Raw genomic sequence first — 72,089 nt, forward strand, 5'->3', positions numbered from 1 at the left:
CGAATTTTTCATGAAAACAAAACAAGCATTCAGCAAAATGTAAAACACGTCAAGTTTCACATATCAAGCAGTATCTGCTTACAGTTCAAGAACACCCGAGATCACCCCCATTTTTAGGTGGGGTTCATGTGCTTAGTCTTTGTGTTTTGTGTACTATTGATTGTCTTTTTTTTATCCATGGTATGACAACTTATTTTCGACTTATGAGTCTGGAAATCTCTCTGGTATATTTTGTCCCTCTTTGAAGTTAAACTTCATAAATTGTGTAACTCTCTCAGTAGACCACTTTCAAGTTTGTCCTTCACCAGAATAAAACTCGTCAATTATTAGCGCCTTTAGGACGTTATTTACCAGATAGAGGGGATCACCTGTATCCCTCCACTCAATCGGATTTACTCATCCATTCTGCAAAAATAACCTATTGTACAGTGTAGCCAGAATGGCCAAGTAGTTACGATTGTCCCTGCACTATTAACATTCATCAAGCGTCTTAGTGATCATCATTGTGCAGGATAAACTAGAAATAATGTTTGTTCTGTAAGTACTTAATCACAATTCCCTAATCACAGCAGTGCTGATTGTCAACAATGGTAATTCCAAATGCCGAATAATTTGTGCAATATAGCAGCATAGTTTTCCTACCACTTCTTGCTCAACACAGGAACAGAAGTGACGATGTCCATAACGCACAAATGATGTTCACTAAAACCAAAGATTTTGACAGAAATGCATCAAACTCAAAGGTTGTCTTTTGATGTTCAACCTTTAAAATTAAGAAATCATTGCTGACAAAAATCCATGGTAAATAATTGAAAATGTGTCCATGGGACAATGATGCCCCTGCTTGCATATGATGTTATAAATGGACATAACTCAAAAACGGTAATAGTGACACCACCAAAAATCAAACTTGATCTGTGTTATGTGGTAATAAGCATTGTATATTAGAATCATTACATTTGGTTGAGGCAAACTAGAGCTATAAAAAGGAAATGAAAAATTCAGCAAATTGTCTTTGTAAAGGAGCATAACCTTGACCTATAATGGTTTACTTTTATAAATTGTTATTTGGATGGAGAGAGAGTTGTCTCATTGGCACTCATACCACATCTTCCTATATCTAATAACTCTAGAAAGCTAAATTTGATTTGTGTTTTGTGGTAATAAGCATTTTGTAGAAGTTTCATGCACTAGGTTGGGACATACAGAAGTACAGATCAATATAGAAATTAACTATACAACATTATTAAAAGGTTTAGCTGATTTTACAGAGTTATCTCCCTGTTGTGTTAGGTACCACCTTAGGATTTGATGACAGTGAAACATTAAATACAGTTTGTTTTCCTTTTGCTTGTTGTAAGTACAGGAAGTTTCAAAATATGTTTTACAGAGACCTTGGGACAAAATACAAAGATTAAACCATTTTATTAACAATTTACGTTTATTTAAAATAATAGCAGAAGTTGTAAGCTTTTTAATATTTAGTCATACTAAAGAGAGCAATAAATTTAATACAGTAGAATTCAATTAACAATATATTTAAAAGGATAACAAAAAATAACATTTGTTTTAAATCAAACACATAGCAAACAGTTTTGAAATGGACTGTTATCAAACGTCACAATGTAAATGGTACACATTAAACAGTATAATCGATAAAATAATGCAAGTGGGATCCCCCCAAAAAAGTTTACTCTGAACACTGTACAGGTGCCTTTCGAATGACTGTTTTTTTTTAACTAAAACATTTGGTATTGATGACACACCGTGACCTTAGTGTTTTAAATTCATAAATTTTACAGAGCATTTTGATTTCTTGAATTAAGGTTGTGGCTTCTTGCTCAAAAACAAATACACAACTCCTTCGAGTCAAAAATAGTATACACAGTTTGTTGATTATCTTAAATGTAATATTGAGCACATTTACACTTATAAATACAAGGACAAAAATTATTAAAAAGTAAATACTATGATACTTTGTTCTTAATTGTTTGTTAACTCTGAATATCAAATATAAACATAGGCAGATCCAAGGGGGTGGGTGGCCCAGTTAACCCGGCACCCCTTTGTTGGTAAAATTTGGTTCATTATATAGGGAATCACTGAATCATGATGGGAGCCTGCCTCCTCTTAGCACAGTCAGTTCCACCCCCTTCTACCCCGATGAAAAATTCTGGATCTGCCACTGGTAAAATTTTGAAGCCTGTGATCCTGACATAATTTATGTTAAATGCTGCAAGGGTCACACAACAGATCACCTGCCTGATAAGAATTTTGGTAGATATTTTTTTACAAAATCCCCTCCCTTTACCCTCCTAAGCTATACATCTAAAAGTGATGTCGGTCTACAATGCATTTTGCTAATATATAATGACTGTAATCACATCTCTGTGATCTGAGGTTAAATTTTAAAGAAATGATCTTGAATTCTAGGTACTGGTTATCTAGTTTCAATAGAAGAATTTTATACAGGAAAAAACTTAATAGACTTTATCGTGATTAACGAAATTTTCCTTTGATCTTGCTGACTTATAATTTTCTATCTCAGCGGAGTCAGTTGATATGAAAATTATCGCTTGAAACTAAGGATGCACGTGCTAGTTGTCATGAAATTAATAACGTTGTCATAGGTAAAATTGCAATAAACAGATTATCATTGGTCATTTTATCTTGATTGCTTTTCTTACTATCGCAGTACTGGCTCAAGCGAGAAAATCAATCCTTTTGAGATGATCAACAATTATCTATCATTATCTTCAAATACATGTAGTTACTACAACAAAACCTATTAAATTAATATAGGCCCAAATCTTTAATAAAAAAATGAATTAATTCACTATAAACATGGTTCATAGTATTAAACTAAAACATTTGTTGTAAAATATACACAATTACAAAATGACATCACAAACATTCATTACAAAATATCAACAATTCAAATTATTGCACAACATCAATAAATACATGTACTGACATATCTACAACCAATATATATACTTTGTAACTCATTTATTTTCATGGATTGAGGAAAATTTGTATATTCGTAAATACTAGATTTTTTGGCTTTTACAAATTCTGCATAAAAACTTTAAAATACAAATGTTATTTGCATGATGTCCAACACTCAATTCCAGGTCAACGTTTCTTGTGAAATCAACAAATGGATATTATACAGTATATGTAATTCAATAATTGTGAAATGTATGACAATTGCTTCTCTTTCTTCAATTTATATGTTGTAACTTGTCAATTATTTAACAAAACTGTGAGTTTTAAAGTGACATGAATTAAGAAACTTGTACATGTAATTGACACAGATTGAGCAGGAAAGTCCCAGTATTATTCAATCCATCAATTAAAACAGTAAGAAATGTTTATTATGTTATCTAAAAATATATTCACTGAAAAAGATATTTGTATAGCTGTATTCAAATGAAAGTGTGGAGGCTTTTAAAAATATATGGAAAACATCAAAAAAATTATAGTACATTCCATTAAAAAAATAAACTAGTATAAATAAACAGGTAACCAGATGAATTAAACCAATTGGATTGCACAGTTATATTAACTTCCTAAGTTTACCGTAAGTTAAGTCCTTACAAATTCAATGGTCTGGAAAAAGGTCAATAATTCTCATCTCAAGTATTTTATTCTGTTTGAGGGGTATTCTCAAGGTATGTGAAAGTTGTTTCATTGTAAGGATAAATCAATTACCAACAGACTGGTGTACTTTTATTTGTGAAAAAATCAAGGGAAATTAAAAAAATATTGGTTGAAGCGAACACATTGAAAATTTCCGTTAGCTACCTTGTGTTTTTTTGTACTGGTATGGATAGTAAACCCCACATTGACAGAAACAAGTGCCTGTGGTTCTGCATTAGAATGTAAGTCTTTATAAATCAGATTTTTTAAAACTTGGAATGTGTTAAATAATTATGTTTTTTCATCGAACAAGTACTAATAATTACATTAGATGTATGTTTCATCATAATACTTTATTCTGATTGGCTAACTGCACATCACATGTTATTCCTAAAGTAATTGCATCACTCAATAAAACTTTTCATTCATGACAACACGTGGTCCCACAATAAAGTGCACAGGTGAATTAAATAAAACAATTATAAAATTCGTGTTTTCATGTCAGATCATAGCTAAAAAATGTAATTATAAGTAATGGATGCTTCTTTTTGCAACTTCATAGCGTTGTAAAAGCGTTGACCGTGCACACATTTTTAGTATGAAGCGCGGAACAAAATGTACTTCGGTCAACGCTTTTACACCCCAATGAAGTCCCAAAAAGAAGCATTCAATTCTTAAGTATTCCCACTTTTAGAAACATGAAGAGTTTCTTTTATGGATGAAATGCATGAACAACATTAAAAGTAAAAGCAACCAAAAGCTTTGATATCAATGGATATAAAACTTTACCCTATCCAGAATTGATGACTAATTCATATTTCTTATGTCCATAAAAAGTTTGTTGTTATGTTGGAAGTTTCTTATTGTTTTTAAATATTATCATTTTCATAAACACTATTTTTATATTCAATTTCAACCCTGACTATAAAATAAGAAATGTAACTCAAGCTTGATCTGTTATTTATAAGGTATGGTATATAAGAACATTAACTTTGCACTTTATGGAATACAATACATAAATGTGGAGCTACATATCAGACCATTGTTTATAGTTAGAACATGTACAATATGACTTAGTTTTAAAAACAAATGAAACAATTAGAATCATTGCATTTATTTTTTTCTAAATCCCATGAATTAATATTTTTTGTTTTGTTCATTTGACTTTTTGTTAGAAATTTTTACTTTGTTTTCAAGGATCGAAACTGCACTACACTGAGTATGGTTACATTCACCGATTCCAAATCCAATTTGTTATTTTATTTCTTCTAAATCCCATATTTGGATTTGGTGTTAAAATACTTGGTGCATAATATTAAGATAAACATATGATAGGATGCTGCTTTCAAAGTGAAAACTAATCTAAATATTGCAGACTACAAACAAAATGGCAGTTAGATGAATGTGAATTTAGATATACATCATATATGAAATTGCTTGCTGTTTAATCCCTGATGTGCTTCTCTAGAAAGTCTCTGCAGACAAAACTAGTAACTATCTCTTATTATCATGTTGAACTTGTCAGCATGGTTTCTCCTTCATTATCTGATTCTGGCTTCTTTTTGGGTCTTCTTAATCTCCTGCAAGAAGATAGAGCACAGTTGTATAACAGAACTTTTATAAAGTTTTTTCACTTACTAGGGAATATAATTATAGATCATTGGTCATCTCAATGAGATTGATTTTCTTTCTTGAGGCGGTACAGCGAAAGTGAGAAAAGCAATCAAAATGGGATGATAATCTGTTTATCACTATTTTACCTATGGCAACATTGTTAATTTGAATGACAACAGCATGTGCGCCCTAAATTTCTAGCGATAATTTTTCATATCACTCTACTGTGTTAAGAATGGTCATTAAGATCAAATGAAAATTTCGTAAAATAGTGATAATTAGTTATTTCCTAAAAAAATAAGGGAGTTACAATATAAATGCATCATACTTTCACCCTTTAATTTTAATTTTTAATTTTTTTTAATTTGAGGTTTTTTTCAAGATAAACTTGCCCTTTTCAAATCTGTTAGACATATGCCAAGAAATATGCACTTATTTTTAATATAAATAAAAACTGAAATTCGTTTACTATGAATAACGATACTTTTTCTTTCTTTTGTAAGAGCCTCCTATATAAGGAACAACCCCTTTAAGTTAAAGTACTGATATTAATACTAACCTTTTACGTATACCTATGACTGTAAATGCTATCACAATTATCAAGAAAACTACTGCACAGCCAGCACCTGCTATTGCTCCTTTAGATAGAACTGATTCTTCATCTTTAGAATGTACTATTTGTTGACCTTTCTGAGCTTGACGATTGGCATGTGTTGTTGTTGTTGGTATATCTTCAATATTTACATAAACTACATCTGAAAAGTATAAAAGAAAATATACATGTGTACAAGGGTTTATATTTTTTTCATCAAAAAGTACAAAGAAAAATAAACAATATCTGAAATATTTGAATTTAAGATTTGGCCCCATGTTTGCTGCATGAATACTGTATTAAAACTAACTTACTTCCCTTGAGCAACTTTTTGGGATAGAAAAATATTGTGAATATAAGTTGTACATGTTGTATGTAATAAATAATATTAAATACCAATAATTTGTATTTCACACATGCTAGTATATTAAAGTTGTATTATCTTCTCTGTTACTTTTTATTGATATTTGGTTTATGAGAATAAAGATAACTCACTCATGTCTGTACATGTAAAATAAGTTGCATTGTTTTTAATTAATACATCAAGAACTTAATAAAATTTCAAAATAGTCTCTGTGAAGATGGGAAACAGTATGTCTGTTCTTTACATGATGATCAGATCTGCATTTTTTATTTTAATTAAATTATATGTATAATGGTGCTGTAACATGGTGTTGTGTTTCATAATGACATATTATATGAAAACCGGATTCAATCTGGAAGCAATGTTTACCATAGGTAGATTCAAACCCCTCCTCCTTTGTGGGAAAAGTTAGTTGACTACTGTAAACCAACTTAATTTCACGAGTGATTAATTTTTGCGACTTTCGCGGGAAGAAAAATAACGCGAAATTAAATCGTTGCGAATATGTATAACTTGGATCTTTCCTTATTAAACTATATCAAGTTAACTAAAAAATCGCGAAATTAAATTGCCGTGAAGTAGACTAGTTGGAGATAAACGCGAAATAAAGTATCCGCGAAAATAAGTTGGTTTACAGTATATAGGGAATTACTGAAGCATGACTAGAGTGGGCCCCCTCTTAGGACAGTCGGTTGTCCCCCCCTCCCCTTTTCCTTTATAAAAATGTCTGGATCCACCACTGGTTACATCATTGATACATAGTAAAACATTGGTATATATCTCTTGAAAATAAATCAATATCATTAAGCATGTTCTGTTTTTATAAAACTGTTCCCTATAATAAATGAAATAGTATTGCCAATTTGCTGTAGATGGCAGTTGTAAGCATTTTCTAGAATTAAATGTAAATTTTGTAGCTTTTAATAAATAAATGAAGAATGTGTCATACATGTAGGACACAGATGATGCTCAACTTGCATATAAAGTTATGAAAGGGCATGTGTCAAAAATGGTAACAGGGACGCTTTCCAAATTCAAACTGGATCTGAGTTTTGTGGTAATTCACATTGTATATAAGTTTCAAAACATTTAGTTATGGCAAACTAAAGTTAGGAAACAGATATCATTATTTGGAACTACAGACCAGTTTTTATCGAAAACTGAAATATGCAGACAGCATTCAACATACTACATTTGTACATGCATACATGTATAAATACAAAAATAATTAAAATATAATTTACCTGTTTTATTTTCTTTGTCTAAAACCCATATTGGATCAGCGGATTTCACACCTGCAAAATGTAGTCAGATTATTGCATGCTGTAGATAGTGCTACTAGAAACTGTTAGTGCTTTATAAGATAAAATAAACAAGAGGCTGTAAGAGTAAACTGGATTTTCTTGAGTTGAGCAAGTATGGAAAACTTTAAAGCTTAAAGCAGCTTTGAACTTGGTTTGTGATTGAATATTTGACCATCATAGATTTGTGACACAAACAAGAATGTGGTCAAAGAATTCAATAATTTGAAATTGAACATTTACCTTTTACATGTATGGTCAAATATCCAAAATCTGAGTACATTGTTAGAATTACATGTAGCATATCAAAGAACCTGAAGAATTATTTTTTTGTAAATACATATAACTTACTCTATTTCTGTTATGGTTCGCTTCTCAGTTAAAATTTTATAAGACTTTCACAGATGGCTTATCATTATACATGTAAAAGATTTATAAAAAGAAAAATGGGGGTCAATGGGCAAATTTTTTTAAGGCATTCAAATAGATAAAACCAGAGGATTCTGAAAATCTGACAAAATATCCAAAACTTGACATGCGAACTCCCCTACGTGTAGGGGAAATACATGTAGCTCAAATTCCTATAATTGAAAACACTTTTCACCATTTCTTTTAAAGGGAAATAACTCAAATTCATATAATAAGTATAACTTTTGGCTATTGAAAGGTTTACAACTCAACAGCGAGAAAAGCTAAAATCGTGAAAATTTAATTTCAAATTTATTTAGTCACAAGAAACAACATATCTAAATTTGAAAAAAAATCATCAAAGCTTTTTCGTGTTAATGAATCAGAATGGACACTGTTTGGCAGATGAAAACACTCCTGCCCGCTGTACATCCCAAAATCAATAACAATAAAATCAATAATCTTCTGAAAATCTAGTTAAAAACAGCATGTTCCTTTTAGTGCATTAAAAATTTAAAACTTTCTCTTTCTGATTTTTTAGTTCACTATACTTACTTATACAGGTCCCATTGGGAGCCTCAATATAGTCATCACAACACACACTCACAGTGGAATAATAATACTGTGTTCTGTTGCTATTTTTATCACAAATTTCTTTTCTGAAATAAAAAATGTTAAAATCAGAATATCTGCTCAGTAAAAGCTATATTTTTTTACCTAATATAAAAAGAAGATATGGTATGTTTGCCAATGAGACAACCGTCCACAAGAGACCAAAATGACACAGACATTAATAACTATAGGTCACCGTACGGCCTTCAACAATGAGCAAAGCCCATACTGCATAGTCAGCTATAACAGACCCCGATATGACAATGTAAAACAATTCAAACCAGAAAACTAACGGCCTTATTTATATAAAGAAATGAACGAAAAACAAATATGTAACACATAAACAAACGCTCAAGTTACTTTATATATATATATCTACATGTACATACTGCATTAGATTTTCTTGATATATTCACTTATAAAAAGATTTATAAAATAAATCATATTTCTCAATTTCCACATTAAAAAACCGTTGATAAATGAATGTTGTTTATTCAAATTACATTTGAACATACTGACTTACTGCTCTGATTTAAATTGTAAAACCGTTATTTAATTCTGTTCTCCATTTGAATTGTATTTGAGAGTATTTTTTGAACAGATAAATTAAAAATTTATAAAATAGATTTATAACTATGGTTGACAAAATTGGGAAGGCTTGCAACAAATGATTCTGAATGACGAATAGACTAATAAGATGTTTGACCCTAATATTTTAATAACTATGCATTTGCATTCAGGTATCTCTGATCAAATTTATTCATTCATAGTGTGTTGATTTACGTTTTTTTATTCAGTTAAGCCTTCCAATTGATATTTTATTGAGTGTTTTTCTATGTTGTGATGTTATGCTATTGTTTCAGAAAAAGAGAGAAGGTTTGGTATCATTAATTCGTTTAATCCCGCTGCAAATGTTTGCACCTGTCCTAAGTCAGGAATCTGATGTACAGTAGTTGTCGTTTGTTTATGTAGTTTATACATGTTTCTCGTTTTTTATATAGATTATACCGTTGGTTTTCCCATTTGAATGGTTTTACACTAGTTATTTTGGGGCCCTTTATAGCTTGTTGTTCGGTGTGAGCGAAGGCTCCATGTTGAAGGCCGTACATTGACATATACAATGTAATGGTTTACTTTTATGAATTGTTATTTGGATGGAGAGTTGTTTCATTGGCACTCACACCACATCTTCCTATATCTAATAAGATGTCCAAAATATAGATGAATTGTTAATATAACACCATTTCTGAATTGGTCGGTTCATCATGGTGACATACAATGTACATAAATTAATTTTTCAAAACAAATGAAAAGGAATATGATGACCATCACTTACTTGTAAAAAGTACACAGATCTAAACTGAACCATCCACAACGAGCCTTATAAGCTTGAACACATGGTCCACTTTCATACATTTGAGCAATTTTTTCTGTCCTCTTGACTTTATTACATCTGTGATTTGATGAACTTTCTTCAATTTCATTTCTAAAATGCAATTTATTGTCATTAAAGATTTGCTGAAATAAAAATAAATCAAAGTACTGAACATCGGATGACCACAAGTTCTTGTGGATGGTCAAAAGCACACGTTACAGAAAAAGATCACATCTCTATACCTGAAATTGAGGTTAATGTACAGAGATATATTTTTTTCTGAGACAAGTGAGCGAGTGGATAATGCATTAAAAAGAGAAAATTCACCGTAATAACTACATGTATTATATTGTAGTGATACAAATCAGTATATAAGAGGGGGGATAGGAGGGGTCCTGATCCCGAAATCCCGGGCTTAAAAACACGGAATCCCGAAATCCCGGGCTTAAAAATACGAAATCCTGAGGTCCCGAAATCAGTAAAAAAGAATTCCCGGAACCCGAAAGGGTAAATCCCGAAATCCCGAGCTTAAAAACACCCGATCCCGGAGCCCCGATAAAGGTCCTACCCCCCCCCTCATATAATGTACCTCAGTTCTGGGACAATAATTATACTAATATAATGATAGTCCCAGAGTATACACTGGTTTGTTGTTATATATTTAAAAAAATGTATATAAATATAACAGTTACATACATGTAATATATATATATATAATTTCCATCCATTTGTATATCATTCTATTCTAATATTCTAATAATAGTGCAGTGCAAGTGCATGGTGAACACTCTTGTGTAAAAAATTGTTTTTTTCAAAAAGATTAAATATGAGAAGCCATTCATATTTTCCTGCAAAAACAATTACAGAGTTACCGATCCTTGCCGGGAGTGTTACAAAACGTTCTTGAGGTTTCCGCAAGCATTAACAAAATTTTTCGGTAAGTGCATAGATATTATCAATGATTTTTTACTTTTATATTTAAATCTTACGATAAAACATTTTCATATTATTAATTTGTGTTTTAAAAAAAATATTTATAGGAGTATCCATTGAAAAAATTAATTTAAAACAAGCGATAAGGAATGTTATTTTGCACTATATAATGTCCGCCGATCTATAATATTTATGGATCGGTTGAAAACCCAAAACTAATTTGCATAATGGAAATTTAGGCGACAGCAATAAATAGGAATGACCTCAAGGTCATCTTGATGTAAAAATCAGGAGCAGGTATTGAATTAACTTTTACATTTGATAGGAATTCATTACCTGCTTCTCCAGCCAATCAAAGCCTGTTTGTTGTGTTACTCAATTTTAATCAGGTACAAATGTAGGCACTAAAATTTATTTGTCTCTCATGTGATGAAAAATCTGAAAACTCAATAATATTTTTCGGTAGGTCTTTTCACCACCGAACACCACCGCACACCGCCGAACACCCCAAAAGTTTATTATTTTGTCTTTTATCATTATCAATGTGAATTGAATATGATATTCAAGTTATTAATTCAACAAATAAGAAGATTTAAAGTCCGAATATCTACAGAAAACAGAAAGGAAGAGTCTTATAACACCCCACTTTTTGAACTCCGCTGACCCTCATGGACACCTCAAATATACTTTTCCCATTTTTTCTTCTTCTAACTCTTCTATAAAATAGTTGTACCAATAATAATAAAAGAGAAAAATATAAAAATCTAACCAATGAATAGAGATCCAGGATACTTGAACTGATTACTGATTATGAATATATTTGAATTTTATAACACACACAATGTAATCCGGAAAGTGATGAATCCGGAGACGTTTTTTCTTGTATTGATTTTCGATTTTAACATAAAAATGATGCACATAAAAATCGAAAAATTGATTAAATTATATGTAATTTAATTTATTTTATCGTTTTAATGTATAATATCAAAGTTTTTCTTAGTGGTTGGTGGTTTTTCAGGTGTTCGGTGGTGTGCGGTGGTGTTCGGTGGTGAAAAGACCCACTCAATATTTTTGGACAATCTTTTATTTATGAACCCTCACCATTCTGTCAGAGTTAGTCCAAATAATTATGACTCTTGAAAGGCTATTATATTATTTTCTATGAGGTCTTACATTCTCTGTAAAAGCAAGAAATAAAATAGTCTTTGAAGAGTCATAAATTTTTATTTGGATTAGGTCAGAGTTGAAAAATTAATTTAAGGATACATCCTGTAAACAAAGGGAATCTATTAGAGTTTCTAGTTTTCTTATATTCTTTAAAAAAAAAAAGCAATTTTCTTTCATATGGGAATCACTGAAAATTCTTACCCTTCTACAAACACAAGCAGCAAAACAAAGACAACTGATACTGTCAATAATGAAACGAATTCGTGATAGATGTACATTTTGCAGGATGATGATTAATGGCACTTATTGATACAGTGTATGTTTCCGGTGTCACATGGTAACATACAACATCTAGATTCTGTTTGGATAGGATTCGCTCAGCTGATGTTCAACAACAATAAATAGTTTGGACTTTAAACCTATGTCGTCATTGACACAATCTAATTTCGTTTTGACAGGAAGTAAACAATGTTTTCTAGAACATGCGTACACGTGACGTCTAACATGTGTTTCCGGTAACTTTCGATATGACTGAAGAAAGAAAAAATTCGGGCGAACCATTTGAAAATGAAAGATCAACAGAAAAAATCGTGTCTTCTGAAAATATGTTTAGTGAAAAACCAACACTAGAAGATATGTAAGTACTCAAATCAAAGATAATGATTTATTTATGTAGCGAGCCGACTAGCGTCTGCTCGGTTAGACCTGAGATATGGGAACAGCATATCCACGTTGTCCTATAACATATATGACCTCGGGGGCATTATTTACTATTTCTATTTACGGTTTCTGATATTTGATTTTTACTACCAATATGCCACCCGAGATCAAAAATGAAAATATCAGTATAAAAAGGTTCAAAATTAAATAAGAATGCGAAGTCATATATGAGGGGGAGGACAGGGGTAAGGGAGACAGGGAGAAAGGGGGTAGAAGAAAGGAGAAAGGGGTGGGAGAAAGGAGAAAGCGGTAGGAGAAAGGAGAGGAAGGCTGGGAGAAAGGAGAAAAAGTTGGAGAAAAAAATAAAATATGAAAAAATGAAATATCTCTTTCCGGTAAATTAAAAAAACTAGAGGCTCTAAAGAGCCTGTGTCGCTAACCTTGGTCTACATGTATGTGAATATTAAACAATGGACACAGATGGATTCATGACAAAATTGTGTTTTGGTGATGGTGATGTGTTTGTAGATCTTACTTTACTAAACATTCTTGCTGCTTACAATTATCTCTATCTATGACACTACTTTCTGTGGAAAATGTTATTGAAAATCTTCAAATTTTAAGAAAATTGTTAAAAATTTACTATGAAGGGCAATAACTCCTTAGGGGGTCAATCGACTATTTTGGTCATGTGACTTATTTTTAGTTCTTACTTTGCTGTACATTATTGTTGTTTACAGTTTATCTCTATCTATAATAATATTCAAGATAACAAAAAAAACAGCAAAATTTCCTCAAAATTACCAATTCAGGGGAAGCAACCTAACAACCGATTATCCGATTCATCTGAAAATTTCAGGGCAGATAGATCTTGACCTGATCAACAATTTTACTTCCTGTCAGATTTGCTCTTAATGCTTTGGTTTTTGAGTTATAAGCCAAAAACTGCATTTTACCCCCATGTTCTATTTTTAGCCATGGCCGCCATCTTGGTTTGTTGGCCGAGTTACCTGACACATTTTTTTAACTAGAAACCCAATGATGATTATGGCTAAGTTTGGTTAAATTTGGCCCAGTAGTTTCAGAGGAGAAGATTTTTCTAAAAGATTACTAAAATTTACGAAAAATGGTTAAAAATTGACTATAAAGGACAATAACTCCTAAAGTGGTCAACTGCGGTCACGTTGACTTATTTGTAAATCTTACTTTGCTGAACATTATTGCTGTTTACAGTTTATCTCTATCTATAATAATATTCAAGATAATAACCAAAAACAGCAAAATTTCCTTAAAATTATCAATTCAGGGGCAGTAACCCAACAACAGGTTGTCCGATTCATCTGAAAATTTCAGGGCAGATAAATCTTGACCTGATGAACAACTTTAACCCATGTCAGATTTGCTCTAAATGCTTTGGTTTTTGAGTTATAAGCCAAAAAATGCATTTTACACCTATGTTCTATTTTTAGCCATGGCGGCCATCTTGGTTGGTTGGCCGGGTCACGCCACACATTTTTTAAACTAGATACCCCAATAATGATTGTGGCCAAGTTTGGTTTAATTTGGCCCAGTAGTTTCAGAGGAGAAGATTTTTGTAAAAGTTAACGACGACGGACGACGACGACGGACGACGACGGACGACGGACGCCGGACGCAAAGTGATGGGAAAAGCTCACTTGGCCCTTTGGGCCAGGTGAGCTAAAAATAAGGAGAAGAGGGATGGGAGAAAGAAGAAGAGGGATAGGAGAAAGGAGAAGAGGGGTGGGAGAAGGGAGAAGGGTACCCCCTGTCCTTCTCCTCATATATGTTATCAGGTTAACGTAACGGTACCTAAATTGCACGGAGTACCCAAATTGCACCTATTTAGCAAAAACAGCAACGGAAATTTAACAAGATAACAAGATTTCCTAGAGACTAACATGTAACAATTTGTATTTTTATGATTTGATACTATGCACGTTTTTTAACAAATTAAACATATTTAGATATACACAAAACGTTCCAAGTATTTATCAACAGATGACTTGTTCACCGAAAAAGCTAAATGAGACTACAAGTCAGTGGCGGATCCAGGGGGGGGGGGGGGCACTGGCTGCCTAAGAGGGGGCCCGATTTCATCACGCTTCAGTGATTCCCTATATAAGCAACCAATTTTTTTTCTCTAAAGGGGGGGGGCGGCCCCTCTTTCCCCCCTAAATCCGCCTCAGCTATCCAACCAGACGAATTTCTCAAAAAAGCACCTACTACTGAAGAGAAACATTACTGCCAAGAAATTTGAAGGATACCAAGCAACCAATATCAGTGTGGAAAAACGAGTAAAGAACAACTCTACGTGTTTTGAAATTCAACCAAGCCAAACACCACAATATTCAAATTCATTTTTTGTAAAGACAGTGATCGTGTGGAACCAGCTTGACGACACTGTAGTGCGCGCATCAAGCGTAGAGAGCTTTAAATCTGCTCTCATACAGTTGTTGCAAAGCCGAATATAGCCTCGTTCTGAATTTTTATATACAATGTGATAGGACGTGCCGCTGGAATAGGTCATGCACCTTTTCAAGCTTGAAAATGTGTGAATAGGTCGGGAAAACTATCAGAAATATATGATTAGGTCAATAAAGTTCCTATTACTTCTACGTCTGTCATCTTTCTTGGTGCTCGTGGTTGTGTTTATCAACCTAACTTTTCTCTTTAAGCACTTTGGTATTCCACTCTAATTTCACTGAGAACAATCAAATGTCAAGGCTTCAAGTTACATATAGGTACCTGAAACCCAAACAATTTTGGAAAAGGTTACTTTTTTACCTACGCTATATATGAAAAGATATATACATTATTAAAATCTAAGTTATATGAAAAGGGTGGGGTAACATAACACAAGCAACACACCCTATCAATTAAGTATTGACGTAACCCTCCCCAGACTTGGACCTATAATTGGTTATGTTTACACATTGCAAGGTCAAATGCTAATATATGTGTGTTTCCTATTACATCTGTGAAAAAATAGGGTAGGTAGGTAGGGATTTTTATTTTTATTTTACAATTTCTTTTACTATGGAAGAGAAATTATGACTCTAACGGTGCTTGAAAAAAGACCAAAAAAAGCCTTTTTGTTAGGCTATTCCGAAGCTAAAAATATAGGGTCGGTAAGGAAATAGAAACCATACATATTATTATTTTTTTTTTACTGAATAACGCCAGTGCCCCAACTGCGTGAAGAGCGCAGAAAAACAAGCCTACTAAATCCTTAGCCATGGTTAGATCTGTACTAGAATATGGTGCTGACATTTTGGACCCATTCACCTACATGGACATGGGAAATAAAAATGTTAGAAAGCATACAGAAAAGAGGTGCACGTTTCATCCTGCACGACTACAGATACAGAGAAACAGGATGCGTCAAAATATGCTTTTAAACCTGGAAATACCACCTTTCCTAGAAATAAGGAAATATTAGAGGCTGACTATGTTATTCAAAGTGGTTGAGGGATTGGTGCCGTGTATTGAACCATGAAACTACTTGCAAGAAATCAGAAACAAACGCGAAGTCAAAGCAAAATACTTAAGTGATTTTTAATACACGAACATCGTAGAAAGACAAGACACACGAAATAGCAGAGCATTCTAAATGATAATGATGATAGACTGCAAAACAGGCATCCGCAAGAACTCCCCTTTTCCTAAAACGATATCCTAATTGACCATTTTGAAGAGATAAACGCGGCATGCAAAAACGACAGTAGATGCATGGTTTCACGGCTGCCCTCTAACAATTGGACTAACAAAGCAGCTCTCCTTCTGTACAGTGCGCATAAATATCATGTATATCGACGATCGGATCCTGCACTGTGCAAATACTATATGCAGATACAGATACATATTGTGTCATGGATGGAGGGTTGTCTCATTGGTACGCATTCCACATCGTCACCGTAAATTTTAGTAAATTAAAATACAAAGTTTTGTTATCAAGAAATTTGCTGTCATGGAGCAAGCATTCAGGTAAAGGACAACGTTTTCCCTAGATACACCATCATGACTGAAATATCATCTGGTTAATGCTGAAAGTTAATAGCTTTGTAAAGTAGAATTATTGGAAGTCATTTTATAAATCTTCGTATTCGGTTCCTCATTTGAACTATAATAGTCTTATATTGATTGTGTGCCATCGATCAAATGTATTCTTTCAGTGTATGATCATGATGTTTACTTGTTTTTGTTTATTTTTCTTTTTGATCGAGTTACATCATCATTTCGATATTTTAAAGCGTGTCTTTCTTTGTTTTAATATTATGATACTACTATTAAGGGTGAAAGTTGGCGCCTGTTAAAACGTTTTTAACCCGCAGCATTTGTTTGCATCTATACTAAGACAGGAACCTGTTGTTCATGCAGTAGTTGTCATTTGAAAATTGTTGATGTGGTTCATAAGCAATATAATTGTTTCTCGTTTCTCATTTTTTTTATAGATTAGACCGTTGGTTTTTCTGTTTGAATAGTTTAACACTAATCATCTTGGTGCCTTTATAGCTTGCGGTTCTGTGTGAGCCAACGCTCCCTGTTGATTGCCGTACTTTGACCTTTAATGTTTTACTTTTTTATAAATTGCCCAGTTGGGTTGAGAGTTGTTTCATTGGCACTCATGAGGGCCCTCATGGGGTTTTTGATTATGTGATTACTTGGCCGTTTTTTTAATGATTATTTGATTATTAAGCCAAATATTTCATGATTATTTGATTACCTAGGACTGTATTTTTAGTTTATGATTATTTGATTACTAAAGATAAGCAAATATTTAATGATTATGTGATTATATTGGCAAAAAAATGGTGATTATGTGATTACTAGGACCCCCCCATGAGGGGCCTCACTCATGTCATCTTCTTATCAGGGCTTTCCATTGAAGCCGGTAGCCGGCGGAAATCCGCCGTTTGCGGTGGCTTCAAGTGCCGGCTACTTCACTGACAAAAATATAAATTCAAAAAGAAAATAATATCTTTTTCAAATGTTTACAGGCAGCCGAGAGACGTATTTTCGCAAAGTCGCGGTCACGATAAACAAGGATGAAAAGTCAGTGTTTACCTTGGGCTAAATATAGTTCACATGAATTCAGGTCACTGATTGGTTGTCTATTTAAAGTCATAATGCATCGTTTCTTTTCAAAGATAACAAGAGAGACGTTCCGGTGGTCATTGAATGATAACAATAGAAACGTTCCGAGGGTCATTAACTCGTTGGCTTTTTTACTTTTAAAACGTGAAGACAATCAGATAGGATGACAATCTTATGTTATGGAATAATATCAGTCAAATTAAAGAAAGTGTAGTAGATCATAATGTTCAGAATCTGGAAAACAGTATCTTTTGAAGTTCATTTTTCAAGGCCCACGTGGTGTTCAGAGAATCAAGGTCAAAAACGAAAGTAGAATATTGTCGACTCGACCTCAAATAAATAACATTTCCAAATAATTTATGTATCCGACTTATTGAACAGTTTAAAAGAGAAAATCAGAGGATATATCAATTTTCTGTCAATGCTTGAAAAATAATTGTATGATTTTAGTTACGCGTACCAGTCTTTAGAGAGAAAAGGGGGGTCATTTGTTTACAAATGCACGTAGTTCTGCAAAATAAATCGATCAAGATTTTTAACAAACCGGATTATTATATAAATAAATCTCTTTTAAAAGTAAATGAATTTTAAGCATAAATAAATGAAAATAAAAAACTATAACATAAAAAAAAAAAAAGTCTTTGAGATTTTTTTTTTTTCTTTAATTTCATACATAAAAAATGGTCATTTGAAAGATGAAATTAGGTGCCAGGAGATTGCGAGAATGCAGGATTTTGCTCTATTAATGGCAGAGCTTCTGGGGGCCTTGAGCGGCCCCCAGACCCCCTGCCGTAAGGCACCAAGCTTACAGCTTGGTGGACGTCCGGCTTCGCCGAACGCATGTTACAGCCGCCTATAATTTTAATTCAGCCTTCTACTTCAATTTCAATGGAAAGCCCTGCTTATATCTAATTAATGTAAGCAATTGTATTTTGTTATTTTTGTAGTTAGGGAGCTACCATTTGATTTTTATGGGGGGGGGGGGGGGGGGGGGGCTAGGATGAAATTTGAAAAAAATAGGCAGGACAGGAGTTTTGAGTAAAAAAAAAGGCAGGATGAGCACTTGCAAAAAAAAAAAAGTCAGGACGACAATTTAGGTAAAAAAAAGTCAGGATAAACTAAAAAAAAGAAATGCAGGACCGAACCGAGTGAAAAATATAAAGGCAGGACAGAGATTACAGCTTAAAAAAAATGCAGGACAAAATGTGTCATCCTAGCCCCCCCCCCCCCCCCCCCATAAAAATCAAATGGTAGCTCCCTTAGTCTGAAGTTACATGGTTCATATTGTAAGTTTTGTTTGTTTGTTTGCAGAAGGTCACTCCAGGAAGAATTTTCAGCAGAAAGAAACTGGAACCAGTATCATACTCCTAGAAATATACTTCTTGCTTTAGTGGGAGAAGTTGGAGAGCTATCTGAAATTTTGTAAGACATCTAAACGAAAAAATCCATTGATTATGTCTTATCAGTTAATACCGTAGCAAAAAAAAATGTTTATATACAAAATATCATACAGAAAACTAAAGACTAAGAAACACTAAGCCCCAAAAAGAAAAACAGGAGTGGTCTCAGGCTATGGAAGGGAATTCAGCAGATCCTGCTCTGTCAGTGGCACCCATCATCAATGTTGGAAAGTTGAATTTGCTGCTTTGAGAGCAGTTTAATACAAGTATTTAAAATTAGGGGATGAGATAAGATTGTCAATGAGACAACTTTCAATAAACTATAGAACAAGATGTGACCAATTACATGACGGCCTATGGTCGGCATTTTTCTTAGTGTTTATTCTGTTTTTCAATAACAGTTCATGAGATAAAGTTTTTCATTTAAGATTGTTGAATGTCAATATTTATAAATAAGAAATAAGAAAAAAAAAGTAGCATTTGATAGTACCCAAAAAACGTCTATGTAGCTATAGGACTTCTTATAAAATAAATCACTACTCACTTGTGACCAAAAATTTACGATAGATACAAAATAAGATAGTTTAAAAGTGAGAAATCTACAATGCTAGCTATATACATCATATAGGTAATCATATTGATAGAAACTAGTGACGATTTCTGTCTTTTATATTGTTTAAAAAATAAAAGTAACATATGTGTTGATTTGTTTTCAGTCAGTGGAAAGGAGAAGTTAAAGTTGGTCTTCCTGGTAAGTTATTCTACTCAATTGAGTGATGTATTTTACATGTACATTCAATTTACGACATTTACGGCATATTTAACCTCTCTTGCAAATAGCTATAGAGCAATTTAAATTGATAGCGACTGGATAGTAAGGTTCTCCCAAATTACCCATACACCTAATACGCGAAACAAACGTGTACATGCAGTAAATCAACATACAAACATTAATAACCCTCAACTCCTGTCCAAAAATAAAATTTCGAGGTTCCTATCTTATCACATTCATTTTTAATGAAAAACCCTTAATTTACTTCTTCATTGTTTTTCTTCTTAGACTGATTGCGATATTTTACAAATATTTTTATAAAGTAAGCAACAAGATATTAGACTTTCGAATCTTACTTATCAGAGATGCTTCTAAAGAATTCTAAATTTGTTGTATCGAAAGTTGTTATTGAGTAAAAGCTATGTGGCATAAATACGTGTTTGTCCTGACGATGTAGACAAAAGACTTTCCAATCCATACATTGCTGCCAGTGTACATATAATATTAGTTACATAGTGTGCTAGTGACCTAATACGGTATATATGGGGTCAGTAAATTCCATATGGGGTGAGAGCGAAGCTCGAATCCCCATATGGAATTTACTGACCCCATATATACCGTATTACGTCACAAGCACGCTATGTAACGAATTTATCTTACCGACTATCTTAACGTGTGAAATTAAGACTAGTGGTTCTCAAAATGAGCAAGTCTGCAATACTGTAAGCACTAAGAAAATACTTCCATTGATCCTACAAAAACAGATGCCAACAATAACTTGTAAGGTTTAAATGTGTTTTATGAATTTGTTTCAATCTTAATCATCAATTTCTTCGTCTGTTGGAACTTTTAAGATTTTTTTCTCAGTACCGTTTTGTTTTTTATAAAGGGACATAACACCATTACTAACCGTGTATGAAATAAGCCCCACCCCCTTCTTACCTAATAAGGAATATAAAGGGACGTAACTCCACTACTAACCGTGTATGAGATAAGCTCCGCCTCCCTACTAACCTAATATCAAATATACACGGTTTGCACGCGGACGCTTTTAACCAATCATATACCTGGAAATGTATAGGAGGTAAGATAACATTACATACAGACATACAAATTAAGTTTTTCGTCTAAGTCTTCTGATTTCATCCTTGGAAGTAGATACATTTTGGAGGAAAATCTTGAGGACAAACTGGATTTTTCTTTTAAGAAATAGAATGTTGAACGTTAAGATTCTGTTAACGAAACTTTTATTATCTAAAAATATTAAGTCTGCACTATTGTATAGAATTGAATAATATGTAAAAAGTCTTATTCCAAGGACTGTTTACAATATACTAAATGCATATAAAGATGTTATCTGTTTGAATGACCATCTTCAGAATTTACGGAAGAAGAAAAGAAGCATGTGGGCCAAGAAATGAGTGATGTTTTGATTTACCTTGTCCGATTAGCTGACAGGTGTAAAATTGACCTCCCGGCAGCTGTTTTACAAAAGTTTGAGCAGAATAGACAGAAATATCCCGCCAAAAAGGTGTACGGCAAAAGTGATAAATATACTGCTTATGAATAAACATTTTAATATTAGCCAACATGCATTACGTTTTTTTAACAGATTAAAAATTATTCCAATTCTTTACGAAGACACCGGCCTCCCAAACAGAAAGTTGACAAAATAAAAACATTAAGTTTATTAATGTGAAAATTAGCCTTTGTCAACTATGCATCCTCCGGATGAGGGATTTTCTAGCTGTATTGAAGACCCATTGGTGGCCTTCGGCTGTATTCCGCTCTTTGATCGGATTGTTGTTTCTTTGACACATTACATATTTTCATTCTCAGTTTTATCTTCAATGCTATATATTTTTGTATTAATCAAAATTGATAAGCTATACTTAGCAATGTATGAACACAGAATCGAGAACATGCCCACAAACTACCATTCACAGGTTTATTTTAGTTTAAGATGAACTGCTAATGTTAAGTCAATGATATTTGGTATGCAAATTTATTGGCATTTGCAAGTATCGTTTCCATGGAGATTATATATCGACTATGAATATTTTCATAACTTGTGTAAGATGTTAAAGTATTGCTATTTTGATTTCAACATTTGCATAATCAAAATTACAAAAAGGCGAGACATATCTCTGTGAAAGCAGTTTATTCATGTTATAGTACGAAGTGAAAATTGTTTTCAAGACGAATTGTCGTGTCTTTGTAACTATATTTTCCATTACAACTCACAGTAGATGCAAAAGTAACACATTTTAGTAAACGAATTTAGACTCTTAATATACGAGTCGTAGAGTTCAAGAGGTTCTTCGTTAATTGTATTACGTCATCTCTATATTGAAATTGTTAATCTTATATTAACCGATGTGGGTTTTCCCCGATTTTCTGATATGAAGACTAACTGAAATGATTTACTTATTATATAATACATTATCTTTCTCGGAAGTATATGTAATAAAAGATCAACTCATCCTTTTGAGCAATTTTATCTATGAGTGGGTGGGTACTTTATTATTATTTTCCTTGTCCTTGAGAAAATTAGATGTTTTTAGATATTTATAGTTATCTTATTAAAACATTAATAAATCTTTAATTGCCCTTATTGTCACTCCCACGAATCAAATCTTGTCTAGACTTACTATTTTTATTTTGCAATGTTACACATAGTGTATCCGGCTGGGATCCCGCTAACATGTTTAACCCCGCCACATTCTGTATGTATGTGCCTGTCTCGGGTCAGGAGCCTGCTATTCAGTAGTTGTAGTTTGTTGATGTGTTACATATTTCTTTTTCGTTATTTTTTTGTACATAGCTCACCTTTTTAGCTCACCTTCCCCAAAGGGCCAAGTGAGTTTTTCTCATCACTTGGCGTCCGTCGTCCGATAACTTTTACAAAAACATATTCTCCTCTGACTCTACTTAGAAAAATTTAACCAAACCTGGCCAAAATCCGGATATCTAGTTTTACAAATGTGTCGGACGACCCTGACCCCAACTAAGATGGCTAACATGCCTAAAATAGAACATTGGGGTCAAATGCGTTTTTCGCTAATATCTCTGAAATCGAAGCCTTTAGAGCAAATATGACTGAGTAAAATGTTAATCAGGTTGAAATATATATGCACTGAAATTTTCAAATGAATCAGACAACCAGTTGTTGGGTTGCTGCCCCTGAATTGGCAATTTCAAGGACATTTTGCTGTTTTTGGTTATTATCTTAAATACTATTATTGATTGATTGATTGTTGGTTGCTTTACCCCGCATTATGAATACTATTTTTACTAGAGATAGATGTAAACAGCAATAATGTTCAGCAAACTTAGATCTACAAATAAGTCGACATGAAAAAAAAAATGTCAGTTGACCCCTTAAGGAGTTATTGCCCTTTATAGTCAATTTTTAACAATTTTCTGAAAATTTTCGTAATCCGTTACAAAAATCTTCACCTCTGAAACAAATGAGACAAATTTAACCAAACTTGGCCACAATCATCATTAGGGTAAATTGTTTAAAAAGTGTGTCCGATGCCTACAAACCAAGATGGCCGAAATGGCTAAAAATTGTACATAGGGGTAAAATGCAGTTTTTGGTTCTTATATCTCTGAAACCAAACATTTAGAGCAAACTGACGAGGGTTAGATTGTTTATTAGGGCAAAATTTATCTGCCCAATCAGATACCCTGTTGTTTGGTCGCTACCACTGAATTGGTAATTTTAAGAAAATTTTGCAGTTTTTATGGCCCCGCCACGAAGTTGTCGGTGCAATATATTTTTACCCTTGTCCGTAATACCCTAATTCTGTAATTCTGTCATTCCGCAACAAATCATTATACGGAGTTTTTTTTCTAAACCCCTTCCGATATCGGGCTAATTTTTGGTATATGAGTTAAGGTAGCACTCCACAGTTAGAAAATAAAATTAAAAATGAGCCCCAAAATGTTTTATCATCTCCTATTCCTGGATTTCTAATACATTAACCTAACTGTTTGTGTTGTACATGTGCATATGTATGTAATCAGTATATTCCATAGATTTGATTTTCAAAAGTTAAAAGGGTGAAAATTAATTCCTTTTATGTGTATCCATGGCAACATTCTGCATTTATTTACCATAAATATTGCAAAAAGGGGGGTGAACATGTCACATATCCCCCCAAAATTTGGATCAAACTAGAATTTCAATGCCTTTGAGTGATACCTTTTTAGAAACTGTTTTCATAAATCTTTCTAATGATCAAAAAAAAAATGGGTGTCTTTCGCCTCATTTTTTCGTAAAATCCAATCACAAAGTTCGTGCGATAAAAAGTTGGAAAATAACATTACAATAATTGCCGGACCAATGTATGGTATGGACATGCAAATACGGACTGTCATACAGAAAACAGCCTATATTACATACATTACATAACCTTGTTGTTCATATAAACCCAATACAAAGGCTGTTTTAATACTCAGCTATCTAAAAATGATTTTTATTGCACACTAGCTCTCATATTTTAAAAATCCACAGGGGCCAAAATGCGAAACTACACACCTAACTGTGGAGTGCTACCTTAAGGTGAAATTTTTCCTCTTCTGTCTCAATTTGTTTTATGTTTTCTGTGTTTTACTAGCTGTTACGATGAAAATGGTACCTTAGTTTTTAAAATTGGTTCAGTAATAAAGATTTTATGAAAGTTAGCAGTTGATGTTGAAACGCGACAAAAAGTGATTTAAAAATAAATACTGGATCATAGTGAAAAACTTCAAGTCTGTCTCATTTTTGGGGTAAATTTCTAAAACTTTTCCCTTTTTTTTAATTTAAAATTATAAAATTACCTTAAAAGAGGACAAATTGTACAAGTTTTAGGCGTTTGAAAGCACTTATAGGTCATTTTTGCTGTAAATAGCATACCTAACCTTGGTTTAGAAGCTCTCAAGCTGGGTATAAATTTCTAATAGTACTGGCATCATTTAATTTAATTAATGCCAAATTATAATATAAAATCCTGCTAAAAATGTTCATTTGACTTATTCGCATTAAAAAATTTAAAGCGATACATTCTGAGATTATCATATAAAGCGCAATCTTTGGTTACAAGGGCAAAGCCAATGGAGTACAAATTTAAGACCGCAACATGTCTAAGTGTCAAAATGTGTATATTTGGTTGCTAAGGACAGTAAACAATAAAATTAACATAAATTGCATTCCTAGCAGATTTTTTACCTTCAGAACTAAAACAAGAACATAAAAGACTAAAGATTTATGGTAAATTTTATCTTAAAAAGTGCATTTCTGTACTTTCTGATGTGCCATAAGGTAGCACTCCACAGTTAGAAAATAAAATTTAAAATGAGCCCCAAAATGTTTTATCATCTCCTATTCCTGGATTTCTAATACATTAACCTAACTGTTTGTGTTGTACATGTGCATATGTATGTAATCAGTATATTCCATAGATTTGATTTTCAAAAGTTAAAAGGGTGAAAATTAATTCCTTTTATGTGTATCCATGGCAACATTCTGCATTTATTTACCATAAAATATTGCAAAAAGGGGGGTGAACATGTCACATATCCCCCCAAAATTTGGATCAAACTAGAATTTCAATGCCTTTGAGTGATACCTTTTTAGAAACTGTTTTCATAAATCTTTCTAATGATCAAAAAAAAATGGGTGTCTTTCGCCTCATTTTTTCGTAAAATCCAATCACAAAGTTCGTGCGATAAAAAGTTGGAAAATAACATTACAATAATTGCCGGACCAATGTATGGTATGGACATGCAAATACGGACTGTCATACAGAAAACAGCCTATATTACATACATTACATAACCTTGTTGTTCATATAAACCCAATACAAAGGCTGTTTTAATACTCAGCTATCTAAAAATGATTTTTATTGCACACTAGCTCTCATATTTTAAAAATCCACAGGGGCCAAAATGCGAAACTACACACCTAACTGTGGAGTGCTACCTTAAGGTGAAATTTTTCCTCTTCTGTCTCAATTTGTTTTATGTTTTCTGTGTTTTACTAGCTGTTACGATGAAAATGGTACCTTAGTTTTTAAAATTGGTTCAGTAATAAAGATTTTATGAAAGTTAGCAGTTGATGTTGAAACGCGACAAAAAGTGATTTAAAAATAAATACTGGATCATAGTGAAAAACTTCAAGTCTGTCTCATTTTTGGGGTAAATTTCTAAAACTTTTCCCTTTTTTTTAATTTAAAATTATAAAATTACCTTAAAAGAGGACAAATTGTACAAGTTTTAGGCGTTTGAAAGCACTTATAGGTCATTTTTGCTGTAAATAGCATACCTAACCTTGGTTTAGAAGCTCTCAAGCTGGGTATAAATTTCTAATAGTACTGGCATCATTTAATTTAATTAATGCCAAATTATAATATAAAATCCTGCTAAAAATGTTCATTTGACTTATTCGCATTAAAAAATTTAAAGCGATACATTCTGAGATTATCATATAAAGCGCAATCTTTGGTTACAAGGGCAAAGCCAATGGAGTACAAATTTAAGACCGCAACATGTCTAAGTGTCAAAATGTGTATATTTGGTTGCTAAGGACAGTAAACAATAAAATTAACATAAATTGCATTCCTAGCAGATTTTTTACCTTCAGAACTAAAACAAGAACATAAAAGACTAAAGATTTATGGTAAATTTTATCTTAAAAAGTGCATTTCTGTACTTTCTGATGTGCCATAAGGTAGCACTCCACAGTTAGAAAATAAAATTTAAAATGAGCCCCAAAATGTTTTATCATCTCCTATTCCTGGATTTCTAATACATTAACCTAACTGTTTGTGTTGTACATGTGCATATGTATGTAATCAGTATATTCCATAGATTTGATTTTCAAAAGTTAAAAGGGTGAAAATTAATTCCTTTTATGTGTATCCATGGCAACATTCTGCATTTATTTACCATAAAATATTGCAAAAAGGGGGGTGAACATGTCACATATCCCCCCAAAATTTGGATCAAACTAGAATTTCAATGCCTTTGAGTGATACCTTTTTAGAAACTGTTTTCATAAATCTTTCTAATGATAAAAAAAAAATGGGTGTCTTTCGCCTCATTTTTTCGTAAAATCCAATCACAAAGTTCGTGCGATAAAAAGTTGGAAAATAACATTACAATAATTGCCGGACCAATGTATGGTATGGACATGCAAATACGGACTGTCATACAGAAAACAGCCTATATTACATACATTACATAACCTTGTTGTTCATATAAACCCAATACAAAGGCTGTTTTAATACTCAGCTATCTAAAAATGATTTTTATTGCACACTAGCTCTCATATTTTAAAAATCCACAGGGGCCAAAATGCGAAACTACACACCTAACTGTGGAGTGCTACCTTAAGGTGAAATTTTTCCTCTTCTGTCTCAATTTGTTTTATGTTTCTGTGTTTTACTAGCTGTTACGATGAAAATGGTACCTTAGTTTTTAAAATTGGTTCAGTAATAAAGATTTTATGAAAGTTAGCAGTTGATGTTGAAACGCGACAAAAAGTGATTTAAAAATAAATACTGGATCATAGTGAAAAACTTCAAGTCTGTCTCATTTTTGGGGTAAATTTCTAAAACTTTTCCCTTTTTTTTAATTTAAAATTATAAAATTACCTTAAAAGAGGACAAATTGTACAAGTTTTAGGCGTTTGAAAGCACTTATAGGTCATTTTTGCTGTAAATAGCATACCTAACCTTGGTTTAGAAGCTCTCAAGCTGGGTATAAATTTCTAATAGTACTGGCATCATTTAATTTAATTAATGCCAAATTATAATATAAAATCCTGCTAAAAATGTTCATTTGACTTATTCGCATTAAAAAATTTAAAGCGATACATTCTGAGATTATCATATAAAGCGCAATCTTTGGTTACAAGGGCAAAGCCAATGGAGTACAAATTTAAGACCGCAACATGTCTAAGTGTCAAAATGTGTATATTTGGTTGCTAAGGACAGTAAACAATAAAATTAACATAAATTGCATTCCTAGCAGATTTTTTACCTTCAGAACTAAAACAAGAACATAAAAGACTAAAGATTTATGGTAAATTTTATCTTAAAAAGTGCATTTCTGTACTTTCTGATGTGCCATAAGGTAGCACTCCACAGTTAGAAAATAAAATTTAAAATGAGCCCCAAAATGTTTTATCATCTCCTATTCCTGGATTTCTAATACATTAACCTAACTGTTTGTGTTGTACATGTGCATATGTATGTAATCAGTATATTCCATAGATTTGATTTTCAAAAGTTAAAAGGGTGAAAATTAATTCCTTTTATGTGTATCCATGGCAACATTCTGCATTTATTTACCATAAAATATTGCAAAAAGGGGGGTGAACATGTCACATATCCCCCCAAAATTTGGATCAAACTAGAATTTCAATGCCTTTGAGTGATACCTTTTTAGAAACTGTTTTCATAAATCTTTCTAATGATAAAAAAAAAATGGGTGTCTTTCGCCTCATTTTTTCGTAAAATCCAATCACAAAGTTCGTGCGATAAAAAGTTGGAAAATAACATTACAATAATTGCCGGACCAATGTATGGTATGGACATGCAAATACGGACTGTCATACAGAAAACAGCCTATATTACATACATTACATAACCTTGTTGTTCATATAAACCCAATACAAAGGCTGTTTTAATACTCAGCTATCTAAAAATGATTTTTATTGCACACTAGCTCTCATATTTTAAAAATCCACAGGGGCCAAAATGCGAAACTACACACCTAACTGTGGAGTGCTACCTTAAGGTGAAATTTTTCCTCTTCTGTCTCAATTTGTTTTATGTTTCTGTGTTTTACTAGCTGTTACGATGAAAATGGTACCTTAGTTTTTAAAATTGGTTCAGTAATAAAGATTTTATGAAAGTTAGCAGTTGATGTTGAAACGCGACAAAAAGTGATTTAAAAATAAATACTGGATCATAGTGAAAAACTTCAAGTCTGTCTCATTTTTGGGGTAAATTTCTAAAACTTTTCCCTTTTTTTTAATTTAAAATTATAAAATTACCTTAAAAGAGGACAAATTGTACAAGTTTTAGGCGTTTGAAAGCACTTATAGGTCATTTTTGCTGTAAATAGCATACCTAACCTTGGTTTAGAAGCTCTCAAGCTGGGTATAAATTTCTAATAGTACTGGCATCATTTAATTTAATTAATGCCAAATTATAATATAAAATCCTGCTAAAAATGTTCATTTGACTTATTCGCATTAAAAAATTTAAAGCGATACATTCTGAGATTATCATATAAAGCGCAATCTTTGGTTACAAGGGCAAAGCCAATGGAGTACAAATTTAAGACCGCAACATGTCTAAGTGTCAAAATGTGTATATTTGGTTGCTAAGGACAGTAAACAATAAAATTAACATAAATTGCATTCCTAGCAGATTTTTTACCTTCAGAACTAAAACAAGAACATAAAAGACTAAAGATTTATGGTAAATTTTATCTTAAAAAGTGCATTTCTGTACTTTCTGATGTGCCATAAGGTAGCACTCCACAGTTAGAAAATAAAATTTAAAATGAGCCCCAAAATGTTTTATCATCTCCTATTCCTGGATTTCTAATACATTAACCTAACTGTTTGTGTTGTACATGTGCATATGTATGTAATCAGTATATTCCATAGATTTGATTTTCAAAAGTTAAAAGGGTGAAAATTAATTCCTTTTATGTGTATCCATGGCAACATTCTGCATTTATTTACCATAAAATATTGCAAAAAGGGGGGTGAACATGTCACATATCCCCCCAAAATTTGGATCAAACTAGAATTTCAATGCCTTTGAGTGATACCTTTTTAGAAACTGTTTTCATAAATCTTTCTAATGATAAAAAAAAAATGGGTGTCTTTCGCCTCATTTTTTCGTAAAATCCAATCACAAAGTTCGTGCGATAAAAAGTTGGAAAATAACATTACAATAATTGCCGGACCAATGTATGGTATGGACATGCAAATACGGACTGTCATACAGAAAACAGCCTATATTACATACATTACATAACCTTGTTGTTCATATAAACCCAATACAAAGGCTGTTTTAATACTCAGCTATCTAAAAATGATTTTTATTGCACACTAGCTCTCATATTTTAAAAATCCACAGGGGCCAAAATGCGAAACTACACACCTAACTGTGGAGTGCTACCTTAAGGTGAAATTTTTCCTCTTCTGTCTCAATTTGTTTTATGTTTCTGTGTTTTACTAGCTGTTACGATGAAAATGGTACCTTAGTTTTTAAAATTGGTTCAGTAATAAAGATTTTATGAAAGTTAGCAGTTGATGTTGAAACGCGACAAAAAGTGATTTAAAAATAAATACTGGATCATAGTGAAAAACTTCAAGTCTGTCTCATTTTTGGGGTAAATTTCTAAAACTTTTCCCTTTTTTTTAATTTAAAATTATAAAATTACCTTAAAAGAGGACAAATTGTACAAGTTTTAGGCGTTTGAAAGCACTTATAGGTCATTTTTGCTGTAAATAGCATACCTAACCTTGGTTTAGAAGCTCTCAAGCTGGGTATAAATTTCTAATAGTACTGGCATCATTTAATTTAATTAATGCCAAATTATAATATAAAATCCTGCTAAAAATGTTCATTTGACTTATTCGCATTAAAAAATTTAAAGCGATACATTCTGAGATTATCATATAAAGCGCAATCTTTGGTTACAAGGGCAAAGCCAATGGAGTACAAATTTAAGACCGCAACATGTCTAAGTGTCAAAATGTGTATATTTGGTTGCTAAGGACAGTAAACAATAAAATTAACATAAATTGCATTCCTAGCAGATTTTTTACCTTCAGAACTAAAACAAGAACATAAAAGACTAAAGATTTATGGTAAATTTTATCTTAAAAAGTGCATTTCTGTACTTTCTGATGTGCCATAAGGTAGCACTCCACAGTTAGAAAATAAAATTTAAAATGAGCCCCAAAATGTTTTATCATCTCCTATTCCTGGATTTCTAATACATTAACCTAACTGTTTGTGTTGTACATGTGCATATGTATGTAATCAGTATATTCCATAGATTTGATTTTCAAAAGTTAAAAGGGTGAAAATTAATTCCTTTTATGTGTATCCATGGCAACATTCTGCATTTATTTACCATAAAATATTGCAAAAAGGGGGGTGAACATGTCACATATCCCCCCAAAATTTGGATCAAACTAGAATTTCAATGCCTTTGAGTGATACCTTTTTAGAAACTGTTTTCATAAATCTTTCTAATGATAAAAAAAAAATGGGTGTCTTTCGCCTCATTTTTTCGTAAAATCCAATCACAAAGTTCGTGCGATAAAAAGTTGGAAAATAACATTACAATAATTGCCGGACCAATGTATGGTATGGACATGCAAATACGGACTGTCATACAGAAAACAGCCTATATTACATACATTACATAACCTTGTTGTTCATATAAACCCAATACAAAGGCTGTTTTAATACTCAGCTATCTAAAAATGATTTTTATTGCACACTAGCTCTCATATTTTAAAAATCCACAGGGGCCAAAATGCGAAACTACACACCTAACTGTGGAGTGCTACCTTAAGGTGAAATTTTTCCTCTTCTGTCTCAATTTGTTTTATGTTTCTGTGTTTTACTAGCTGTTACGATGAAAATGGTACCTTAGTTTTTAAAATTGGTTCAGTAATAAAGATTTTATGAAAGTTAGCAGTTGATGTTGAAACGCGACAAAAAGTGATTTAAAAATAAATACTGGATCATAGTGAAAAACTTCAAGTCTGTCTCATTTTTGGGGTAAATTTCTAAAACTTTTCCCTTTTTTTTAATTTAAAATTATAAAATTACCTTAAAAGAGGACAAATTGTACAAGTTTTAGGCGTTTGAAAGCACTTATAGGTCATTTTTGCTGTAAATAGCATACCTAACCTTGGTTTAGAAGCTCTCAAGCTGGGTATAAATTTCTAATAGTACTGGCATCATTTAATTTAATTAATGCCAAATTATAATATAAAATCCTGCTAAAAATGTTCATTTGACTTATTCGCATTAAAAAATTTAAAGCGATACATTCTGAGATTATCATATAAAGCGCAATCTTTGGTTACAAGGGCAAAGCCAATGGAGTACAAATTTAAGACCGCAACATGTCTAAGTGTCAAAATGTGTATATTTGGTTGCTAAGGACAGTAAACAATAAAATTAACATAAATTGCATTCCTAGCAGATTTTTTACCTTCAGAACTAAAACAAGAACATAAAAGACTAAAGATTTATGGTAAATTTTATCTTAAAAAGTGCATTTCTGTACTTTCTGATGTGCCATAAGGTAGCACTCCACAGTTAGAAAATAAAATTTAAAATGAGCCCCAAAATGTTTTATCATCTCCTATTCCTGGATTTCTAATACATTAACCTAACTGTTTGTGTTGTACATGTGCATATGTATGTAATCAGTATATTCCATAGATTTGATTTTCAAAAGTTAAAAGGGTGAAAATTAATTCCTTTTATGTGTATCCATGGCAACATTCTGCATTTATTTACCATAAAATATTGCAAAAAGGGGGGTGAACATGTCACATATCCCCCCAAAATTTGGATCAAACTAGAATTTCAATGCCTTTGAGTGATACCTTTTTAGAAACTGTTTTCATAAATCTTTCTAATGATAAAAAAAAAATGGGTGTCTTTCGCCTCATTTTTTCGTAAAATCCAATCACAAAGTTCGTGCGATAAAAAGTTGGAAAATAACATTACAATAATTGCCGGACCAATGTATGGTATGGACATGCAAATACGGACTGTCATACAGAAAACAGCCTATATTACATACATTACATAACCTTGTTGTTCATATAAACCCAATACAAAGGCTGTTTTAATACTCAGCTATCTAAAAATGATTTTTATTGCACACTAGCTCTCATATTTTAAAAATCCACAGGGGCCAAAATGCGAAACTACACACCTAACTGTGGAGTGCTACCTTAAGGTGAAATTTTTCCTCTTCTGTCTCAATTTGTTTTATGTTTTCTGTGTTTTACTAGCTGTTACGATGAAAATGGTACCTTAGTTTTTAAAATTGGTTCAGTAATAAAGATTTTATGAAAGTTAGCAGTTGATGTTGAAACGCGACAAAAAGTGATTTAAAAATAAATACTGGATCATAGTGAAAAACTTCAAGTCTGTCTCATTTTTGGGGTAAATTTCTAAAACTTTTCCCTTTTTTTTAATTTAAAATTATAAAATTACCTTAAAAGAGGACAAATTGTACAAGTTTTAGGCGTTTGAAAGCACTTATAGGTCATTTTTGCTGTAAATAGCATACCTAACCTTGGTTTAGAAGCTCTCAAGCTGGGTATAAATTTCTAATAGTACTGGCATCATTTAATTTAATTAATGCCAAATTATAATATAAAATCCTGCTAAAAATGTTCATTTGACTTATTCGCATTAAAAAATTTAAAGCGATACATTCTGAGATTATCATATAAAGCGCAATCTTTGGTTACAAGGGCAAAGCCAATGGAGTACAAATTTAAGACCGCAACATGTCTAAGTGTCAAAATGTGTATATTTGGTTGCTAAGGACAGTAAACAATAAAATTAACATAAATTGCATTCCTAGCAGATTTTTTACCTTCAGAACTAAAACAAGAACATAAAAGACTAAAGATTTATGGTAAATTTTATCTTAAAAAGTGCATTTCTGTACTTTCTGATGTGCCATAAGGTAGCACTCCACAGTTAGAAAATAAAATTTAAAATGAGCCCCAAAATGTTTTATCATCTCCTATTCCTGGATTTCTAATACATTAACCTAACTGTTTGTGTTGTACATGTGCATATGTATGTAATCAGTATATTCCATAGATTTGATTTTCAAAAGTTAAAAGGGTGAAAATTAATTCCTTTTATGTGTATCCATGGCAACATTCTGCATTTATTTACCATAAAATATTGCAAAAAGGGGGGTGAACATGTCACATATCCCCCCAAAATTTGGATCAAACTAGAATTTCAATGCCTTTGAGTGATACCTTTTTAGAAACTGTTTTCATAAATCTTTCTAATGATAAAAAAAAAATGGGTGTCTTTCGCCTCATTTTTTCGTAAAATCCAATCACAAAGTTCGTGCGATAAAAAGTTGGAAAATAACATTACAATAATTGCCGGACCAATGTATGGTATGGACATGCAAATACGGACTGTCATACAGAAAACAGCCTATATTACATACATTACATAACCTTGTTGTTCATATAAACCCAATACAAAGGCTGTTTTAATACTCAGCTATCTAAAAATGATTTTTATTGCACACTAGCTCTCATATTTTAAAAATCCACAGGGGCCAAAATGCGAAACTACACACCTAACTGTGGAGTGCTACCTTAAGGTGAAATTTTTCCTCTTCTGTCTCAATTTGTTTTATGTTTCTGTGTTTTACTAGCTGTTACGATGAAAATGGTACCTTAGTTTTTAAAATTGGTTCAGTAATAAAGATTTTATGAAAGTTAGCAGTTGATGTTGAAACGCGACAAAAAGTGATTTAAAAATAAATACTGGATCATAGTGAAAAACTTCAAGTCTGTCTCATTTTTGGGGTAAATTTCTAAAACTTTTCCCTTTTTTTAGCTCACCTGGCCTAAAAGGCCATGTGAGCTTTTCTCATCACTTGGCGTCCGTCGTCGTCGTCGTCGTCGACGTCGTCGTCGTCGTCGTCGTCGTCGTCGTTAACAATTTTTCAAACATCTTCTCCTCTGAAACTACTGAATGGATTTAAATGAAACTTAGCATGATTGTTTCTTAGAGTATCCTGCACAAAGTGTGTGCTTCGATTTTTGATCCGTCAAAAAACATGGCCGCCGTTACTTAAAATAGAACATAGGGGTCAAATGCAGTTTTTGGCTTATATCTCAAAAACGAAAGCATTTAGAGCAAATCTGACATGGGGTAAAAATGTTCATTAGGTCAAGATCTATCAGCCCTGAAATTTTCAGATGAATCAAACAAACCATTGTTGGGTTGCTGCCACTTAATTGGTAATTTTAAGGAAATTTTGCAGTTTTTGGTCATTATCTTGAATATTATTATAGATAAAGATAAACTGTAAACAGCAAAAATGATCAGCAAAGTAAGATCTACAAATAAGTTAATATGACCAAAATTTTCAATTGACCCCTTAAGGGGTTATTGTCCTTTAATGACAATTTTTCACAATTTGTTCATCATATTTGCTAACGTTAAAAAATCTTCTCCTCTGAAACTGCTGAATGGATTTGGATGAAACTTAGCATGATTGTTCCTTAGATTATCCTGCACAAAGTGTGTGCTTCGATTTTTGATCCGTCAAAAAACATGGCCACCGTTACTTAAAATAGAACATAGGGGTCAAATGCAGTTTTTGGCTTATATCTCAAAAACGAAAGCATTTAGAGCAAATCTGACATGGAGTAAAAATGTTCATTAGGTCAAGATCTATCAGCCCTGAAATTTTCAGATGAATCAAACAAACCATTGTTGGGTTGCTGCCACTTAATTGGTAATTTTAAGGAAATTTTGCAGTTTTTGGTCATTATCTTGAATATCATTATAGATACAGATAAACTGTTAATAGCAAAAATGTTAAGCAAAGTAAGATCTACAAATAAGTCAAATTGACCAAAATTGTCAATTGACCTCTTAAGGAGTTATTGCCCTTTAAAGACTTTTTTCACAATTTGTTCATCATGTTGACTTACTTTAAAAAATCTTCTCCTTTGAAACTGCTGTATCAATTTCAGCCAAACTTAGGCTAAATGAGTTTTAGAGTTTCAGAGTATCTAGTATAAATTTTATATTTCATTTCCTTGTATGTCAAGAAACATAGCTCCTATGGCTAAAATAGAACATAGGAGAAAATGAATTTTTTTTTGCTTTTGAAGAAAATAGGACGATTCAAAGATCATTTAAATAAATTGAAAAGTCAAAATAATCATTGATATGAGATTAAACCAAAAAAATTCAGGTGAGCGATTCAGGCTCTTGAGAGCCTCTTGTTTAATTTAAAATTATAAAATTACCTTAAAAGAGGACAAATTGTACAAGTTTTAGGCGTTTGAAAGCACTTATAGGTCATTTTTGCTGTAAATAGCATACCTAACCTTGGTTTAGAAGCTCTCAAGCTGGGTATAAATTTCTAATAGTACTGGCATCATTTAATTTAATTAATGCCAAATTATAATATAAAATCCTGCTAAAAATGTTCATTTGACTTATTCGCATTAAAAAATTTAAAGCGATACATTCTGAGATTATCATATAAAGCGCAATCTTTGGTTACAAGGGCAAAGCCAATGGAGTACAAATTTAAGACCGCAACATGTCTAAGTGTCAAAATGTGTATATTTGGTTGCTAAGGACAGTAAACAATAAAATTAACATAAATTGCATTCCTAGCAGATTTTTTACCTTCAGAACTAAAACAAGAACATAAAAGACTAAAGATTTATGGTAAATTTTATCTTAAAAAGTGCATTTCTGTACTTTCTGATGTGCCATAAGGTAGCACTCCACAGTTAGAAAATAAAATTTAAAATGAGCCCCAAAATGTTTTATCATCTCCTATTCCTGGATTTCTAATACATTAACCTAACTGTTTGTGTTGTACATGTGCATATGTATGTAATCAGTATATTCCATAGATTTGATTTTCAAAAGTTAAAAGGGTGAAAATTAATTCCTTTTATGTGTATCCATGGCAACATTCTGCATTTATTTACCATAAAATATTGCAAAAAGGGGGGTGAACATGTCACATATCCCCCCAAAATTTGGATCAAACTAGAATTTCAATGCCTTTGAGTGATACCTTTTTAGAAACTGTTTTCATAAATCTTTCTAATGATAAAAAAAAAATGGGTGTCTTTCGCCTCATTTTTTCGTAAAATCCAATCACAAAGTTCGTGCGATAAAAAGTTGGAAAATAACATTACAATAATTGCCGGACCAATGTATGGTATGGACATGCAAATACGGACTGTCATACAGAAAACAGCCTATATTACATACATTACATAACCTTGTTGTTCATATAAACCCAATACAAAGGCTGTTTTAATACTCAGCTATCTAAAAATGATTTTTATTGCACACTAGCTCTCATATTTTAAAAATCCACAGGGGCCAAAATGCGAAACTACACACCTAACTGTGGAGTGCTACCTTAAGGTGAAATTTTTCCTCTTCTGTCTCAATTTGTTTTATGTTTTCTGTGTTTTACTAGCTGTTACGATGAAAATGGTACCTTAGTTTTTAAAATTGGTTCAGTAATAAAGATTTTATGAAAGTTAGCAGTTGATGTTGAAACGCGACAAAAAGTGATTTAAAAATAAATACTGGATCATAGTGAAAAACTTCAAGTCTGTCTCATTTTTGGGGTAAATTTCTAAAACTTTTCCCTTTTTTTTAATTTAAAATTATAAAATTACCTTAAAAGAGGACAAATTGTACAAGTTTTAGGCGTTTGAAAGCACTTATAGGTCATTTTTGCTGTAAATAGCATACCTAACCTTGGTTTAGAAGCTCTCAAGCTGGGTATAAATTTCTAATAGTACTGGCATCATTTAATTTAATTAATGCCAAATTATAATATAAAATCCTGCTAAAAATGTTCATTTGACTTATTCGCATTAAAAAATTTAAAGCGATACATTCTGAGATTATCATATAAAGCGCAATCTTTGGTTACAAGGGCAAAGCCAATGGAGTACAAATTTAAGACCGCAACATGTCTAAGTGTCAAAATGTGTATATTTGGTTGCTAAGGACAGTAAACAATAAAATTAACATAAATTGCATTCCTAGCAGATTTTTTACCTTCAGAACTAAAACAAGAACATAAAAGACTAAAGATTTATGGTAAATTTTATCTTAAAAAGTGCATTTCTGTACTTTCTGATGTGCCATAAGGTAGCACTCCACAGTTAGAAAATAAAATTTAAAATGAGCCCCAAAATGTTTTATCATCTCCTATTCCTGGATTTCTAATACATTAACCTAACTGTTTGTGTTGTACATGTGCATATGTATGTAATCAGTATATTCCATAGATTTGATTTTCAAAAGTTAAAAGGGTGAAAATTAATTCCTTTTATGTGTATCCATGGCAACATTCTGCATTTATTTACCATAAAATATTGCAAAAAGGGGGGTGAACATGTCACATATCCCCCCAAAATTTGGATCAAACTAGAATTTCAATGCCTTTGAGTGATACCTTTTTAGAAACTGTTTTCATAAATCTTTCTAATGATCAAAAAAAAATGGGTGTCTTTCGCCTCATTTTTTCGTAAAATCCAATCACAAAGTTCGTGCGATAAAAAGTTGGAAAATAACATTACAATAATTGCCGGACCAATGTATGGTATGGACATGCAAATACGGACTGTCATACAGAAAACAGCCTATATTACATACATTACATAACCTTGTTGTTCATATAAACCCAATACAAAGGCTGTTTTAATACTCAGCTATCTAAAAATGATTTTTATTGCACACTAGCTCTCATATTTTAAAAATCCACAGGGGCCAAAATGCGAAACTACACACCTAACTGTGGAGTGCTACCTTAAGGTGAAATTTTTCCTCTTCTGTCTCAATTTGTTTTATGTTTCTGTGTTTTACTAGCTGTTACGATGAAAATGGTACCTTAGTTTTTAAAATTGGTTCAGTAATAAAGATTTTATGAAAGTTAGCAGTTGATGTTGAAACGCGACAAAAAGTGATTTAAAAATAAATACTGGATCATAGTGAAAAACTTCAAGTCTGTCTCATTTTTGGGGTAAATTTCTAAAACTTTTCCCTTTTTTTTAATTTAAAATTATAAAATTACCTTAAAAGAGGACAAATTGTACAAGTTTTAGGCGTTTGAAAGCACTTATAGGTCATTTTTGCTGTAAATAGCATACCTAACCTTGGTTTAGAAGCTCTCAAGCTGGGTATAAATTTCTAATAGTACTGGCATCATTTAATTTAATTAATGCCAAATTACAATATAAAATCCTGCTAAAAATGTTCATTTGACTTATTCGCATTAAAAAATTTAAAGCGATACATTCTGAGATTATCATATAAAGCGCAATCTTTGGTTACAAGGGCAAAGCCAATGGAGTACAAATTTAAGACCGCAACATGTCTAAGTGTCAAAATGTGTATATTTGGTTGCTAAGGACAGTAAACAATAAAATTAACATAAATTGCATTCCTAGCAGATTTTTTACCTTCAGAACTAAAACAAGAACATAAAAGACTAAAGATTTATGGTAAATTTTATCTTAAAAAGTGCATTTCTGTACTTTCTGATGTGCCATAAGGTAGCACTCCACAGTTAGAAAATAAAATTTAAAATGAGCCCCAAAATGTTTTATCATCTCCTATTCCTGGATTTCTAATACATTAACCTAACTGTTTGTGTTGTACATGTGCATATGTATGTAATCAGTATATTCCATAGATTTGATTTTCAAAAGTTAAAAGGGTGAAAATTAATTCCTTTTATGTGTATCCATGGCAACATTCTGCATTTATTTACCATAAAATATTGCAAAAAGGGGGGTGAACATGTCACATATCCCCCCAAAATTTGGATCAAACTAGAATTTCAATGCCTTTGAGTGATACCTTTTTAGAAACTGTTTTCATAAATCTTTCTAATGATCAAAAAAAAATGGGTGTCTTTCGCCTCATTTTTTCGTAAAATCCAATCACAAAGTTCGTGCGATAAAAAGTTGGAAAATAACATTACAATAATTGCCGGACCAATGTATGGTATGGACATGCAAATACGGACTGTCATACAGAAAACAGCCTATATTACATACATTACATAACCTTGTTGTTCATATAAACCCAATACAAAGGCTGTTTTAATACTCAGCTATCTAAAAATGATTTTTATTGCACACTAGCTCTCATATTTTAAAAATCCACAGGGGCCAAAATGCGAAACTACACACCTAACTGTGGAGTGCTACCTTAAGGTGAAATTTTTCCTCTTCTGTCTCAATTTGTTTTATGTTTCTGTGTTTTACTAGCTGTTACGATGAAAATGGTACCTTAGTTTTTAAAATTGGTTCAGTAATAAAGATTTTATGAAAGTTAGCAGTTGATGTTGAAACGCGACAAAAAGTGATTTAAAAATAAATACTGGATCATAGTGAAAAACTTCAAGTCTGTCTCATTTTTGGGGTAAATTTCTAAAACTTTTCCCTTTTTTTTAATTTAAAATTATAAAATTACCTTAAAAGAGGACAAATTGTACAAGTTTTAGGCGTTTGAAAGCACTTATAGGTCATTTTTGCTGTAAATAGCATACCTAACCTTGGTTTAGAAGCTCTCAAGCTGGGTATAAATTTCTAATAGTACTGGCATCATTTAATTTAATTAATGCCAAATTATAATATAAAATCCTGCTAAAAATGTTCATTTGACTTATTCGCATTAAAAAATTTAAAGCGATACATTCTGAGATTATCATATAAAGCGCAATCTTTGGTTACAAGGGCAAAGCCAATGGAGTACAAATTTAAGACCGCAACATGTCTAAGTGTCAAAATGTGTATATTTGGTTGCTAAGGACAGTAAACAATAAAATTAACATAAATTGCATTCCTAGCAGATTTTTTACCTTCAGAACTAAAACAAGAACATAAAAGACTAAAGATTTATGGTAAATTTTATCTTAAAAAGTGCATTTCTGTACTTTCTGATGTGCCATAAGGTAGCACTCCACAGTTAGAAAATAAAATTTAAAATGAGCCCCAAAATGTTTTATCATCTCCTATTCCTGGATTTCTAATACATTAACCTAACTGTTTGTGTTGTACATGTGCATATGTATGTAATCAGTATATTCCATAGATTTGATTTTCAAAAGTTAAAAGGGTGAAAATTAATTCCTTTTATGTGTATCCATGGCAACATTCTGCATTTATTTACCATAAAATATTGCAAAAAGGGGGGTGAACATGTCACATATCCCCCCAAAATTTGGATCAAACTAGAATTTCAATGCCTTTGAGTGATACCTTTTTAGAAACTGTTTTCATAAATCTTTCTAATGATCAAAAAAAAATGGGTGTCTTTCGCCTCATTTTTTCGTAAAATCCAATCACAAAGTTCGTGCGATAAAAAGTTGGAAAATAACATTACAATAATTGCCGGACCAATGTATGGTATGGACATGCAAATACGGACTGTCATACAGAAAACAGCCTATATTACATACATTACATAACCTTGTTGTTCATATAAACCCAATACAAAGGCTGTTTTAATACTCAGCTATCTAAAAATGATTTTTATTGCACACTAGCTCTCATATTTTAAAAATCCACAGGGGCCAAAATGCGAAACTACACACCTAACTGTGGAGTGCTACCTTAAGGTGAAATTTTTCCTCTTCTGTCTCAATTTGTTTTATGTTTTCTGTGTTTTACTAGCTGTTACGATGAAAATGGTACCTTAGTTTTTAAAATTGGTTCAGTAATAAAGATTTTATGAAAGTTAGCAGTTGATGTTGAAACGCGACAAAAAGTGATTTAAAAATAAATACTGGATCATAGTGAAAAACTTCAAGTCTGTCTCATTTTTGGGGTAAATTTCTAAAACTTTTCCCTTTTTTTTAATTTAAAATTATAAAATTACCTTAAAAGAGGACAAATTGTACAAGTTTTAGGCGTTTGAAAGCACTTATAGGTCATTTTTGCTGTAAATAGCATACCTAACCTTGGTTTAGAAGCTCTCAAGCTGGGTATAAATTTCTAATAGTACTGGCATCATTTAATTTAATTAATGCCAAATTATAATATAAAATCCTGCTAAAAATGTTCATTTGACTTATTCGCATTAAAAAATTTAAAGCGATACATTCTGAGATTATCATATAAAGCGCAATCTTTGGTTACAAGGGCAAAGCCAATGGAGTACAAATTTAAGACCGCAACATGTCTAAGTGTCAAAATGTGTATATTTGGTTGCTAAGGACAGTAAACAATAAAATTAACATAAATTGCATTCCTAGCAGATTTTTTACCTTCAGAACTAAAACAAGAACATAAAAGACTAAAGATTTATGGTAAATTTTATCTTAAAAAGTGCATTTCTGTACTTTCTGATGTGCCATAAGGTAGCACTCCACAGTTAGAAAATAAAATTTAAAATGAGCCCCAAAATGTTTTATCATCTCCTATTCCTGGATTTCTAATACATTAACCTAACTGTTTGTGTTGTACATGTGCATATGTATGTAATCAGTATATTCCATAGATTTGATTTTCAAAAGTTAAAAGGGTGAAAATTAATTCCTTTTATGTGTATCCATGGCAACATTCTGCATTTATTTACCATAAAATATTGCAAAAAGGGGGGTGAACATGTCACATATCCCCCCAAAATTTGGATCAAACTAGAATTTCAATGCCTTTGAGTGATACCTTTTTAGAAACTGTTTTCATAAATCTTTCTAATGATCAAAAAAAAATGGGTGTCTTTCGCCTCATTTTTTCGTAAAATCCAATCACAAAGTTCGTGCGATAAAAAGTTGGAAAATAACATTACAATAATTGCCGGACCAATGTATGGTATGGACATGCAAATACGGACTGTCATACAGAAAACAGCCTATATTACATACATTACATAACCTTGTTGTTCATATAAACCCAATACAAAGGCTGTTTTAATACTCAGCTATCTAAAAATGATTTTTATTGCACACTAGCTCTCATATTTTAAAAATCCACAGGGGCCAAAATGCGAAACTACACACCTAACTGTGGAGTGCTACCTAACCATGATGAGTTACAGATCAAGTTTATGTTACGTTCCGCTCCGCTAATTTTGGTCGAAAAAAACGGGCTTTGGACTTTGATAAATTGTTCAAAATCACAGTTATACGGACTTTTTTCTAAACGCTTTCAGACATTGGGATGATTTTTAGCATGTGAGTTAACCAAGATGAGTTACAGATCAATTTTATGTTTTGTTCCGCTCGGCTAATTTTTGCCGAAATTTCGGGCTATGGACTTTGATAACTTGTTGAAAGTAACAGTTATACGGACTTTTTTTCTAAACGCTTTCAGATGTTGGGCTGATTTTTAGTGTGTGAGACTACCATCATGTTTGTGTCCACATGTGTTATTGAAATTGCAGATTTTTCATCATTTTGAGACTGGGCCAATCGTGTCGCTTTGACACTTCTAGTTCTCTTGAAGCGATTTCCTTGTCTCAAAGAATTGTCTATCCATGTTTTTAATATTGCATTTTTTTTAACAAAGCTAGTAAACGTAGAATATAACAAGACTGAACATTAATTCTTATAACACTGATGATGGAATATGAATTTTAGTTTTGTCAAGTGTTTGCAACAGTGTAACAGTCTTGTTGGTTATTATCTTTAACATTATTATAGATAGAGATAAACTGTAAACAGCAATAATGTTCAGCAAAGTAAGATCTACGAATAAGTCTGATGACAAAAAATGGTCAATTAACCCCTTTTGGAGCTATTGCCCTTTATAGTCAATTGTAGCAATTTTCAGAATCTTTTGTAAAGGAGTAGGTCCGGTTAGGACCGATTCTGGCCTCAAATTTCAGGTCCATCTGACGAAAGATTTTGACTACTTTTTAAACACGTAAATTTCTATTTTATTTGATTCAATTAGTTTATGTGAAATATTTTAACTGAATAAGTAATTAAAACGACCCGATTCAAGCTCAAATATGAAAAAATCTACCAAATATGCCGAAAAGTGTTACTTTTCAGATGTTTTTTGTCAAACATAAAAGTTGCCGCATCCGTGTTCATCCTCAACCTTTATATATGTTATGTATTATCATCAAATACAACTTACATTTCAATATCAAGGATGAACACGAATGCGGCCACTTTCGTTTTACACGGAAACCGTCTAAAATTTAACTAAAATGCTAGAATTATGAAGATTTCAGTAATTTAGCATGACTTAAATATATACGTGCATTGTATTGTAAAAAAACAGCCCATATTTATGTAGCAGAAGCATTCTACTGTCAAATAAATAACTAATAGTTTACATTTTAACAATTTTGAAAACCTGCTATATTTTGGGGCCAAAAATGGGTCTTACTGAACCTACTCCTTTCACAAAATATTTTCCTCTGAAACTACTGGACAATGTACATTATAGATAGAGGTAATTGTAAGCAACAAGAATGTTCAATGAAGTAAGATTTACCAACACATCACCATCACCAAACACAATTTTGTCATGAATCCATGTGTGTCCTTTGTTTAATATGCAGATAAACCAAGGTCAGCTATCTGTCATTCTTTCAATTAAAACATGTGATGCTCCCACGAAAGAAAATACACCAAATGATAATGACAAGAAAATAAAACATGCACTTAACTCAATCTTAGACAAAACAAACTCCTGCCTAAATCGGGAATGAAATCAGGGCTTTGTAATTGTAGGCGTTTTCATGTTTGCATGTAAGTTGTCACATCTTTTTACATTCCAAAACATCTATTTACAGACCAACAAACGCTCAAAATTCCCCTTTCAAAGTACGACTTTCAATTCAATTTTATCTCATATTGTATTTACAATATCAGCTCGTATTACTTTTCTTTGTATATATATATATATCTAGTTTGATCTAATTTTAATTTATATTTAAAAGCTATTATCTATTACCTGAAGAATTTTGAGTTTATAATTTAAAGTGTTTCATTATCTTTTCCATTGAAACAGAATGGATTGGATACATATGTAATGTAGATATAACATATGTGTACCAAGACTATCTTAAAACATGAATTTTTATTTATAATTTATTATGAGAGATTAAATCGATATATTATTTCGAGTTATGTGTGATTTAAAACATGTTAAACGATTTCATCATGGTGTGAGCTTAAGTTGATATATATAAATTCGTGCTATATTTCCTCATCCCCCGTCAATTGAATTGTCAATGCCATTTTACCATATAATTTGTCTTTCAAAATATATTTTTGTAAATTTTATTCCTGTAATAATCATGATAATAGTCAAACCTCACTGAATTCTCATCTCATCTAAGACATTATTGAAATAAGCCTAATATAAAGTTTTAAAAGTTCTACAAGAAATGTGGTCTTGAGAATTTTGAAATGCAGATTTGTATATAATTTATATTTCAAATAGGAATCAAAATTCAAATGTCATAATGTGATATTCCAGGGATAGCCTTTTTTAGCTACATGCATTGTTTATGTCATTTGCTTATTTATTAATTTGTCAATGTATTGATTAATACGACGGGTGCCACATGAGAAGCAGGATATGCTCACCTTTCAGGAGCTTATAAAATCACTCTCTGGTTGCGTAGGTTTGCCGTGTTGCCCAGTCTTCTTATGTTGATTTGGTGTCGTTTTGGTCGTTTTTGTTTTTTGTCATGTCTTTGTTAATTTGTTTTCGACTTAAATTCCCTTTTGTATCTTTTTCCTCTCTTTTGTCACGTGCATGATTTTATCATTACATAAGAATTTAATAAAACTAAAGTCACGTGTTTAATGTTTGTGCAATACACTAGTTCAAATAAAGGTTATTATAAATGGAAGTGAAAGAGCATATAAACAAACAGATTTTAATATTACTATGTCGTATCTGATATCCCATCAAATATTTGTACAGTACACATCCTATGCCTACCGTTCTATGTATAAACTATTTTTGAATGGATAAAATGTCTTTAAAACCAAAACAAACCCTTATTTCATTCATATATTATTATCTTGTAAAAATAAATACTTATAGCCTAAGACTTAAGTTATTAAATGGCCATAATATTACCTATTACAAATGCAAAATGCAAAAAAATTACATCTTTTTCTGTCACTTGAAACAGAGAATGCACGTGTAGATTTTCAATACAAGAGTTTGCTTCATATGTTCAATTTGATAAAAAGCGTTACTGCATCAATCGTCTAAATGGGTATCTGCATCAAAAGTGTATTCCCAAATTGTTAATTTTAATGCAGATACACATTTAGACGATTGACGCAGTAACACTTTTTATTACATTGGTTGCAATGAATTACCGGTATCCCAGTGAAAACAAAACGATAATTCCACATACATGTGAAATAAACTCGATTATTTCACTCATCTGGCGTCATATGCGTATTCTGAAGAAGAAAAAATGTGTTGTTCGGTCACTCGTTGAATAGTTTTCGATATTTGAATTGTTTGATTAGTTATTCTATTATGATCACATCTCTATATAAAACTCTTAATTATTCATCTTCTGTCAAATATTTTTATGTTGTTATGTATATAACTGGATAAAAGTAATTGGCTTCTACATCACATTTAAAAGCATTTAAAATATAGTGTATGTTGTCAATCGCACTTCAATGGCTGATAAGTGCCGAACGTGACCTATTCCCGAATATATAGATATAGGAAGATGTGGTGTGAGTGCCAATGAGACATCTCTCCATCCAAATAACAATTTATAAAAGTAAATCCTTATATAACTATTATACCGAGTGTGATTTGCATTGCTATACGACGTGTCTCGATATTTAGTACATCCAACATTCACTTTATTTTTTTTTTGTTTCTGTTATTATTTCGTCTGGATAATGTGTTGTGTCTTATCGTCTGTAGTCCAAATTATCATAAGATTACCTTTCAATACCATCATTTTCATCAAAATTGTTTTGTGAAAATAATTGTATAAAGAACGAGATTATAAGTTCGTTACGTAAATGCGTCAATGTTTGTGATGTTCTGTAATGTCTGTATTTGATGGAAGATTTTCGTTGTTGTTCTACGGTTTGCATGTTGTTTCTACGAGTTTTATAGACAACTCCTAGTAGTTCGTTTCTATGTATGTTGGATTTTTTTGTTGTTGCACTTCAGTGTTCCTGTTGTTCCTTTGTTTTCCTCTTATAGTTGATGTGTTCCCTCGGTTTAAGTTTGTAATCCGAATTTGTTTTCTCTCAATCGATTTTTGACTTTTGAACACCGGTATACTACTGTTTCCTTTATTTAACACATTGCGTAGCCATCAACAAGATAACGTCACATAGTTTCGTATGCTGCAAAAATACGGCAATCTGAGAGGTAAAAAACTCCCCAACCTTGTGCAGTCAGTAAACAATCTACTTTACCAAATTAAATGGGGAAAAAACGCAGAATAAAGAATATATATATGAGTACAAATGAAATAAAATAAAACATCCCCGCACAATTAAAAAAATACACAATTATTTTCCAAATTTCCCAAATAAAAAGTATTGATAATGCGCAGCAACATCGGTGTTCAACAATTGTTGCACTGGAAATTCTTCATTTTCATTTTTCAATTTCACATTTCGGTTCAAAATTGAGTAAAAGAACGCTGCGCTATATATAAATTCGTTATCTTGTTGTAATTAGGGGTGTACGGCATTTTACAACAATGTTAAAAATGATTACACCCTTCTGCTACACCTTGGAGTTCTTAATATATATAATATCTGTATACTTAGTTTCTACAAATCATAATGTTTCTCAAATACTAATTTTCCAGGAATTATATTCTTCTTTTGTAATCACAATCCCGTGCTCTTTTCCGCGAATGTAACCTCTAATTAGACTTAATCGAGTTGGTATTTACATGATCATACGACGGGGGTCAAATGTGAATCAGGACCTGCCTACTCCCAGTTGATACGATATTTCAGGGCTGGTATTAATCGAAAAACTAAGGATTTCTTATCCCAGGAATAGATTACCTTAGCCGTATTTTGCACAACTTTTTTGGAATTTCGTACTTGTTTGGCTTGATAAATATTTTGATATGAGCGTCACTGATGAGTCTTATGTAGATGAAACGCGCGTCTGGCGTATTAAATTATAATCCTGGAACCTTTGATAATTATTCCTACCATTATTTCCTTGATAGAGGGTTGCTGCCCACAAGGAAACTATTTATGAAGTTGAAGTCACCCCTTCGTATGTTTTACGGATGCAACTTCGAGTTGGTTGATCGTTATGATATATCTGTTTCACAGAAGATAAAGGATATGTTCCTAATGTCGTAACTATAATCCTGTACCTTTTTCCCGAAAGAGACCTATCGAATTAGAATTATATCCGGGAATGTAAAAAATGGGCAAGACGATTGTTGCCAAATATGGAGCAGGATCTGCTTACCCTTTTAGAGCATCTGAAATGGGGTTCGTGTTGCTCAGTCTTTAGTTTTCTATGTTGTGTTTTGTGTACTGTTATTTGTCTGTTGATCTTTTTTTCTTTATTAGCCATGACGTTGTCTGTTTATTTTCGACAAACGAGTTTGAATGTCCCTCTTTTATCTTTCGACTCTTTTTAAACAATAAAAGTAAGTAAAACACAAAGAAAAAGACTTTAAGAAGAGTTAATTAAATAACAAAAAATTAACAGATCTGAGATCACCTCGGTTTTAATGGGGTTCGTAAGTCTCTGTTTTTAGTTGTTTTTTTTTTGTGTTGGCGTTTGCCTTTTTTGTTGCACTTCAATGTTTCTATTGTTCCGTTGTTTTCCACTTACAGTTGATGTGTTTCCATCGGTTTTAGTTTGTGATTCGGATTCGTTTTCTCTCGATCAATCAATTCATCCATTTTGAACAGAAGTATACTACTGTTGACTTTATTTGTTTTCAATGGTATTGGTTGTCAAATTATTTTCGACTTATGACTTATGCCTTCCTTTTGTAATATTTGAGAGAAAAACACGAAAAAAACTAAAACCTAAATAACTTGTATCACTGATATGTTGTCGAAGGTATTTCAGACACTAGTGCATAGAACCAAGTTGACTTCTATCATTTATGGTTCATCCATGAGCATGAATATTATTATTTTCATATGTATTTACGATCAACATTAACGTCACGAAAATAGGTTGCCCTTTGGAACTTTTTTTTCTGCGGCTAGGCTATCGAAAATTAAAATAAGGAACTCGGTCATGAGCATTATGTATATCCTTATAAATGCACATGAGGCCTTGAGTCTATATAAAACACGATATATATAAATGGTTCAAGTCTGGACATTTTATTGGGTTTAATGTTTATGAAAACGAAGCACTAACTAAAATTAATAACGATGTACTCTTTTTTCTTACATAATAGATGAATTCTACAGACGAATATTGCTAAGTTTTAAAAGTAAAACGAAGGAATGAAGAAGTGATATTTTTCTTGAATAGTCCAGTTTAGTTAGGTTTCGTTGAAATATAAACTCAAAGCCATTAACAAATTCTCTATCGGAAACATTAATCTACCAGTCCATTATTTTGGATTTATAATGTAAACATAGGAAATATATTGAATACCTTTATCTACATTTCAGTAATCTCAACATAATCGGAAGTATCTTTCAATACTCGTTACATATAAGAATATCTACTGTTGACATGAAATCTTCAATTGAATCTATTTTAAGATTTTAGGTTTTGTAATAATGCTGCATCACATAGGGGTACACTGAGGTTTTCGATAATAATATCTGTTCAAATTTCATTTCGGATTCATTCATGTAAGTGTTTTATGATAACGTGTAATAACAAGATAAATAAACAGTTAAATATTTGTTATAGTTAATATATGAATCTTGTTATAGATTAAAGTAGTTTTAACATTAAACTTACTTAAGGTACCTCAAATATTTAAATTTACATGTTGCCATTTACGTCAAACTTTAACAACATTCTTGCTTCAATATTCTTTCAAAATACACCTAGGGAGTTTCTGTAGGGCAATCGGGTATAGCCTTTTCAAAATTTTCCATGACGTCTTAATTTTTGACTATATATTGGGAAACTTAATGGTTTCATACAAGTTCCAGGTCTGTGAAAATGCACACATCACATATGGTATGTATGCTTTACGTTTATGGCTTCAATATTGTTTGCACATTTTTTCTTTGAAAAACGTGTTTTAAAGGTTAGAGATGTTGTTTGCAAAAACACTACCAGTTCTACATAGTTGGAATCGAACATTCTTTTGATTTTTTTGCAAACAAACGGTTTACTTTTACAAATTGTGACTTGCATGGAGAGTCATCTCATTGGCACTCATACCACATCTTTTCAAGAACTCCAAACTCTATATTAAATCTTAGTTTTACCTCATTTACTCATACTGCAAATATTCTTTCAAAGGTGGCGAATTAGGAAACTATTGCATACTGTCAATAAAATACAACACATTACAAAACATACGAGCTATCCATAAATGAAAGATCTTTCGGCCTCGTCAGAGTCAAACTGATCTTGGTACAGCAGTCTACAGAAGGTTATTTGCCCCAAAATATCGGAATTTTGTCCCGGTTTTTTGCTTAAACTGAACCTGAAACAGGAAGTAGTCGTTGTCTATGTGGATTTCAATAATAAACGCGTCCATTAGTTATATTCTCGTTGGTTTACACTATATTTGAAGTTATGGGCCTCTAAACTGCCAATGCTAGGCACCAAAAGAAAGCCCATCCCTCCAGAACAACTAGTTTGATCCGCTTTTAATTATCCAAGTTCGTTTTTGAGCAGCAAATCATCCTTAAAACATGAAACATGACAATAACTAGGCTCAGGTTGACGGAACATGCATCAATTTCGAAATAGATATTGATCACACAGTTAACCTCTTAGGGTAAGGAAAGCCTTTGAATCCAAATACATGTAATGGTAATTTGGATAAGCCCGTCATATGACGGTCCCCGCATGAAAAGAGGTAATATATGTTTACAGTTTGACTATACAAGACATGTTTTTTTTTTAAATTAAGTAACATATTATACATTTTCACTGTTTTACGAGCAATTGCATTATTCGTATCCTTCATGGTGATAACGTCACAGCATTGGTTGAATTTTCATTATTTATGACGTTTTGGCCAATTACAACCTTATGGTGTATGCGTTTGAAAATATTATAAGTACCCAGATCGTATTATATTTTTAAACAGCGAATAAGTTATGTACCAAACCTCCGTATCGCTATAATTCATCTTTTCTACAGTTTTCAAATATTAATCTTATGTATTTTATTTTTTTTATAGATACACCATCTTTCTTTGCTATCGGTAGCAGCAGCCGTTTTTACATGCAGTAATAACGATTACAATTTACTCAGGAATTTAACGTCAGAACTTCGATCTTCACGTCCATCGGGTTGTTTGAGACTTAACAGAAGTTGGAAGTCAAATATGATCAAAGATACATCAAGCTGTCCATGGAATTATAGAAAACACGTTGATCCTTTGAGATTTCCATCAGTATTAATAAATGCAACATTAAAGTCCTGCATAATCAGACAAAACTATAAGTGTATAGATTTTCAACGAGAAGGTGACAATAGATTCGGAAAGTGCGTCCCTATCATCACTTCGCAGTTAGTTTTCAGAACAGTATCCCACAATGATGGTCTTTACACACTTATGCCAGAGAATGTATCACTTGTAACGGGATACACATGTGTTTATTCATCAATTGGTGCTATTCATACACATGGCGTGGGTTAAAACCGAACAAGACGTCTATATAAATTGTCATAATATTGATACGTGTGTATCTGTTTACCATTTGTGATTATTTTTCTTCTTTGTTATTTATTTATTTTTCTACAGAATTGTTTTAATTAAAGTTTTCAATACAATGCAGCATTTGTTATATGTCAAAATATATACGAAATAAAAAACTCATTTCATCAACCAAAGTTACACCATTTCCTCTTTCTATTTTGTAGCAATTAAGAATGAGATATGATAAAACATGGTGATTCCCAATTTGATGCAAAATATTGTGGTCAAGCAAGTTACAAACAAAATAGTCTGAAACAGGATATTCCCCATCATGCCTTATAATGTTATTTTTTTTTTGAAAAAAAAACCTAAATTGATAGTGTCGAAAAACAAAATAAAATGTTCGCTCTATGCGCGAGAAATGAAATTATCTGACTCAGACAAAAAACAAAGTGAAGTTAAATGGGTGCTGCCTAATAATCTCCTTTTTGCACGTGGAATTGCTGATCATTGTAAAACAAGATGAATCTTTTGAAAATTGTAGTTGATGGATTTTGGGTATTTTGTAGTTTCGATTTCGAGTGTACAATTATGATCTTTTAATAACTTCTGTTTTAAAAACAAACGGATCCCTGGACCACCCTCTCTCTCCCCTTGGATACGCCACTAAGACATTGTTTTCCCTGTGTATTCCGTGGCACTATACGAAAATACCACGGGACATGTGAACATAGCTAAAACTTTCTCTGTTGGTATTATGAATATTGAAACGTAATCATAGGTCCCATGGCAAACTTATAAGCTACAATCAACAAATTAAACATCGTACTGATTTTACACTTGATGAACTGTATTGATGGTAGGCAACAATTATTACACAATCGTCAAATATCAATTAGTAAACTACATAGTATACAAAAAGATTGTATATATTTTTTAGATACTAGTGTACATGTTTCATAACCACTTGTTTTCACAATACAAGACTGTTGACTTGACTCGACAAAAATGAAGATCATAAAAGGTGTTTCCTTAAAATAGAATACATTAACAGAGGTATGATTTATCAATTTGTCTAGTATTTATAATACCCCTAACGTTCAAAATTGTATTCCCCCATATTTCACAATATAGGCACCAATGGTTTCTTATACGTATAAAAAAAGTCAGTTAAATTTTTGATTTCACGTCAGTTAAACATGTTAAATCAGACGTCAGTATAAAAATAATGCTCCTTCATCATGGGAAGGTGAATTTCGAAGATATGATACCTAGTGATATGTATTTACCAGGGACCTCAATGGATAAAAAATGTGTTAGTGGAATAGATATGATACTTAGATTACATTTTTTTGTTATAAGTTTTTACCACAAAGTTGCGGTTACATACATATGACATTTAGAACACTTGTTTATCATGCTGTGAATATTTAATAATCTATGCTTAATAAAAAAAAATGATCCTCAATTCAGTGTTCACGAAACATGGAAATACGATATTGTGAATTGCCATGGTTTACTATGGACATGTAACCCGGATTTTGTCTCTACCTCAGTTTTAGTTTGTTAGCCGGATTGATGTTCTCTTAATCGATTAGACATTAATGACATTAGAACAGCGGTATTCTACTCTTGCCTTAAATTATTAACCATGGACCCGTAATATTGGTTGATGTTGGTTCAATTACTTAATCGTCGTCCATTTTACTTTGTGACCGATTTTGCTATTTCTTAGAAATCGGTTAAGAAATGACATGACTACTATGGATGTCATACGATTTTGTTTTGTTTGGTAGGAAACGTTATGTTTATTGTCGATTATTGAATCATAATCTGACGACATGTTGATGTATGGATAGACAGTGTGCATACATCACTTGCATATTCAAAACATGCTCTTATTAACGTGATATGAATTAGATGAACCTTAGTTGTTTACATTGACGGAGGAGATTCGACGCCAACAAACTAGTTTAAACCAACAGCGTTTATATGCACTTATTCTAAGTCAGGAGCCGTGTTGAAGGCCGTACATTGACGAATGAATGTTAATTTTTATAATTGGGAGCAGAGTTGTCTCATTGGTGCTCATACCACATTTACTTATTTATATATGATAAGCGGAGAAGTCTCAAATTCATTTTTCAAGGGATCATTTTGACGAGATCGTGGATCTAACACAAACCATTTCTAAATAGGGTGATAATTGTGATCATGATAGGTTGTTAGCGATATACGCACATGGATACAATTTAGCTGATTCTTATCATATCTTTTTATCTTGTTAGTTTATTAATTACAAAACAATTTAAATAAAAGCATTTAGTTTTGTTTTGATCAATTAAAATGAAACATTCTAGTTATAAATTCATGTCATATGAAAAATCACTGTCAGATTTATGATCCTACATAGTTTACTGGGAAATAAGATTTTTCAGGCTGCTTATAACTCAAATATAATATAAATTTTAAAGTTATGCCATTTTTTTTTCATTTCATAAAACATATCAGAAGGTCTAGTGTATTAAAATTGTTCGACATCTAGCAAAAGATTTACCCCGAGGATCCATATGATTGAATAATATGTACTGAGACAATAATACTTAAATTACAAAATAATGAAAACATTTTTTTCTAAATTATTCGAGATCTTAACAAGGGACAAGACTTAATGTTCCCAATCAGTGTTTTATACACCATTGTCCGACAGGTGAAAGGATGAATGACATACGTTCGTAATTTGAGGGAGTGAATTGGTGGTCTGTCATCTATAAAGATCATACTGGAGTGTCATGATTTCAACTTGAATTACAATTCTGATCTCCATTTTTGTTACCATGGTATACGGGCTCATATATTTTAAACTACTCAAATTACTGCATTAGCCGAAAGATTTCTCAATCGTACAATATTAATGGTTAAACAGTAACTCAAGTTAAATATAAACTGTCTGTCCAATTTATACAAATGCTAAACAATATGAAATGAATGCATGCTTTTACAAATTCATGAATATGACAGTTATTTTCCATTCGTTTGATGTGCTTGAGCTTTGTACTTTGCCATTTGAAAAAAGTACTGCACATTTTGAATTTTCCTTGGAGTTTGGTACCCTTTTTTATTCATTAACTATACTGTAAATATGTCAAATTTTGGATGGAGAGTTGTCTCATTGGCACTCACACCACATCTGCCTTTATCCAAATAGATATGACACCATAAATGTGTTTGTCTTGTGTCTAAAAGGATATGTATTTGTGCACATAAAATATGTTGAAACATAAACACAAACTTTCATACCTTGATATCAGAAGATGTGATATGAGTGCCAATGAGACAACTCTCTATCCAAGTCACAAAATTTTTTAATTAAGTAAACCATTATAGGTCAAAGTACGATTTTCAACACGGAGCCTTGACTCACACCAAGCAGCAAGCTATACGGGGCCCCCAAAACAACAAGTGTTAAACTATTTAAACAATAAAAGAGACGACGGTCTAGTCTATATAAAAAACAAGACTGCACTCGCTGAAATGTCTCGCCTTCTTTACTAATCATTGATATTATGTTGATAGTCCTTAAGATAAAGCTCTATTACAACTGTTACAAAACTTAACATTAACCAAAAAAGAACTAAACATTGACCAATGAACCATGAAATTGAGGTCAAGGTCAGATGAAGACATGTACAGCTTAAAATTCTTCCATACAACAAATATAGTTGACCTATTGCTTATAGTTTAAGAAACAGACCAAAACATTATACCTGAACACTTAGCAATGAACCGTATAAATGAGGTCAAGGTCAAATAAAACCTGCGCGACTAATATATAGATCATCAAATATTTTCATACACTAAATATAGTTGACCTACATTGACCTATTGCATATAGTGTTAGAAAAAAGACCAACCATTAAAAAACTTAACTTCGACCACTGAACCATGAAACTGAGGTCAAGGTCAGATGACACCTGCCAGCTAGACATGTACACTTTACAATCCTTCCATACACCAAATATAGTAGACCTATTGCATATAGTATAAGAAAAACAGACCGAAACACAAAAACTTAACTATAACCACCGAACCATGAAAATGAGGTCAAGGTCAGATGATACCTGCCAGTTGGACATGTACACCTTACAATCCTTCCATACATCAAATATAGTAGACCTATTGCATATAGTATAAGAAAAACAGACCAAAACACAAAAATTTAACTATAACCACTGAACCATGAAAAAGAGGTCAAGATCAGATGACACCTGCCAGTTGGACATGTGCACCTTACAGTCTATCAATACACCGAATATTCTAAACCTATTGCTCATAGTATCTGAGATATGGACTTGGCCACCAAAACCTAATCTTGTTCACTGATCCATGAAATGAGGTCGAGGTCAAGTGAAAACTGTCTGATGGGCATAAAGACCTTGCAAGGTACGCACATACCAAATATAGTTATCCTATTACTTATAATAAGAGAGAATGTAACATTACAAAAAATCTTAACTTATTTTGAAGTAGTCACTGAACCATAAAAATGAGGTCAAGGACATTGGACATGTGATTGACAAAAACTTCGTAACATGAGACATCTATATACAAAGTATGAAGCATCCAGGTCTTCCACCTTCTAAAATATAAAGCTTTTTATAAATCAGCTAACGCCGCCGCCGCCGGATCACTATCCCTATGTCGAGCTTTCTGCGACAAAAGTCACAGGCTCGACAAAAAACGATAAACGATAAACACTTATGAACCAAATCAACAAACAACAACTACTTTTCCTGTATAGTATACATTTGTCGTATACATATCGTTTATCTATCTATTTCCTTTCCATTTATACGTTTATCTATCTATTTCCTTTCCATTTATAGTGATATTTTTTTACTCATGTGTGTCGTTTAAGGTAGCACAATACAAAGATTTTTTTTACTTCCAATCACTAACCTTTGAAATGTTGTAACTTTCTTATGAATGCATAGAAAATAATAAAAGAGGTATATATAGATAGATAAAAGATTAATCTTTTTAATGAATGCAATATTTTTATTATGCAATCATTGTGTAATCAATTATGTAGTTAGTGGCAAAATCTGGGTAAGTTCACTTGAATGAATTTACGTCTATCATCTCTTTAACTATACAGAAAATTTTAACGAAATCTTAATCAACACATCATGGACTTCAAAAGGATGTCTCAGATTGTCTCTATTGTATTTCATTCTCTCATAAATCTCTAATTAGTGTAAACGTCCTAACCACATAAAAGAAGATAATGTTTAATTAGGTGTAAAATTTGTTCTATATATTCTATCTGAAATCTGAGACACCCTTTTGTAGATAATGGCCATAGGAACAACATATAATAAAATCAACCCTCTAGGGATACCTATGCAGAAGCTAATTTCATTTGAAAGTGGAAATTTGGTGAAAAATATTTTAGACACAGTTAACATTATAATTGGTTACATAATTGTTGCATAATACTAACATTGTATTTATTTGAAAGAATAATCTGTTAGCTATCCATAACTACCACTTTTATAAATTTTCAAGCATTATTAAGAAAGTTGCAGCATTTTAAAACTTGGAGGTTGGAGTTATAAAATCTTTGTATTGCGCTACCTTAAAAATACAGTTATTTTTCGAACAAAATCTTTTTTTCATACTGATTTTGTTTGTCATTTATCTAACCTATATAAATTACAAGTGATACAAAAGAATTATCAAGAACGATATTAAAGTTGAACTACTGAGATAAAAAAAAAAAAAGCTAATTTATTTTTTAATAATATAACAAATGTGTGGACTTTAGCGGAACTTGTTGTAGACTTTAGCGGTGTTTTCTTGTAGACTTTAGGGGAGGTCATTTTGTGGACTTAAATGGAAAGTTTGTGGAATTTAGGAGTCTTATGGACTTAAGCGAAAACTGGTTGTGATTTTGTAGACTTTAGGGGAGGTCATTTTGTGGACTTAAATGGAAAGTTTGTGGAATTTAGGAGTCTTATGGACTTAAGCGAAAACTGGTTGTGATTTTGTAGACTTTAGGGGAGGTCATTTTGTGGACTTAAATGGAAAGTTTGTGGAATTTAGGAGTCTTATGGACTTAAGCGAAAACTGGTTGTGATTTTGTAGACTTTAGGGGAGGTCATTTTGTGGACTTAAATGGAAAGTTTGTGGAATTTAGGAGTCTTATGGACTTAAGCGAAAACTGGTTGTGATTTTGTAGACTTTAGGGGAGGTCATTTTGTGGACTTAAATGGAAAGTTTGTGGAATTTAGGAGTCTTATGGACTTAAGCGAAAACTGGTTGTGATTTTGTAGACTTTAGGGGAGGTCATTTTGTGGACTTAAATGGAAAGTTTGTGGAATTTAGGAGTCTTATGGACTTAAGCGAAAACTGGTTGTGATTTTGTAGACTTTAGGGGAGGTCATTTTGTGGACTTAAATGGAAAGTTTGTGGAATTTAGGAGTCTTATGGACTTAAGCGAAAACTGGTTGTGATTTTGTAGACTTTAGGGGAGGTCATTTTGTGGACTTAAATGGAAAGTTTGTGGAATTTAGGAGTCTTATGGACTTAAGCGAAAACTGGTTGTGATTTTGTAGACTTTAGGGGAGGTCATTTTGTGGACTTAAATGGAAAGTTTGTGGAATTTAGGAGTCTTATGGACTTAAGCGAAAACTGGTTGTGATTTTGTAGACTTTAGGGGAGGTCATTTTGTGGACTTAAATGGAAAGTTTGTGGAATTTAGGAGTCTTATGGACTTAAGCGAAAACTGGTTGTGATTTTGTAGACTTTAGGGGAGGTCATTTTGTGGACTTAAATGGAAAGTTTGTGGAATTTAGGAGTCTTATGGACTTAAGCGAAAACTGGTTGTGATTTTGTAGACTTTAGGGGAGGTCATTTTGTGGACTTAAATGGAAAGTTTGTGGAATTTAGGAGTCTTATGGACTTAAGCGAAAACTGGTTGTGATTTTGTAGACTTTAGGGGAGGTCATTTTGTGGACTTAAATGGAAAGTTTGTGGAATTTAGGAGTCTTATGGACTTAAGCGAAAACTGGTTGTGATTTTGTAGACTTTAGGGGAGGTCATTTTGTGGACTTAAATGGAAAGTTTGTGGAATTTAGGAGTCTTATGGACTTAAGCGAAAACTGGTTGTGATTTTGTAGACTTTAGGGGAGGTCATTTTGTGGACTTAAATGGAAAGTTTGTGGAATTTAGGAGTCTTATGGACTTAAGCGAAAACTGGTTGTGATTTTGTAGACTTTAGGGGAGGTCATTTTGTGGACTTAAATGGAAAGTTTGTGGAATTTAGGAGTCTTATGGACTTAAGCGAAAACTGGTTGTGATTTTGTAGACTTTAGGGGAGGTCATTTTGTGGACTTAAATGGAAAGTTTGTGGAATTTAGGAGTCTTATGGACTTAAGCGAAAACTGGTTGTGATTTTGTAGACTTTAGGGGAGGTCATTTTGTGGACTTAAATGGAAAGTTTGTGGAATTTAGGAGTCTTATGGACTTAAGCGAAAACTGGTTGTGATTTTGTAGACTTTAGGGGAGGTCATTTTGTGGACTTAAATGGAAAGTTTGTGGAATTTAGGAGTCTTATGGACTTAAGCGAAAACTGGTTGTGATTTTGTAGACTTTAGGGGAGGTCATTTTGTGGACTTAAATGGAAAGTTTGTGGAATTTAGGAGTCTTATGGACTTAAGCGAAAACTGGTTGTGATTTTGTAGACTTTAGGGGAGGTCATTTTGTGGACTTAAATGGAAGTTTGTGGAATTTAGGAGTCTTATGGACTTAAGCGGAACTGGTTGTGGACTTGAGCGATTTTGTGGACTTTAGGTGAATTGTAGACTTTAACGGTGTCAATAAGTTCCAATGGTTTTTAGTCGATTTATCATTTTTCTTTTTCATTTCTTACCTGTGCTTTATTTTGTTTCCGGAAAGGACGTCTATTTTTTTGTTTTGTTTTAATGTTAATCTATCGTATCATTCTTATCTTTTGTGGTAGTCATTGTTTATTTTCTTAAGATCTATCTATGAATGATCATATAAATCATTAGTTTTTTTTAAATATTAAATGCATCTGTCAATTACTGTGTCTGTTGCATAATTCTACAATGTAGATGACTTATAACTTTGATAGATCATTTATTTTAATTTTTAATATTAAGTTGATATTTATATATATAGATATATATATTGCACGGTTAATTATATATCTAAAATGTTTTTACTTCAGCTTGTGTTGACAACGTTACTAGTTGTTCATGGTAAGCATTTAATTTTTTTTTTTAATATCAATATTTAATTTTTAAAATAAAAGTCATGACACTGCTTATCAACAATACTTTTTTTCATTTTAAGATGTTTTTGCTACTTTTTTCCTGGTGTTACATTTAAATAAATATACATGCATATCATTTGACAACTAATTTTAGCTAACACAGTAGTAATGTGAACTCCTTAGGTCTAAGTTTGGGTGTATTTTTGTGTGTACGTCAGAATTTTTTTTTAGTTTTTTGACAATTTTATAGACAATTTTAATCAAAAAATACTTTTAATATTTAACTCTTTAAGGTATAGGGAAAAATCTGGATTCAGAATTTTTTTAATATTACATGTAATCATGATTTACATTTGTATATTGTCTCGGTTAACAATATTATCCACCCATACATAGATATTCCGATAATCTCGGCAGATATTTACCAATTTAAAAAACGAAGGTTTTTTTAACTTAGAAATAGATTACATTAGCTGTGTTTGGTAAAACTTTTAGGAATGTTTGGTCCTCAATGCTCCTCAACTTCGTACTCGATTGAGACTTTTTAACAATTTTTTGTTTCGACCGTCACTGATGAGTCTTTTGCAGACGAAACCCGCGTCTAGTGTAAGTATACAATTTCAATCCTGGTATCTATGATGAGTTTATTTAGTAAGTTTCAATATGTTAAATTTCGCACATCTCGGCAGATATATATCAATTAGTAATGTTCAATACATTGAAATTTCGCACATCTCGGTAGATATCTACCAATTAGTAGTTTTCAATACATTGAAATTTCGCACATCTCGGTAGATATCTACCAATCAGTAGTTTTCAATACATTGAAATTTCGCACATCTCGGTAGATATCTACCAATCAGTAGTTTTCAATACATTGAAATTTCGCACATCTCGGCAGATATCTACCAATTAGTAATGTTTAATACATTGAAATTTCGCACATCTCGGTAGATATCTACCAATTAGTAGTTTTCAATACATTGAAATTTCGCACATCTCGGTAGATATCTACCAATTAGTAGTTTTCAATACATTGAAATTTCGCACATCTCGGTAGATATCTACCAATTAGTAATTTTCAATACATTGAAATTTCGCACATCTCGGTAGATATCTACCAATTAGTAGTTTTCAATACATTGAAATTTCGCTCATCTCGGTAGATATCCATCCAATTATAGTAAATTTCTAATCATTGATGGATTTTAAATTAAACACAGCCGATGCTGCTAACAAAGCAGTAGCATATTGACTATCGGATTCTTATGCCTAAATCTAAAGTTTAACCCAAGGAAGACATTATTCATCTGTTCATATTATCGTTTATTATTAACCCAAACATCGATCCTCTTTTCGTCATTGCCATTGGCCCTGTTTCGTGTGTTTCAACCTTTTAAAACACATATCAATGCCACGAAACTGTTTAAATATATTTTTGTACGTCATGATTTGTATTGCAAGTTAAACGTTTTGATTTATGACTGAAGTGCTTAACTATGTTAACTTTTCTTTGCACAGGAAATGCCGTGTGTAGTTTTCCATGTGAACAGCAGGAAAGAGCACAGTACATCTTTATCACCGGTGGTTCTGCCGAGTTGACATCTCTTGAATACTTCCGCAATCAATCTCACTTAGTGCAGCTTTCGCCTTCGGGCGAATTTGCTGAATGTCATTTCAGAACCGGACCATTTCTTGTCGCCCGGTATGTAAACAAAAATATATTTAGTTAGTACTAAACACTTTGGCTAAAATCAATTTGGCTCGTTTAATTTTCATAAAATTTGACATAATATATACGTTTATTGCCCCAAACAAAATCGTTTGTGTGTGTAAAACTCATTACATTAACTGCTTGATAAACGAATTAGGTATTGCTAATTCACTTGGAAACCCAACATATACCCTCACGACATTTACCAAAAAGGACATCCTGGATTATCATAGGTCTGTTCTATGTTCCTTTGGAATTCCAACCAAAGATGATGAACTGGATCTTCCATCACTGTATTGGATACCTAAACTGCTTAAGTGTCCTTACAAACAACGGTATATTGCTGGGTCTTCCAAGTGCTCCACAAAACCTCTTTCTAAATTATTAACATCCATTTTATCAGCAATCAAAGACGGGCTTCAAAGTTATTGTGAAACTGCCTATTCTAGAGGTGGCGTGAATCAGATGTGGATACTTAAAAATTCCAAAGATCTTTTAGAGTACATACAATCTAACTCTCTTTCAACTTGTAATAGTATTAAAACATTTGACTTTTCTACACTTTATACAAGTATTCCACATTCCAAACTAAAAGACAAATTGAAAGAGTTGGTATTGCTTTATTTGATAAAAAAGAATGGCCAACGAAGATACAAGTATTTTGTCTTAGGAAGGGATAAATCCTACTTTGTAAAGGATCATGCACTATGATTCAAACAAAAAATTCTCTGAAACTGACATTATCAAGTTGCTTGATTTCTTGTTTGACAACATATTTGTTACGTTCGGAGGACGTGTTTTTTAACAGACTATCGGCATTCCAATGGGAACGAATTTTGCCCCTCTTCTTGCTGACTTGTTTCTTTATTATTATGAGGCTGACTTCATACGGGAACTTCTTAGGAAGAAAGATAAGAAGTTAGCAATATCGTTTAACTCTACTTTTCGCTATAAATTTGATGTTCTTTCACTAAATAATTCAAAATTTGGTGACTATGTCGAACGCATCTATCCCATTGAACTAGAGATAAAGGATACAACAGATACAGTTAAGTCGGCCTCATATCTTGACTTACATCTAGAACTTGACAATGAGGGTCGATTGAAAACAAAACTCTACGACAAAAGAGATGATTTCAGCTTTCCAATTTTGAATTTTCAATTTCTGAGTAGCAGCATTCCAGAAGGACCTGCATACTGTGTATATATCTTCCAATTGATACGATATTTCCGTGCTTGCATTTCCTATCATGATTTTCTTGATAGTGGGTTGTTGCTCGCAAGGAAGCTATTAAATCAAGAGTTCCAAATGGTGAAGTTGAAATCATCTCTTCGTAATTTTACGGACGCCATCACGAGTTGGTTGACCGTTATGGAATAACCGTTTCACAAATGATATCGGAATTGTTCCTTACGTCGTAACTACAATCCCCTTCCCTTTGATAAATGTGACCTACCGAATTGGACTACTTACCGGATTTTTATCTCATAAGCAACACGACGGGTGCCACATGTGGAGCAGGATCTGCTTACCCTTCCGGAGCACCTGAGATCACCCCTAGTTTTTGGTGTGGTTCATTCTTTAGTTTTCTATGTTGTGTCATGTGTTCTATTGTTTGTCTGTTTGTCCTTTTCATTTTTAGCCATGGCGTTGTCAGTATATTTTCGATTTATAAGTTTGACTGTCCCTCTGGTATCTTTCGTCCCTCTTTTATTGGATATATAGCAGTTTGACAAACGCCAATTTGATCGTTGAAAAGCTTTATGTTGTTTTCTTAACAATAGAACGTGATTATAATGTTCAGATGAGTTTTTAAGAGTTATCTCCCTGTAGTGTTAAGCCTCTTAATAATATCACCTTAGACATTACATTGGATGTCAAGAATCACTTCTAGTAGTTGTTAGATGCTAAACCAAACGTATTGAACTTCATCAAAACTAGCGTAATTGAAAAGATGGCCAGTTCAATACGAAAACAACAGACTATTGATAATACCCAAAGGACAATAAATTAAGCAAATACATCAACAATGTTAATATATAAATATTAAAGTAAACAAAAAAAGTATCATGATAAACAAAATAACATGGATGATATCTCTTCTGTTTTAAATTCCTAATCAGGTAACTAGAATGATTGGTTTTGACTAGAATGGCCACAACCATCACCAATTATTTTTGCATAACGTAACTCACGTAAATCAAATGACGATGTTTTTATCCTCGTGGAGATTACTGTGACACATGTCTCTTAGTAAATCTTGAAAAAAAAACATTATTATTTCCAAATAATTAAAAAACAACACGTTTAATGATTTATTGCGTCCGAAGCGCTTTTCTGGATTTACCTTCATCAGGGACGCTCAAAGCCAAACATTTGAAATCCAAAGATATATAAGTACCGAAGCCATTGAAGAGCTATATGTCAAAAATACCTGTAATAAATAGCCAAATTCATCTAAAGCCAACTTTGTCTGAGGGAATTGAAACCTTAGTTTCTTAATCATTTCAAAATTTATAAACAAACAATTTCAGTAAAGTTTGTTCAATCATGTCTGTACCGAAGTACTGACTACTGAGCTGATGATACCCTCTGGGACTGATAGTCCACCAGCAGAGGTATCGACCCAGTGATGTAAAAAATTTAAAACAACAAGTTTAATAATTTATTGCGTCCGAAGCGGTTTTCTGGATTTACCTTTATCATGAACGCTGAAGTTACATAAGTTTGCATCACTGTTTAGTTTTGTAAAGACGAATTGTGGTATACACGATGAGTCGATTTGTACCACTCAAACATGCAAAAGGTTAATTTTGTATCGTAAAGTTTCATTACAGTTATAGAGAGGATTGGCTAGCCACAAAACCAGGTTCAACCGCGCATTTTTTTCTTAAAATAATTGTTCGGTGTGAGCTAAGGCTCCGTGTTGAAGGCCGTACTTTAACCTATAATGGTTTACTTTTTAAATTGTTATTTGTATGGAGAGTTGTCTCATTGGCACTCACACCACATCTTCCTATATCTATATAACAAGTCATAAAAATGGCTATTGTTATCTTATAGTTCGTTTCTGCTTGTGTTGCATTTTAGTGTTTATGTTGTGTCGTTGTTCTCCTCATACATTTGATGGGATTCCTTCAGTTTTAGTTTGTAACCAGGATTTGTTTTAAATCAATCGATTTATAAATTTCCAACACCAGTATACTACTGTCGCCTTTATATAGGACAATTTAAATTCACATCAATAAGGGAGCAACTATTTAACTTCAGGGAGGTGTATGGTTTTTTTGTCTGAGTCAGAATTATTTTAATAGTTTTTAATAGCTTATAATGAAATTATTTTCTTCAATATTTTACACTATAAGGTAAACATGGTCAACGGAATATCTATCTTCAGAATAAAAAGTATTTTTAATTTTCTTGACCACAATATTTTTTTCCATCAAATTCGAGATCAGAATATCTTGTGTACGGAACCAAAATAACCCAACTCCCTGGAAGTTGGATGAACGTTTCCTAAGCAGTAGTTGTATTTACACATTAACATTAGAAATGCGTAATTTATTCATTTGTCGTCTAGTTTTTGTTTTGTAATCTCAATTCTCAAGAACGGACTTTTTCTGGAAAAAAACAACAGTTCCTCGGAAGATACCAAGACTTTATGGATAAATATTCCATAGCAACTTAACACTTAATACACAATGTTCTTGACATAAAGATACTAGGTACTGATGTTCTTGATCATCTTAATTACGTGTCATAGCGTGCCTTTATTCACTTTAAATCATTACTTTTACTGTTTTGTCTGTTTTCGATAATATCCATTTGACGAAATTCGGTATTTATAAATCCCGTCATTCGGCTATTGTGCTATTGTAAGTTTTTGGTATTCTTGTATTCCATGTTTGCTCATGTGCTTTGTCTATATGTCTTTTTTGTTTTCCTTGTCCACATATTTGGGTGGTTTTTTTTTTTAGATATAAAGATTGTAACAAAGTTGGCTGCTGTATCCCTATTTTTTACACTTTAACCTTTTATGTCTGTTCCATTTGTTCACACATTGTTGTCAATATAATAGAATTTAAGCTTCTGTCATACAAGAGGTTATGTTAGCAATATAACCAGATTTAATCCACCATTTTTTACATGAGAAAATGTCTATAAAAAGTCAGGAATATGACAGTTGGTATCCATTCGTTTAATGTGTTTGAACGTTTGGTTTTGCCATTTGATAAGGGACTTCTCGTTTTGAATTTTCCTTGGTGTTCGGTAATTGTGTTATGTTACTTTATCCTGAAGACAAACAAATCAACTAATGCCATCAAAATGGCAACCATCCCGCTCTTATTGTAATACTTTTTTCCAGACGACGTGGCAATGAATATACCTGTGTCAAACGACTGGCTTTGGACCCAACTGGTGGAATAGTGGTATGGTATGGACTACCATGGAGTAAGTTATGACTTTTTTGTTGCATTCAACAAAATTTACAGAAGGTCTTTGTAATACCATACGTTACATTATCAAATGTAAAGACCAAACTACAAATGCAAATTAATGAAAGTATATGTTGGGTATGCTTCAATAAGATCAAAACACCAAAACAGGACTAGAATATAAAACAATATGATGATTGCCAATTGTCGACTTTCCACAAGAAACCAACTGACACAGAAATTAAAAAACTATCGCTTATCGTAGTCCTTCAACAATGAGCAAAACCCATATCATAGTAGTCCACTAGTGGTCTACAGACTTGTGTATATACAATACAGCAAAGATATAAATCGTTCAAAGTTTATAAGAGTTTATACTGAATTTAAATAGTTATATAATTAAAAAAAAGCAAATGATATGCTTGTAGACAATGAGAAATAAAGCAAAGATAAATCTGAAGTTATTACATTATTCAATATTATCCAATGAAAGAATAAACTGTGTAGTCACATTTATATTAAGAACTTCACGATTTTTTGGGTTTCATGCCATGAGATCAATTATTTTTATGAAACTTTTCAAAGATTTTTTATTCAATAAACGTTACTGATAAGTTTGAGTTCTCAAACTATACAATGAAGGTCCATTCGCATTTTGCAACTTCAATAAACCTACTTATTTGAGAGGAAAAAAATGTATGTATACAAAAATAAAAAAAAGAAATCAGCGTAACCTTTTATCAGTATATGGAGTATCTTGATATAGGAAGATGTGGTGTGAGTGCCAATGAGACAACTCTCCATACAAATAACAATTTAAAAAGTAAATCATTATAGGTTAAAGTACGGCCTTCAACACGGAGCCTTGGCTCACACCGAACAACAAGCTATAAAGGGCCCCAAAATTACTAGTGTAAAACCATTCAAACGGGAAAACCAACGGTCTAATCTATATAAACAAAACGAGAAACACGTATATATGACATAAACAAACGACAAGTACTGTACATCAGATTCCTGACTTAGGACAGGTGCAAACATTTGCAGCGGGATTAAACGTTTTAATGGATCCAAACCTTCTCCCTTTTTCTGAAACAATAGCATAACATCACAACAAAGAAAAACATACGATAAAATATCAATTGGCAGACTTAACTCAATCAAAAAACGTATGATTAAACAATGAACGAATAAATTTGATCTGCGATATCTGAATACAAATGCACAGTTAATTAAATATTAGAGACAAACATTCATGACCAAAAAGCTAACAAACAAATTCAAACACAGGACATGACTGAGAAATATTTAACCAATCAATGTTCACTTTAGAAAAAAAACCGGTTTTTTTATAATCTTGAAGTTTATACAAATGTTGTAAGAATAAGTGAAAAATTGAAGATATTACAAATAATGAAAGCTGGTGTACAGACAAGATCCATATAAATAAAAAAATAACAAAAAAGCATTATAAACAGTATCAACAGGTCGAATTAACAAGAACATACGATTTGAGAGTACTCGCAGTTACTGACAGCTAGTTAAAAGCCAAAACCAATAAATAATAAAAAAAATCACGCATCAGAGACTAAAATCGACTAAAACACATCACAGGTATTTAGTATTTTAACGTCATTAATAGTCAAAGAAGACATGACTTGTGCAATGCAAATATCTTGCCTATTCAAACGTTTTATTTAAAGCTAGTTCGTTTGTAACCATGGACTTTATCTTCATGCAGGGACTTTCAGATCGACTCCAGCACTGTGTGAAATTTGCTATGGACAATGGAGCTCTTCTCTTCTATTAGGTAATCAATACCATTATTTTGGCATATAATACATAAAATATCTAACTCTACATTGCCATTTAAATATTGTCGTCTACTATAATAATTTGTCTGTGGCAACAAAAAATTTATTTTAACCTGAACGAGTAAAATACTCTGGAATTCGAGAAATCGGATAGTAAAACCAGTCCTTGAGATAAATGTAAGACTTACGCAAGGATTTTTATAATTTCAAAATCTTATGTTCTTACATGTGTTTAGCTGGCGTTGTTTTTCAACTGTTTGATGAGGTTTTCAGTAATTGTTACTGTGGTGTCAATGTTGTATCACTCAGAAAGATGGTTCACACAAGAGTGACCTTCATAAACAACCAATTCATATGTGACTAACACTGTTACAAAAATCAGTTCATCATTTATCAAATATGGAATTTTAATTGATGTGTCATAAACTGTATATTATTTATTTGTTACATATTTTTTTAATATATTCTTTAATCATCAAATTAAAAATGAATTATTCGGACTAATATTCGCAGACGAATGTACTTTACTAGTTTAGCGCTATACAAATATAAAAAAGGAGATGTTGTATGATTGCCAATGAGACAACTCTCCACGAAAGACAAAATGACACAGTAATTAACAACTTGAGGTCACCGCACGACCTTCAACAATGCCCATACCGCATAGTTACCTATAACAACCTAATTTATTTATTTTTGAACGAAAAACAAATATGTAAATAAAGGCAACAGTAGTATACCGCTGTTCAAAACTCGTAAATCCATGGACAAAAATCAAAATCGGGGTAACAAACTAAAACTGAGGGAAACGCATTAAACATCAGAGAGAACAACGACACAACATTAAAATGTAACACACACATAAACAGACTAAGCATTAGACAAAATCCTATAAGAATTAATAACAAATAGAACATCAAAAACCAAATACATGAATTTGGGATAGATAAGTACCGTGAAAAATCAGTAGAAAAAGGCTTCACTCAACAGATGGATACACATAGAAAGACATCTAACAAAAACACAGAGTGAACGTGGTCGGGTAATTGTATATTACAACAACAACCAAAAAAAGACACTTAGTACTGATCTGAGAGTATTCGAAGTTACTGACGGCTAGTTCAAAACCACTTCAGTTTAACTTTTCAAGATGAAGGATAGACACCAAGGAGGCTTTCAAAAGTGGACGAAAAGGCAAACATTTTTTTCAAAAAGCACGATACAAAAACAAACATAACAGCTCGGGCACAAATTGAAATCTGATGAAAACTCTGATGCTACTTCGGAGAGGTAAGGACATCTAGCTCAACTGGTTACACCCACGTATTATTCGTGTGAAGTAAAATTTCGGCGATATGAGTTGCATGCAAACAATTAAAGAGGTAATGAGATTACTTATGAAAGTTTGTTTTTCAGCAAGAGATTTGCAACGTGAGTATCATAGTTTATGGAAAGTTATATACTAGTAACAATGGTTTCCTATCTTTTATAATGCTTAACATAAGTAAAATTCATATTAGAATGACATATCGGTATGTAAACACAAACCTCAAAAAAGAGGTGATCTCATATACACTATCAGAGTAAGTTAAACCTTCCCCATAAAATGCCCATTTCTAAAATTAATGTTTCATTATGCAAAATATTTTTGAACATTAAGCTTAGTACATGCTTTAGAGCTGATAAAACAAGGAATCAAAGTATAAGAAATCTTGACAATAAATCAACTATGCATTTTTGAAAAATATTTTTTTGTTTTCTTTTTCAAAATTTTTAAATCTAACTATATCCGTATTGGCATGCAAGGAACACACTGATACACTATATAGGAGACCTGCATCCCATCTGCAGAGGTGTAGACCAAGTGGTAGAAATGCCATAACGGCATTAATTTGACTGTTTAAGTACAATATAAAGTTGTGTGTAAAGCCCAGAAGATTCAAAGTGACTGATACAAGGTCACATAAAACCATGAAAGACAACCTTGTTAGTATCTAATGGGTTAATGTTTCAATTAGTGTTTCATAATTTATTTAATGCTTTCACAAATTTAACTTAATTACTAATAACATATATTTTTTTTTATTTTAGGAAGGGAAAACCAGATAAGAAGATCATGTAAGTACAATATAAAGTATCAAACCAAAACTGTAATAATTAAGAAATGTGCTATGAGTATGTAAATGCAAATCCCACTCAAAGATAAGAACATAAGTTGTCTAGAAAATTGATAGTCATTATCTTTATGTTTGGGACATTGGTAAATACACTTTATAGTAGTACTATAACAACTTGTTTTGGTGAACACTTTTTAATTTTTGATAATGTTTTCTCGTGTGTTTTATTAAATGATTATTTATAAGAATGATCCGTATTTATTTTAATGTTTTTCCAATATATGATTAAAACTTCCTCTGCAGTTCATACGTCTTGTAAATTATTTTACTAAAATTATAAAAGAATTCTTTCAAAGCAATCAGTGCGAAAGGAGGCAAAATGTTTGCCTCATTACTTTTTCAGTTCCAATTTTGAAGTTGACTGTTTAAGATTGATGCATAAACCTGTATCTAGGTTTTACATTTGTAATTCAATTTAGTTGCTAACTTATACGTAATTTATTTTCTGATGATACTATGGCAAGAAATACACATCGTCTTGTCTTTAAATTTTTCAACTTGCAAAGAATTTTTCAGGTATATGATTTCCATTTTTGATAAACAAAAGTTTATCGTTTCCACTCGAAGAGTGATACAATATTTGTAAAAAAAAAAATCAAATTTAAATTTGATTATTTCTATGATATTTTTTACATATTTCACTTTTTTTCAGTTAGAATACCACGTAAGTAATAATTATGATAAACACAGTATATCTTGTTTCTAAAAAAAATATTGGATGATAACAAGATCTTGTTGATAAATACTCCATATTAACTTCACAAAGAATACATGATGGTCTTGAAGTATAGATTCTAGGTACTAACGAAGGTGTCTGTCGTCTTAATTATGTGTTAAATAGATATAGGAAGATGTGGTGTGAGTGCAAATGAGACAACTCTCCATCCAAATAACAATTTATAAAAGTAAACCATTATAGGTCAATGTACGGCCGTCAACACGGAGCCTTGGCTCACAACGAACAACAAGCTATAAAGGGCCCCACAATTTACTAGTGTAAAACCATTCAAACGGGAAAACCAACGGTATAATCAAATAAAAAACGAGACACGAGAAACACTTATAAATTACATAAACAAACTACAACTACTGTACATCAGATTCCCGACTCCCTCTTTGCTGTCCTTGTATATATTTAACCTTTACTGTTAATTTATTCTCGATTATATACTTATGACGTTGATTGGTTCTTATAGATCCCACTATTGTGCTTTGGTACATTTTGAGTTCTTGTCTTTTATTATTGTTGATGCACTTTGTCTATATGCCAATTTGTGTTTCTTTGTTGAAACCGTCATATTTTTTTAATTGATTCAGACTTGATAACAATGTTGAATGCTGTACTACAATTTTTGCTCGATTATATACTTATGACGTAGATTGGTTCTTATAAATCCCATTATTGTGCTTTGGTACATTTTGAGTTCTTTTGTTTTATTATTGTTGATGCACTTTGTCTATATGCCAATTTGTGTTTCTTTGTTGAAACCGTTACATTTTTTTAATTGATTCAGACTTTATAACAATGTTGAAGGCTGTACTACAATTTTTGAAGTTTTTACCTTTTATGTCTGTTTATTTTGCACACACATTGTTGTATATAAATTGTAATTATACGCAACTTTCATACAAGTGAGAGGTTTAATTAGCAATAAAACCAGGTTTAATTAACCGTTTTCTACATAAGAAAACAACTGTTTTAAGTCAGGGATATGGCATTTGATTTCCATTCATTTGATGCGCTTGATCTTTTGATTTTGCCATTTGCCCCATGGTGTAGTCAGTTTATTTTCGATCTATGTGTCTTTCTGACTTGATTTATTCCTTAGTTCTTCAATTTTGTTAGGTTTTTTTTCATAGTGTTAAATTTTATTTGTTATTATCTTCATATCAGATAGCAAAGTATTATATTCAAAAACATTGCAATTGGCTATTAACGTTTAGAACAATGGAAATGTAACCAATTATGTGACGTTATTGTCTTTGGTGTACATTCAATGAAATTACCCCACAATTATTTGGATTCTGAAATGGTGAAATAGGTATCCTTCTACATTTTTCCAACGATATATAGGTCTGTTTCTGAGAGTGTTAGTTGCCTAAATAATGCACTGGTCAACCA

At 32.1% G+C, this 72,089-nt stretch overlaps 3 protein-coding genes across 3 annotated transcripts in view; 2 read left to right on the forward strand and 1 right to left on the reverse strand.

Annotated features, from left to right (window-relative positions):
- Window positions 1-1,422: 1,422 nt before the first annotated feature.
- On the reverse strand, window positions 1,423-12,466 carry LOC139528102 (uncharacterized). Its single transcript, XM_071323933.1, has 6 exons — window positions 12,210-12,466; window positions 9,870-10,019; window positions 8,477-8,580; window positions 7,457-7,507; window positions 5,816-6,011; window positions 1,423-5,222 (listed from the first exon to the last, which is right to left on the reverse strand). Exons 1-6 carry the CDS (start codon window positions 12,284-12,286, stop codon window positions 5,150-5,152), a joined length of 651 nt encoding a protein of 216 aa, XP_071180034.1. The 5' UTR covers window positions 12,287-12,466; the 3' UTR covers window positions 1,423-5,149.
- A 2-nt stretch (window positions 12,467-12,468) lies between these two features.
- LOC139528103 (dCTP pyrophosphatase 1-like) lies at window positions 12,469-21,544 on the forward strand. The gene is made up of 4 exons (XM_071323934.1): window positions 12,469-12,645; window positions 19,095-19,205; window positions 19,900-19,934; window positions 21,335-21,544. Exons 1-4 carry the CDS (start codon window positions 12,536-12,538, stop codon window positions 21,523-21,525), a joined length of 447 nt encoding a protein of 148 aa, XP_071180035.1. The 5' UTR covers window positions 12,469-12,535; the 3' UTR covers window positions 21,526-21,544.
- A 38,132-nt stretch (window positions 21,545-59,676) lies between these two features.
- LOC139528104 (uncharacterized) overlaps window positions 59,677-72,089 on the forward strand; it is a 13,101-nt gene continuing 688 nt past the window's right edge. The window contains exons 1-7 of the mRNA XM_071323935.1: window positions 59,677-59,811; window positions 61,347-61,530; window positions 65,907-65,992; window positions 67,718-67,786; window positions 69,207-69,221; window positions 69,882-69,908; window positions 70,620-70,631. Coding sequence (XP_071180036.1) covers window positions 59,766-59,811; window positions 61,347-61,530; window positions 65,907-65,992; window positions 67,718-67,786; window positions 69,207-69,221; window positions 69,882-69,908; window positions 70,620-70,631 — 439 coding nt within the window. The 5' untranslated portion in view covers window positions 59,677-59,765. The remainder of the gene's footprint in view (window positions 59,812-61,346; window positions 61,531-65,906; window positions 65,993-67,717; window positions 67,787-69,206; window positions 69,222-69,881; window positions 69,909-70,619; window positions 70,632-72,089) is intronic.

The sequence above is a fragment of the Mytilus edulis genome, chromosome 6 (assembly GCF_963676685.1).
Source record: "Mytilus edulis chromosome 6, xbMytEdul2.2, whole genome shotgun sequence".
NCBI classification, from domain to species: Eukaryota; Metazoa; Mollusca; class Bivalvia; order Mytilida; family Mytilidae; genus Mytilus; species Mytilus edulis.

Coding starts and splice junctions, on each gene's coding strand:
- LOC139528102 (XM_071323933.1), bottom strand. CDS start 12,286: ATGTACATCTATCACGAATTCGTTTCATTATTGACAGTATCAGTTGTC. Junction 10,020..12,209: donor CTGCTTGTGTTTGTAGAAGG/GTAAGAATTTTC, acceptor ATTGCATTTTAG/AAATGAAATTGAAGAAAGTT. Junction 8,581..9,869: donor GATCTGTGTACTTTTTACAA/GTAAGTGATGGT, acceptor TTTTTATTTCAG/AAAAGAAATTTGTGATAAAA.
- LOC139528103 (XM_071323934.1), top strand. CDS start 12,536: ATGACTGAAGAAAGAAAAAATTCGGGCGAACCATTTGAAAATGAAAGA. Junction 12,646..19,094: donor AAACCAACACTAGAAGATAT/GTAAGTACTCAA, acceptor GTTTGTTTGCAG/AAGGTCACTCCAGGAAGAAT. Junction 19,206..19,899: donor GGAGAGCTATCTGAAATTTT/GTAAGACATCTA, acceptor ATTTGTTTTCAG/TCAGTGGAAAGGAGAAGTTA.